Source organism: Cupressus sempervirens, chromosome 10 (assembly GCF_028749045.1).
Source record: "Cupressus sempervirens isolate cs-2001-9-10 chromosome 10, ASM2874904v1, whole genome shotgun sequence".
Lineage (NCBI taxonomy): Eukaryota > Viridiplantae > Streptophyta > Pinopsida > Cupressales > Cupressaceae > Cupressus > Cupressus sempervirens.
The window spans coordinates 271,517,793-271,589,881 of record NC_143127.1 but is presented as its reverse complement, the minus strand read 5'-3'; the positions used below and the strand labels follow the sequence as shown (position 1 = coordinate 271,589,881).

At 36.3% G+C, this 72,089-nt stretch overlaps 1 protein-coding gene across 1 annotated transcript; it reads right to left on the bottom strand.

Annotated features, from left to right (window-relative positions):
- Window positions 1-24,942: 24,942 nt before the first annotated feature.
- On the bottom strand, window positions 24,943-63,234 carry LOC149533697 (uncharacterized). Its single transcript, XM_089805902.1, has 11 exons — window positions 60,194-63,234; window positions 59,398-59,612; window positions 59,088-59,184; window positions 58,921-58,996; window positions 41,555-41,791; window positions 41,355-41,440; window positions 40,682-41,104; window positions 28,986-29,051; window positions 26,090-28,896; window positions 25,761-25,976; window positions 24,943-25,665 (listed from the first exon to the last, which is right to left on the bottom strand). The coding sequence occupies exons 1-9, from the start codon at window positions 62,581-62,583 to the stop codon at window positions 26,427-26,429; spliced, it is 6,060 nt and encodes a 2,019-aa protein (XP_089662028.1). The 5' UTR covers window positions 62,584-63,234; the 3' UTR covers window positions 24,943-25,665; window positions 25,761-25,976; window positions 26,090-26,426.
- Between the last annotated feature and the right edge of the window lie 8,855 nt (window positions 63,235-72,089).

Here is a 72,089-nt window from a genome sequence, read left to right as displayed (position 1 = left end):
TCTTACGACTCCATAGTGGAATTCTTGGTGGACCAATGTGCAAGATGTTCAATCGAGCTGTCATCTCTTATTCTCTACTCTGCTGTAGGTATTTAGTTCTTCAGATTGAGTCCTTTCCGTGGGGAATCAAGATTTCACTATTATTTTCCTTTCTGTGGGGAAGCATCAAATAAAATAATAACTTGTTTGCATTCAAATGTATGCATGCATAAAGATATATGTTTATGATTTTAGATGTACTTTGAGACAATTGGTGTGTGTTTATTTGGATAGTTCCCAAGAGATTCAGCTTTTATAAGAGCATGAGGTAATTTATTTCTTTTGTTGTCATTATGTATAAAGTCACATGATTATAAGTACATTTTAGTATTTTTAAATTGACAAAACCAAAATTATTAACGCATAATTTACGAGTCTTTTTTGACATTGTGGATTGATTCTGCAATTATCATACTCTAATATGAAATAAGTGGAAAACTTAAAGATTCTTGATGTAGTGAAAAATAATTATAAACAAATAGTAAATTTTGCATAAGAAATACTCTCTTCAATATGTTTAACAACCTCTAGTGTCTTCTATAAGTCTAGTGGTTGTATCGAGCATTAACAGATCAATCTTTTGGTGCAACCACTACTTCTAACAAACCGGTATGAAAGCTTGGTCATAGGTTTGAATCCAGGCATGCCATGGCAAGTAATGTTGAGAGGGGATTCTTGGCAGTTCACCAATTTCTCTAGTGGGGATTCTTCACATGGTTTAATAGTCTATGTGCTTTCTCTAAGTCTTGTGGTTGTATGGGACATTAAAAGGTCAAACTTTTGGTGAAATGGAAACCACTACTTCCAACACAATAGCATTTGCTAAGTAAACAACTTATGAAAAGTTGTTCAATACCTATCTTATAAAATGGATTCAACTTTACTTCCATTTGTTAAGTTTTCCACAAGTGAATAAGCTAACCAATTTGACCATAGTATAAATATAGTTGTAATGTTCTTTTTAAACCTTTAGAGGTTTACCATTTTGTTTCTTTAATGAAATATCCCTAATCTTTTTGAGTTTTACATGTTTTAAATCAATTATCACTCTATACACTTACGATATTTAGCTTCATCAATTAGCTTCAAACTCTCATTTAGTTAGTAGAAATTTGTAAAACTCAACATGCACACATTCACATACTATGAATGTGCAATTAAAATGCGATATAAATTTTTATTTTTATTTTTTATGCATACAAATGTTTTCAAATAAAGATAAAATGGGTATTGAAGGGGCTCTGAGGCCTTGTACAAACAATTTTTGATAAGATCCAAAACCCAATGATGTAAAAAAATAGAACACATACCAACATCAACTCAACAATAAACAAACTAATAGCATCCTAAACGAGGATAAACAAGAAAAACCCAAGTTGCAAACAACGCCAAGTTGAAGCTTCTAAACAACTCAAAAATGGTTTTGACAAGATCCAATAACTTGATCAATAGGTTTTGAAAAGGATCACATAATCTTCCAATAATACATCCATAGGCTCCCTTCTCCTTCCAAACTCTCCATCTCAATAGGAGTAAGAGAAAAAAAATAGGAAAAAGACTCCCATCAGTTGCCTTATAGCCAAGAAATTGTAGTGAATTCTCTCCCTCATAGAAACACATTACCTCTCCCACAATGCCATCTATCATTCTCCACCTCAATAAGGGAAATGACAACCTTAATAAGATAGATGGGAGAAGAGAGCAACAATTAAAGAAATAGATACTCAACCCCCTTAACTACGAAGATCTCCACATCTGTTGTGATGTCCCCACCACTATTAAATTATATTTTCTGGTTATGCGGCTGACAATCAATGTTTTCATCTCTTTGGCCCACTCTTTATTTTATTTTGTTGTAACTTGTTGATTTGTTGATGTTTTTGTAATCCTTCAAGAAGCTTCCTCGAAGCCCTTTATAAGGCCATATTGTAGGTTGTTTTAGGCATGTGATTTGGTTTATTTTCTTTGTATTGTGAATTCCAAATTGGAGTTTCGCTTGTCTCACCATTTTGGAAGTGCAAGATCTTCCCTACTTTTCTCTCTTAGTTTGGTGGGCTTCAACCCTCACCCTATTTTGTCCTATGTACTACTTGCTTCAAATCTGGTTCATCTAGAGTGTCATCCTTATCTGTAAATATAAATTGGGAAACATTTCCTATATTTGATTTGGTCTAATTGTTTGGCAAGTTGTCTGTGTGATTGGCATTCATATATATTCATTGGGTTGATATTTTTCATTGTATTACTATATGGTACGTTCATTTCATCTCTATATCTGGCCCTCCACCACACATCTCACACTTGTCACTTCATATTTTCTTACACTTTGTGCACCATCCTCCTTACATCGTTCATACAGAAACATTTATTGGCTATCATCTACACATTACCTCTCACAACCCCTACACCACCTCTTATCCTTATTTATACCACCCCATCCATACTTGTACCACCCCTTGGCAATCACCATTTGTCCTACACTGTATCATACAACTTCCTACTCTTACTATATGCCAAAGACAATGTGCTCACCTTGTACTCTATCCTCAACATACGGTAGACAATTTACATTTATATTATCAATTATTCCCCTTACCATACAGCCAACTCACATACCATGTACGTCTTGCTCACATCCATCACTGTACAGGGTGATTCCCCTCCACATACGAATTGACCCACTTGGTACTTAGATTTGTGTACAGACCCAATTTGCATCAACTTTGTTTTCAGCTCCAAAACAAATATCCAACTCTTGCGCCAATTTGGAATATTAAAGTGGTATCAAAGTTGGTGATCTTGCTAGCCTATTGGTAACATTGGATGTGGTCAAGATCCCAATCTATAGCAAGGATGGGTGAATCAAACACTGAGATAATGCAACTTCTAAGGGAGCTAAACTCAGTGTGGTAATTGTTACCAAACTAACAATGGTAATAAAGGTTGGTTAGGCTAATTTACCTTTTGGTGAAACTTTGTTGAATGGACAACAACATCTTGGTGAGACCTTGGCGAAGGGGCAAGAATAAATTGGCGAGACCCTTCAACTTTTGGAAAAAGGAAAAGGAAAAATAAGAAACAATGGGCATGGTGATAATTCTATCAATGAGAGGCTTTACATAGAGTTCTCCCATTCATGAAAAATGATGTTGACATTTCCCCAATGGTTAGAACAATGCAGGGAACAAGAGCCTACCTTCCTAGAGATACAAGATCAGTTCCAACAAGACTTGTTTGATGTCAAATTTGGAGCAGAATTATCCTTCAAGGATTATGTGGATTTTTGGATGAGATATTCTAGGAGGTAGGGCAATTACAATGATGAAATTAAATGAAAGATTGGAAAGATACACTTATCATGCTTTGATGAATCTAGGAATACATCAACAAAGAATGGGTTCAGAAGGCTAATACATACTTCTAGCTCAACCTTATGCCTAAAGAAGAGGTGATCAAGTTCGCGACACTTCACCTGGAAGGAATCACTCATGAATGATGGCACCATGGGATAGTAACTCTCAGTCATGATCAAGTCACTTCATATGCCGACTTCATAGAGAGAATTATTGATTGCTTTGACAAAAAGGATTTGGAGCTCAACTTCAAGGAGTTGGCACAACTAAAGAAAACTGGATCAGTGGAGAGCTACATCACATAATTTTAGAGGCTATAAATAGTAGTAATAGACATTTCAAATAAAAGACTTGTTGTCTTATTCATGGATGGATTAACTGATTCCTTAAAGGGTTGGGTGAAGGGTTTTAACCCCAACACACTCATGGAAACAATCAAGAAGGTACAAGACATAGCAACATCCAATTCATCTTCCAAAAGTTATCCACACACCAAGTCGTCCCTCACTCTAAATGAGAAAGACAACAAGCCCCCTTCAAAGAAGTAGTTTATGGACAAAGCCACTAGACAATATTTGAGAAGAAACCTCTATTTTAATTGTAAGGGTTCATGGGAACTAGGGCACAGATGCTTAGGCAAGGGGAAGGTCCATTACATTGAGGTGGTGTTAGACAACGAAGAGGATGAGGAACCAAAGACCAAAGAAGATGATCAACAAGCCTCCAAAGAGGTTAGCATGAACCATGCAGAGAGGATTATCACATAGGTACAATGAGGAGGCACCATCACTCTTGTTGGCACTCCGAGATGTACAATTTTTTGGGTACAAGGCACTCTCCAGGGACAACGAATCATAGTAGTGCTTGACAGTGGGGCCACACTTAATTTCATTAAGTCATCACTCATGCAACGAAGAGGTTTGGCTATGGAGGAATGTGCAAGATTTCAATTCAAGGTAGCAAAAGGAAACCTCCTATCATGTACTCATCTAGTCCCACAACTGAGCATTACCATGGGAAACCATACAATGACAAAATACTTCTTTGTAGTAGATATGGATGACAGGGAAGTCATACTCAACATCAAGTGGATGGAAACTTTGGATGAGTACACACAAAGTTTCAAATGAATGGAGTTTTCATTCGAAGTGGATGGAAAGAAGGTGTTCCTAAGGGGAATGTCAAATGGAAGGCCAAAGGAAATACCAACAAAACGAAAGGAAGCCATTTTTTGACATGACAATATTGTCTAGGCAACACATTGTTTGATCTCAATAGAATTGATGAAGGGGCAACAAACTGACTACAAGGATGATGAGCTTCGATGAGTGTTGGATAAGCATACTACAGTCTTCGCTGACATCCCTCCTAACATACCTCCACATAGATGCTTTGAGCACACCATTTAGTTGGAGGAAGGAGCCAAACCTGTCATCACTACACCCTACGGCCATCCTAAAAGGTTTAAGGATGAGATAAAAAAAGTGCTCAAAGAAATCCTAGACAAAAGATGAATTAGGCCTAGTTCCACCCCAGTTGCATTGTCAATAGTCTTAGTTGAGAAGAAGGATGGAACCCTCTAAATGTGTGTGAACTATCATGCACAAAATAAGAAAGCCATCAAAAATAGGTACCCCAATCCTAGGATTGGTGAATTATTGGAAGAGTTACATGGTACAATATATTTTTCGAAAATAGATTTTTATTCTAGTTACCATCATATTCGTGTGAGGGAGGAAGATGTGGGGAAGATTGCATTCCATTGTCATTACATTCATAATGAATTCTTGGTCATGCCATTTGGTTTGACCAATGCTCTAGAGCTAGAGCCGAGAGCTTCCTTCGAGTTTTCTACAGGGCCCCTACTATTCTAAAGGTTGTTTTAGTTTGACTATATCATGTCGATCCACAGATAGAGTTATGGCCCCATCCAGAATCTATATAGATCTAGGCGGGCAGCCCTACCTATCTAATCTGGCCCCTACATCAAGAATTATCTTCTCTTCCGATGGACTATAGGATCCATCTACCCCAACTCGAACTCTATATAGTTGGTAGTCAAAAATACTCTCTCTAGTCGGGGGCACTTTCTAGTTGTGCATGAACCACATCTTCAACAAACAATTGTGAAAGTTCCTAGTAATGTTTTTTGATGACATACTTATTTAGATGGTAAGAAATGAGAGGAACATCTAAGACATTTGGATGAAGTACTCAGGATCATGGAATCACAACCATTTTTTGCCAAAAGATCCAAATGTGAATTTGGAATGATAGAGATATTGTATCGAGGATGCATCATCAGTGCACAAGGGATGGAAGTACACCAAGAAAAATTTTAAGCCATCTTGGATTGGCTGCCACCTAAGAATCTATCTAGCTTGTCTGGATTCTTTGGATTGTATAGTTATTACATAAGGTTTTTTAAGGGGTTCTCAAAACTTAGTGGACCACTGACAGATTTGACAAAAAAAGGGATATTTACATTGGGGTGAGAAGGTGCAACACATCTCCGACAAGTTGAAGGAAGTCAAGATCAGTTCATTTCTAGTCCTAGAATTACCCGACTTCAATTGACCCTTCATCTTGGAATGTGATCCATCGGGAGATGGTATTGGGGCAGTGTTGAAGCAAGTTCATCCCATTTCCTTCGAGAGTCAAAAGGTATTAGGAGTAGAGCGATTGTACTTTTCCTATGACAAAGAGATGTTCACCATCATGCACGCACTTACAAAGTTTTGGCAATATCTCGTTGGACCAAAATTTATTGTACGGATAGATCACAACAACTTGAGGTATTTCTTGGAGTAGAGATATTTGAATGAATGACAAAAAAAGTGGGTGAGAAAAATCCAAGCATTTGACTTTGACATTAAGTATGTGAAGGGAAAAAATAATGTAGTGGTTAATGCTCTATCAAGAAGGCTTGCAATATGTTCTTTGTCTCAAATTTTAGCAGATTGGAAGGAACACCTATTCGATGAATACTTCAAGAACACATTTTCATGTCAGTTGGTAGATGGTCAAGTACAAGATGGTGTATATAAGGTGGTCAACAAAATTATCTACTACAAGGGTAGGATCTATCCGGTCCTTGAGTCCAAAATGAAGGAGATATTGCCAATGAAAAATTTTCTTAGCATTTTTTGGATGGAGTTATTTAGGCTAGCAAGGATAGAAATGTCACCAAGTATGAGCTACCATCCACAATCAAATGGGCAAATGGATTTTGTTAACAAATGGTTGGAGGGGTGTCTTAGGAACTATGTTTTGGCATAGCAAAAGCCATAAATTTGTTGGCTACATTTAGGTGAGCATTGTTACAATACTACATATCACATGGCGATAGACATTTTTTGGATGGAGTTATTGTTGACAATTGGCTAATGTAGATATGTGATTGTTGTCATTTATGGCAACACATGATGTACATGCTTGTAGACAACCTCAAAAATAAAGATGCGTAGCTTTTGGTATCCAGAAAATTGTCTAAGTATGAAATTGGCTTACAGTAGTGTATTGTTTTGTATGTAACTTGTTACTAACGTCATATTATGACTAACGAGGTTACATGGAGGAAGTAGGAAGTGTTAGTGTAGTTTTTTATTTTTCCTATTCTACTAGGTTTTTCCTACACTTTTAATAATCTCGCTTAGGTTAATAAAGCATGTCTTATTAGGTGAATGGTTGTGAGGTGTCACCTTCCTACATGTGAGCATCCATTAGCTATCTTGGGAAGATACTTTGCTATCTTTATTCCGATAGATGGTTGCTCCTCATTGGTTGGTGTTGCCACCTCCTCCCTCTTCCTAGCCTATATAAGCATGCTACCTGGCTTGTATTTGCATCTCTTGTTTTTGCATCCTCTTAATGTTATTTTGCTTCCAGCATTTGCATTACTCTCTTGGAGACTAACTCTATGATGCTATTTTTATTTGTATCATTTGCATTCATAGTTTAGATATTTACTCTTTGCACTAGTTTTCTGGGTTATTAATCTTTTCAGATTCTAACATGGTATCAGAGCTTTTCTATGTGCAAGAGTAGATTTTAGTTTCTTTATTTGAAAGATTCGGGGGGGGGGCAAATAAAATTTATTGTAGTTTTTTGAAAAATGAAGTATGCTCTTCTCTTTCATCTTTGGATGATCCTGAGAATCAGAAAAGTTTTGAAAAAAACAGTTTTTCTCTGGGGTTTCAATCTCAAATCTGACAACCAACTTGCATATTTGGAGTTTTCAATCAGTTTTGCAGGTTCCAGCATGCCATTGATGGACTTAAGAAGCTGATCCAGCATTTGCATGTCATATTTTGGTTGATGGGGTCGTTTTTTTAATTTTTGGAGCCATTTTTTACTGTTAAAGGTGTCTGATTTACACTACAGCAACATCTTCTGTACATCAGCAAGAAAAACACTTTCTTGATTTTGTTCGCAGCCACAAAAAACCATCTGATAATCTTTTAGATTTTGCATGCAAGCTGTATATTTTTCAGAATCGAGCATCCAAAGCTACAACCATACCCCTCTCCGTTGGCAGTCGCAGATTTGAATGCAGTTTTCAAATGTCTCGTTCTTGCTCATACGGACTCCAATTTTGATGATTCTTGTTATGAAATCGGATATTTTTCTGTGCTCTATCCACTAGTGGAGTTGTTTTTTGATTTTCATGCATGAATTCTTCAGAAATTGCAGATTCTCAGCTGTGACTATGCACAGTTCTCGTTTTGGAAACTTCGGAGGATCATAACTTTCTCATACGACCTCGTATCGAGGTGATTCTTTTTTTGAAAGTGCATGATTTTTCAAGTAGATCGTAGTGGTGCTATTTGTTTCCTTGATTATTGTGCCCAAGTTTCACTTTTAGCGTATGCTCTTCATGAGGGTTTGTAATGCATTGAAATCAAGACCACTAAGTATCTCTTTCTAGTGGTAGTTGTAAATGCACTAAAATAAAGTGCCAAATCATATTTCTTTGGGGGGGGTTCTTTGATTGAGTAAAAAGGGGGGCGGGGGGGGGGGGCGCATTGTTGTGGCTAGGTTCTCTTCTTTTTAGCATTTCTTTGCATTTCTTCATCATGGATCAAACAAATATGCTCATCCTAACTCCATACAATTTCTTTGAGTGGAAATCACGCATGATAATTCACTTAAGGAAAGTTGGATTAAATAGGATAACTATGGGACTTGAAACTAAACCTGCTAAAGATGAAGACAAGCCTAAGTGGTTTAACAAATGTGATGAGGCATATGGAACATTGTGTTTGTTTGTTTCTCCTGACTTGCTATTTCACATTGAGTCTTTGGATACACCAAATGAAGTATGGACAAAGCTAGAAACATTATTTGGCACACAAGATTCAATGAGGGGTCATATGTTGGAAAATGAATTAATTAGTTTGAGTCCAGGCAATTTCAACACAATCCAAGATTTCTTCACCAAATTGAAATCACTAAGGCTGCAGTTAAAACAATGTGGAATTGAAAAGAAAGATGAACAATTGATTCTCGGTATTCTCTCTAAGCTGAGTTCAGAATATTCTGTGTTTGTCTCTACCTTCTATGCTACTAAGGGTGCACTTGGTACTCAATTCACCATGCCATCTCTAGATGATTTTGCTGTCAATCTCACTCAAGAATAGGACAAGCTAATCCAGATGGGCACTCTTAAGTCCTCTAAGTCACATGCCTTAGCAACCAACCAAGGCACAAAAGAACAAAAAGGACAAAGTAGTAACAACAATAGTAAGGATGAGAAACAAAATAATAGTGAGGAAAAGAAGGATCAGATACCAATTGCTTCAAAAGCAACTATTGATACCTCATCCTCTAAGGGCGATAAGCCTAAGAAAGAAAAGGTTAAATGTGCCTATTGTAAAAGACTCGGTCATGATGAACATAAATGTTTCAATAAACAAATTGATCACTTGACATACATTCTTGACAAGAATAATATTAGTGTTCCTGAGTCTATCAAACAAAGTTCTAATGAAGAGTCTAACAAGGCAAAAGAAAACAACAAGGGGAAAGGAAAGGGCAAAGCTCTTGTTGCAGTTGCTTCCTCACCATCCACTTGGGTTCTTGATTCGGGTGCTTCGCACCACACGGCTTCATCTAAGGAAGAACTTGCATCCTTGGAGCCATGTACTATGCCTTCTATTTTGATGGGTGATGACACTCCTATTGAGGTGTGTGGGAGAGGGTTTGTTGATGTGGGGGATGGCACATTCCATGATGTTCTTTGTGTACCCTTATTATCAACTAATCTCCTATCAATATACCAAATCACTCACACAGGTTTAGGCAAGCGGGTTGAGTTCACTCCTGATTCAGTGGAGATACGTGAGTTGCATAGTGATTCTGTACTTGCAGTTGGGAGAGAAGATCATCAATCACGGCTCTATCTATTTTCTCACTTTGTTCCTGAACCTCCTTCATCTATTTTGCTCACTCACTCTAATGATGTGAGTAAATTATGGCATGAGTGGTTTGGCCATCTTAACTTTCGCTATTTGCATCAGCTCAACCAGCAGAGCATGGTCACAGGGTTGCCTTCGGTTCAATTCTCAGGAGGTGTTTGCCAAGGTTGCATTCTGGGTAAGAATCCTAAGGAAAAGTTTGACAAAAGTAAGGCATGGAGAGCTTCACAGATACTAGAGTTAGTTCACATTGATTTGGCTAGTCCATTTCAACATCCTTCTTTCAGCAGGGCCCGATATGTCCTCACATTCATTGATGACCTTTCTCGATATACATGGGTGTACTTTCTCAAATAGAAGTCAGAGGTATTTGATCATTTTCAAGACTTCAAAAATTTTGTAGAAAAGCAATCTGGGAAAGCCATCAAGGTTTTGTGCACAGACAATGGTGGTGAGTATGTCAACCATCGGTTTGAAAGATTTTGCACTTCAGAGGGGATTGATGTACAGCATTCAGTTCCATACAATCCTTAGCAAAATGGTGTTGCAGAATGGAAGAATAGATCCTTGAAGGAAATGGCAAACTGTATGATTCACTCTAGATCTCTTGCACCACAGTATTGGGCAGAAGCCATTAACTGTGCTTGTTATATCTAGAATCGTGTTCCTCACCGAGCCTTGAAGGGAGTTACTCCTTTTGAAGCTTGGAGCAGTCGGAAACCATCAGTTAAGCACTTTCAAATTTTTGGCTCCCCTGCATGGGCCCACATTCCTACAGAGAAGCATAAGGCCTTGGATCCGCAAAGCAGACCTTGCATATTTGTAGGTTATCCTGATGGTGTGAAGGGTTATTGGTTGCTCCACCCTACTACACATGAGTTATTCATTGAGAGGAGTGTTCAGTTTGAGGAGGGATCTTCAAGCTCACTTTCTATCACTTCTCCAACTCCTTCTACCTTGACATTAGAGTCACTTGGAATACATGACAGATCTTTTGATGAGTCAGATTCACCTGAACAGTCTTCTACCTCTACTTCTGATGCAAAAAGTGATTCAAAGAACTCACCTCCTTCAAGTCTCCTAGTCATCATTCAGAGGTTAATGATTCCCCTCCAGATTCTCCATCTTCTTGCCCACTTTGGGCTAGACAGACCTTGCAGTCTACAGGTGATTGGGTTGGGGATCCATCAGACACCAGGCGAACTCATTCACAATTCCAGGATGCTCCACATGTCTTCATTGCTACTGCCTCGGATCCACAGTCCTTTCATGAGGCTTTTGGTATTTCTAAGTGGGATACAGCTATGCAGGAAGAGTATAGTTCCTTGATGAGGAACCACACTTGGGATCTCGTCCCTCTTCCTAAAGGAAGAAAGCTTGTTCAATGTAAGTGGATCTATCGGACAAAATTTGCAACAGATGGGTCAGTTGACAAACACAAGGCTCGCTTGGTCGCCAAAGGATTCTCCCAAGTTCCTGGGATTGACTACTCTAAGACTTTTGCTCCAGTTTCCCGAATGAATTCCATTCAAATTATTCTTGCCATTGCTGCAGCTAATCGTTGGGAAGTACATCAGATGGATGTGAAGAGTGCTTTTCTTCATGGTGACTTTCATGAGGAGATCTACATGGAGCAGCCACAGGGCTTCCTTCAGAATTCTTCACTTGTGTGTCATCTTCGAAAGTCTCTCTATGGCCTCAAACAGGCTCCTCGGGCCTAGTATGCCAAGATGGACTCCTTCCTTCTATCAGTTGGGTTCACTCAGTGCCATTCTGATCCTAATGTGTACATTTTGCAATAGGGTGATTCACTTCTATTTTTGGTTTTGTATGTTGATGACTTGCTTATCACAGGAAGTTCTTCACCCACCATTAAGGCTGTCAAAGTGGCCCTTTCAGGACAGTTTTTTGATGACTGACTTGGGCTTGTTGCATTAGTTTCTCGGGATTGAGATCCTTTAGTCTCCTTCTGGGATCACCATCACACAATCCAAGTATGCTCTAGATTTACTCTCGAGGTTTCATATGGCTAACTGTAAGCCTGCTCCGACTCCCTTCCTTTTTGGAGTCAAACTTGAGGCTCAATTTTCTTCTCCACTTGTTGATGGCACTTTGTATCGCCAACTTGTTGGGAGTCTCATTTATCTGACTCATACGAGACCTGACATCTCCTATGCTGTAGGCATGGTCTCTCGATTCATGCAGGAGCCCCATGAGTTACACTGGAAAGTAGCCAAGCAGATCCTTCACTACATTCAGGGTTCTCATAGTTGTGGGATTCACTATGCAGCAAGTATTGAGCTTGATTTGGTGGGCTACATAGATTCAGATTGGGCAGGTGATTCTGAGGATCGCAAGTCTACTTCAGGGCATAGCTTCTCACTTGGGTCAGGTCTTGTTTTTTGGTCGAGCAAAAAGCAGTCTGCTATTGCTCTGTCTTCTACTGAGGCTGAGTATCGGGGGGCTGTAAATGCCGCCACTGAGGCCATTTGGATTCAACATCTTCTCACTGAGTTTGGTATCCAGATCAGATGGCCATTAGTCATATTTTGTGACAACCAGAGTGCCATTCAGATCTCACGGAATCCATTTCATCATCAACGGACCAAACACATAGAGGTCCACATGCAATACATCCGGGAGCTCATCCATGGTCATGTCATTGACCTTCGCTATTGTCCGACTTCCGAGAAAGTTGCTGATATCTTCACCAAACCCTTCACTGAGAGCAAGTTCCTTCATTTGTGAGCTTTTCTGGGGGTGTGGGATGCTTCATCCTTTGGGGGGGCCTCTTCCTCTCACTCGGAGTCCTAACTTTTTTGTGGGGGGGTCTCTTTTCTCTCTCTTTTGAGAAATCTTATGTACATGGGTACCTCATTAGGCTTGACTTGTCGGGACCCATTTCTACATCCACCTAAGCTTTGCTTATGGGGGGGTGTTAGTGTAGTTTTTTATTTTTCCTATTCTGCTAGGTTTTTCCTACACTTTCAATAATCTTGCTTAGGTTAATAAAGCATGTCTTATTAGGTGAATGGTTGTGAGGTGTCACCTTCCTACATGTGAGCATCCATTAGATATCTTGAGAAGATACTTTGTTATCTTTAGTCTGGTAGATGGTTGCTCCTCATTGGTTGGTGTTGCCACCTCCTCCCTCTTCCTAGCCTATATAAGCATGCTACCTAGCTTGTATTTGCATCTCTTTTTTTTGCATCCTCTTAATGCTATTTTGCTTCCAGCATTTGCATTACTCTCTTGGAGACTAACTCTATGATGCTATTTTGATTTTGTATCATTTACATTCATAGTTTAGATATTTACTCTTTGCACTAGTTTTCTGGGTTATTAATCTTTTCATATTCTAACAGGAAGTATGTTGAAGATGTGGTTAACATCGTATGAAGGAATACTAACTCTTAACACTTGTTCAAGTTTTAGTGAAAGCACTTATGTGATTATCAGTCAAGAACAGGGAGCAGTATTTAACATATAACTTGTTTATATGATGTCATTTCTGGGAGAGAGGTTAAATGTAGATAGTAAATATATTGATGATCATGTATACAACCTTGGACATCAATACAAACTATAAAGATAAAAGATATTCAAGATTTACCAAACATCTGAGTTGGAGGTAAAGGAATTATTTTGTTTACAAATTAATTACTTGACCAATTAGGGCCGACAACCTAATTGTTTACTCTAAGTTGGAAAAGTATATTATGGTCTTAGTCGACCTAGCAGCAATTTGTGAAAAGGCATGATATTTATGTAAAGGATATCTTGCGATAAGAAGTGTGAAAGTGTGCATTTTGTATTGTGATTAGTGATATGTGAACTTTTTGTGAAGCGATATATTTGAAGTTTTGAGAACCTGTTTTGTGATCCAAGATCGAGCTAAGGTCAGAGATCAATCAAGAAAGAAGTTACAGCATCTATACTAGAAGACTAATTACTTGTTTGGGCAGTGAGCTCTTCTTGCATCTATTGTACTACAACTCCTAACAGGGTTGGAATCTCCTTACAAGGATTCAAAGCCTCCTAACAAGGACTCTCTATACTGAATTTGCTTATTGACTCCTAACAAGGTCCATCTTCTAACAAGGAACATATATATCAGTATATTAATTGTGGGTATCATCCCCACTGGGGTTTTCCCTTGGCCAGGGTTTCCCTAGTTAACAAAATATGGTGCTATGAGTTATCTTTGTGCATAGTTACTATTATTGTTCAGCATTACTTGTTTACTTTCTTATGTATGGTTCAAAGTAATTAATAATATCCAATTGACGACTAAAGTTTGTAAATTACTAATTCACACCCATTGCCCTCCCCCCTTCCTCTTAGTAATTCCTATTTCTAACTGTTATTTAGGTTGGCAGGGATAGAAATGTCACCAAGTATGAGCTACCATCCACAATCAAATGGGAAGATAGAGTTTGTGAGCAAATGGTTGGAGGGGTATTTGAGGAAATATGTTTCGGCCCAGTAGAAGGCATGGGTCAGTTGGTTGCATTTGGGTGAGCATTGTTACAATACTACCTATCATATGTCAAAAGGCATGGCACCCTTCAAGCTATTGTATGGCTACAAACCTTCATCGTTCATGGATCTGGCATAGGGCGATAGTCATACGCTGAGGGCTAAAGACTAGATACAGGAGAGTTGATATCATGAAATCTCTAAAGGAAAAATTACAGAGGGGTCAAAATCAACATTAGATGTATGTTGAGTGACACCGGGTAGAAAAAAAATTTTGAGGATGATGATCCAGCATACCTTCAACTTCAAACCATATAGACAATCCTCCCTGAAGTTGTCTAGTAAGGAGAAGTTAAAACTACACTTCTATGGGTTGTACAGAGTGATTCAAAGGGTAGGAGAAGTATCCTATGAATTGGAGCTTCCTGAGGGATGTCGAATCCACAATGTCTTTCACGTGTCATGTCTAAAGAAGGCTATTGGATAGCATCTCATACTGTCAAAGGAATTGCCTCCCATTGATGAAGAGGAGAAATTAATTCTAGAGCTAGTTGAGATCGCAGATGTCTAGGAGAAGAGGCTCAAGTCCTACACCATTAAGGAGTTTCTTGTGCGATGGAAGGATCTTTTGATTAAGGATGCCACTTGGGAAGGCAAGAAAATTCTGGAGCATCCATGTTTGCAATTGCTTGAGAGCAAGAAATTTTTGAGCCAAAAGGACTGTGATGCCCCCAATATAATTAAATAATAATTTTTGGTTATGCAATCAACAATCAATGATTTTATCTCTCGGGCCCACTATTTATTTTATGTTGTTGTAACTTATTGGCCTATCAACATTTTTGTAATCCTTCGAGAAGCTTCCCTAAAGCCCTTTATAAGGCCATCTTGTACATTATTTTAGGCATGTGATTTGGTTTATTTTATTTGTATTGTGAATTCCATTGGAGTTCCACTCATCTCACCATTCAAAATTGCAAGATCTTCCCTACTTGGCTCTCTCAATTTTGGTGGGCTTCAACCTTCACCCTATTTTGTCCTCTATACTACTTGCTTCAAATCTGGCTCATTTGGAGTGTCATCCTTGTCTGCAAATATAAATTGGGATACATTGCCTATGTTTGATTTGGTCTAATTGCTTGGCAAGTTGTATGTATCATTGGCATTCACATATATTCATTGGTTGGATATATGTCATTGTATTACTATTTGGCATGATCATTTTATCTCCATACCTAGTTATTTCCTCCCTCCACCATACTTCTCACACATGTCACTTTAATTTCTCACACTTTGTGCACCATCCACCTTACATTGTTCGTACGGAAACATTTCTTGCATATTGTTGGCATATTCCCTCTGACAACCCTTACATCGCCTCTCATCTTTATCTATACCACTCCATCCATACCTATATGACCCCTTGGCAATCATCATTCGTCCTCCAATATACCTTACAATTGCCTACTCTTACCATACGCCAAAGACAATGCGCTTACCTTGTACTCTATCCTCAACATATGGTAATCAATTTACATCCATATAGTTAGCTATTCCCCTTACCATACAACCAACTCATATACCCTATACATATTGCTCATCTCCATCACCATATAGGGTGACTCCCCTCTATGTATGAACTAACCCACTTGGTACTTAGATTTGTGTATGGACCCAATTTGCATCAACTCCATTGTTCACCTCCAAAACCAATATCCAACTCTTGCGCCAATCTGGAATATTAAATATGTAGGAGAACACTCTACAAAATATTACATCTATAGGAGAACACTCTATAGTAATGGGAGACAAAACCAAAGAGGACACAATAGAAGCAATAAAGGCTCCTACTAGTAGGAATTGGAATAAGAGCCCCCTCAACAAACATCAAGCAAAACTTTTCTTCCAACACATCAGAAGAGACCTCTAACCAAAAATAAAAATCTAAACCTGACATAGACAAGATCAAGGTAATCAAATTTAGATGGATACATTTCCAACAAGAGAGAAACAAATGGTCCACATCAAGAAAAGAGTCAACCACAACCAAATTGAGATCAAACCAAACTAGCTTGAAAACCACCATGACTATCTCCCACAGACTATAATGAAAGTAAGGGTTAACCATACACTTCCATTAACATCACCAAAACACTGCTTCAAAGATCTAACACCATTATTATGGAAGCAATTCGAATGACATCCAACAAGAACCCTAAGCACCGGTAGCCACCAACTGGGCTCAAAAATACAATGCAACCACAACACAAGTAGCCCCCATAGAAAACTAGAGCAAAAACACCACATTCCTAGAAAGAACTAAAGAGAGAGCTCAACAAAAACAAAAGAAAACCCCAAACAAGGTAACCAATCAGTAAAGTTGGGATGCCAAAGTAGTCAATGTCCCACCGACTACAAAGGCCATAATAAAGGGAAGAGAAAGGAAATAACTCCAGGACCATGTAGCCCCCTCACAAACCCCCTCAACATCGTCCACCACAACATCCTCGAATTCAAGAAATCAAACACAATGCCTGCAACACACGGCAAATCTAGAAACTTCTCAGAAGACTCAAGTGTTGAAGGGAAAATTGTGTGTTCAACCACATGTTAAAGAATAGGCTTAGTCAAAGAGCCCCAACATAGAAAGGTCATAAGAAGCTCAACCAAACCATTGTCCTCATCATCCAAATTCTCTTCCTCAACTAGAACAACTATCCAACTGATAGAATAGTTGTTTATTTGCTTTATATTAATAATTTAAAAACATAAGACAGTTGTTTGTAATTTTAATATAATTATGAATTTACAAATAAACCTCTAATCACAACCATTATGTCAGCTGGATAGACATTGCCATCCTCAATATCACCCTTTGCAACTCCCTTACCTCCCAAAATGCTAGATCCATCTCTCCCCCTTCCACTTCTCATTTCAAATTTGTTGCATACAAATGTTTTTTATTAGATTATTGCATTCTGTTGATGTAAATACGTATTTACTATTTACACTTACTTAAGTTTACTTAGGTTAGTGCATTATTTTATTATTTTATTTTGTGAGATACTTAGGAGTTTGCGCACCTTGTGAGTTGTCATGTTGACAACATAGAAGTACGCAACTCTATTTTAGCGCATGGTGTCTACAAGACTGATTTGCATGTTACACCCTTGTAGGCTTATCCTATCATCATCACACTTACTTCCATGCTTAATGGAGGATAACCCATATCTAGTGGACATGTGCTTGATTGTATGACTTATAATGTAGCTGATTCTAAGAAATTCTAGATGTATCTCAGAGGCTTTTATATACAGGCACTCCTAGTGTACTCTTAAAGGCATATTGAATGAATATATCGTCATTCTAATCATACTCTCTCTTTCTGGTCTACAGTTGTGCTTGTGTTTGAGTTCTTAGTTCCTAGGTGAATTTTTTCCTAAGGAAAATTCTTACATGATATCAGAGCTTGGAGATTTTCTCTTCACATAGTCGTTCGAGACCATTGTTGCTTCAACACCTCGGCCTAAATTCGAAGTACTACAGAAATTGGGAGTGTCTAGAGTCAGATCTGACCTTGCCATTGCGTCTGGAACACTGATTTGGTGAAGATTGACTATAAACTTGGCTACCCTAGGCCAAAGTTGACCGTGAGGCAAAAAATTTTGCAAATCAGCACCTGGAGGCCCCAATTTGCAACACGGGTATGATCTTTAGATCTGAAATTTTTTAATTCAAATCCGGTATTTTAATTTAATCTCTACAATTATTTCAAATTTCTATTTTCGGAAAAAAAATTACCCTTCGAGCAGGTAGCAAAGAAATTTTTTTGAAAATATTGGGCTATCAGATCTTGGCTTTGCACAGGTGAATATTTTCGTATAGCATAGAATATTCCAATTTTTTACCCTTGCAAGCACCTTCCATTTTTGGCAAGCATCACAGTATATTTCAGTGAACTGTTATACTCATCGAACTTCACATTTTCGGCTACAAATACACCTCGGCTAGAACCCTTATCCCACCAACGGCCTTTTATTACAAGCCCTGCGGGCTTTCCTTTTTAAACAGTCCACAAACTGTAATCCCACAAATTTGGGACTAAAGTTTTCTTGATGGATATTCCCATCGATGGCACAACATATTCTGATTCTGACATCGCTACAAAAAGAACTTCAACAGTCACTTTTCTAAAATCGGCGCTACTGCGAAGGGTTCCAGTGACTGTGCACACTTTTCAACTGTCAGGCATCCTATTGTGCAGACATATGGATGTCACCTCCAGGCATGCGGTGAACAGTTTCCAACCCATATGGAATCGAACAAGGACACGTAAGTAGACCTATCCTGCCACCTCAACCTCATTTTTCACGCCCAGTCACCTACACACGCAACGTAGATGCTCCACGTCATCCTCCACTTGGACCTCGTCATACTGTGCCATGTCACCAGCTATACAAAACGTGTCAATTCGTACACCACATTGGATTTCTGTATTGCCACATCACCCTGGGGTGCTAATATTTTGTTGATGTTAGCATTTCACAAAAAAAAAATTAGATGGTCGTCTGACCGTCATTCCCAGGCACTTTTGAACTATAGTGATGGTCATTTGACCACCAAATTTAAGCTAGCAATTTTCCTACTAGACCCCTCTCCAGATTGCCTTTTGATTTGGTAGCCTGACTTTGCGAGCCCATAACTTGGTCATCTGGACTCCAATTTAGATACGCTTTTTTTTGAAATTGGCTAGAATTTTCTGAACTTTCCAGTGGTGGTGTTGTTTTCTGGTTTTGGTGCAAGGATTTTTTAGAAATTACATTTTTTGGCGGTTGTACCTGCTTAATCCTACATTTTGCAACTTCAAACACTTCGTATGGCCTCATTTAGTCACCTTTTCAAGATCTATTTTTTTCTAAGTGCATTATTTTTCATCTACTTTCCAGATCTGTAGTTAGATTCTAGGGTTGTGTGGACAAAAATCTCACTTTTAGAACTAGGGCTTTTTCTACATTGTAAAGCTGTGATTACTTTTTAGAATTGTTGTATATCTGAGCTACAGTGCCTAGTGACAAATTTGGGCCTCAAAAGGCAATTGTAAAAAGCAAAATCAGAAGTCCACTTTGTACTTTTTGACAAGTGGCCTATTGTACACGCACTACATATAAAGTGTCAAAAGCATCTTTTTTGGGGGGGTCTTTTGATTGAGTAAAAAGGGGGGAGGGGGGTTGTACTGTATTCTTGTGTCTCTCTTTTGTGCTCTTTTCATTTCTACATCATGGGTTCATTTAAATGTCCACCTCTAACTTCATGCAATTATTCTACATGGAAAGATATTGCATGGAGTAGATTAATGGAAAAAGGTTACAATCTTTATGTTGATGGTACAATTACTAAACCTACTAATGCTAAAGAACTCATTGAATGGAAAAAACAAGACCAACAAGGTTTAGGAATTATATGGAGTTGTGTACATAGAGATCTCTTATTTCACATTGCCAGTTTCAAGAAATCCAAACTTGCATGGGACAAACTTGAATCATTGTATGGTAAGGTGGATGAAGAAAAGGGATTTCAGATTGAGGACGATCAGCTTCTCTTGGATCCAAAGAACTTTGACACAATTCAGGATTACATCAACAAAGCCAATGAGTATAGGGCACTACTTAAAGATTGTGAAAATCCCATGAAGGATCATGACAAGTTTATTCATCACATCCTGAAGAGGCTACCTTCAAAGTATGCTTCCTTTGTTTCGAGTTTTAATTCTCACAGGTTGACCATGAGAACTGCTTACCAGAAGCCTTCATTTGATGCATTTGCAGAGATGTTGAACAATCTCACTTGATGGATTTAGGACTTCTCACGACATCAAAGACCAAAGCCTTGGTGGCTAGTGATGAGCACCAATCAAGTCAAGGAAGGAAAAGTTCTAACAACAACAACAAGAAGCAGTGGAAGCAAAAATCACAATCTGAGACACAACAATCCTCCTCACAGCAAGGTAATTCATCTTCCAACAAGAAGGGAAGTAATGAAAAGGACAAACTTTTTTGTGCATATTGCAAAAAGCCAAATCATGATGAGCATCATTGCAAGACAAAAAGAATTGATGAGTTGGAAAACCTACTCAGGAAGAACAAAATTCAAGTCCAAGTACTTCCAAGGATTCAACTCCAACCTCTTCAAAGGGTAAAGGGAAAGCACTTATGGCAAACACAAGTTCTTCTTTGGAATGGATACTTGACTCATGTGCCTCCTATCATATGGGTTCTTCAAAGGAAGACTTTTCTTCATTGAAGAAGTCAAAAGTATCACACATCTTCGTGGGAGATGATACCAAAATGGAAGTTGAAGGGAAAGGACATGTGAAAATGGACAATGGGGAATTCAAAGATGTTCTCTACATTCCAAACCTTAGCTCCAATCTCCTATCAATTTACCAAATCACTCACCTCAAAGATGGTCATAAAGTTGAGTTCCTTCCCGATTCAGTGATGGTGCAAAGTCTTCGAGATGATTCATTGGTTGTAGTGGGGAAAGTCAATCATGACAAGAGGCTTTATTCCTTCTCCCACTTTGTGCCTAAGTCTCCTTCTCAAGCCTTGTTGACTCACTCTACTTCACAAATCACTTTATGGCATGAGTGGTTTGGGCATCTTGCCTTCCGCCATCTTCAGTAACTTTGCTTTAAACACATGGTCAAAGGTCTACCTAACATCAACTTTTCTAAGTGTGAGTGTTCATCATGTTCAGTGGATATGCATCTTGAGGAGAAGTATGATAAAGGAAAGTCTTCACGAGCACCAGTTGTTCTTCAATTGGTTCATATGGTATTAGCAGGACCCTTTTTAGTGACTTTAGTCAGCCAAGGCCACTACATCCTTACTTTTGTTGATGACTTTTCACGATTCACATGGGTCTACTTCCTTCATCACAAGAGTGAAGTGCTTCATAAGCTTCAAGCCTTTAAGACTCATGTTGAACACAAATCCAAGAAAACCATCAAGGTTCTACGGGTGGACAATGAGAACAGATATGTGGACAGAAGACTTAGAGACTTTTTGCAGACATGAGGGAATTGATCTTCAGAATCCACCAACATTCAGTCTGCACAAGACAAATGTTGTAGCCCTAAGGATTAGGACTCTTAAGACCATGGCAAGTTGCATGATTAGAGCCAAGTCTCTTGATCCTGCACTTGAAGTTGAAGCCATAAGCAGTGCTACTCACATACTTAACAAGTCTCCTCATAACACCTTAGATGAGAAGACTCCTTTTGAGGCATGGTGCAGCAGAAAACCAATTGTGAGTCATTTCAGAGTCTTCGGTTGTCCAGCATAGGCAAACCTATCTTCCAATGGTTGCAAGGCACTAGCACCTAGACCTTGTACTTTCATTAGATATGAAGACAATGTGAAGGCTTATAGACTTATGGATCCAAAGACTCATGAGATCTTTGTGGAGAAGGATGTTCACTTTAGGGAAAGTTCACCCATCTTATCCTCTAATCCTCTCCACACTTCATACATAGTGGAAGCTGATAATGACACCAGCGATAGTGCTTCAACAGATTCAGACACGTGGGGTTCTATCGATAGTTGCAATGAGAGGTCACATCATCAGTCTAGTCCACATGCATACATTGCCACAGTGAAAGGTCCAGCACAATGGGGTACATATTGTCTTCCAGCTCCAACTTCAATAGATGACTACATGGCAAACATTGCAGGTTTGTTAGTGGAGTCACACACCACAGACTTGGGAGACAGCCTTGAGGACTTACATCTTCTCATTGATGTCGATGATCCTTCTACAGTTGTTGTGAGGGCTCACTCTGACCCTCATGTCCATTCTCTACATGATCAATCTTCACAGGTTGGCGTGATTGTGGATCCTTATGAACAGCAAATGTCGGAGGTTTCTTTGTTAGTTGAGGAGACATATGGTTCATTGGAATAGGTTCAACAGACATCCTTGCCAAATCTGCATTTGTTCTTTTCAGCACAGTTGGAAGGGGCGAACATCAGCATCATCACAGGGATACTTGAGCAGGTTTCAAGGCCACCATACATCTTTAGGATTGCACTTTTGTTGTTATTTCTTCCAAAGGGGAGGAACGTCATGTTGCACTCTTGGACCAGCTTCTACCTTGGAGCTGCTTTTACTGGCAGGCATTCTTCATATGGGGGGGGGACTACCTTGTCTCTCTTCCTCTTATTTCTTATGGGGGAGACTTTTTCCTCTTATGAGGTCTTGTTCTTCTCATGCTTCACTTTTGTATATACTGGATGTATGTTGTAATGGGGGGGTTTTGATTACTTCATCCATCCATGCATCCCTTTTTATCTCTCTTTTTGGGGGAGGGTTTTTCCCATGAGGTTTTCCCTCTTTCTCCGCTTTATGAGAGATTGCATTTCATTATGTACATGGGTACCTAACATGGCCTAATAGCCAGGACCCATCATGCATTTCATTCTAGTTTTTGTAAGCTTAAGGGCATTCCCCTTAGTTGCACTTAAGGGGGGGTGTTGGTGTAAATACGTATTTACTATTTACACTTACTTAAGTTTACTTAGGTTAATGCATTATTTTATTATATTTTGTGAGACACTTAGAAGTTTGTGCACCTTTTTGAGTTGTCATGTTAACAACATAGAAGTACACAACTCTATTTTAGCACATGGTCTCTACAACACTGATCTGCATGTTACACCCTTGTAGGCTTATCCTCTCATCATTGCACTTACTTGCATATTTAATGGAGGATAACCCATATCTGGTGGACATGTGTCTGGTTGTATGACTCGTCATGTAGCTAACTCTGAGGCATTCTAGATGTATCTCAAAAGCCTTTATATACAGGCACTCCTAGTGTACTCTCAAAAGCATATTGAATGAATATATCGTCATTCTAATCATGCTCTCTCTTTCTGGTCTACAGTTGTGCTTGTGTTTGAGTTCTTAGTTCTTGGGTGAATTTTGCACTAAGACAAATTCTTACACATTCAAATGTTATCTATTAACTTTATTGTAGAGATTTCCAAGTCCCGTGCATAATTTTTAATTTCGACTTCGCATGTAAATCATAGTATTTGGTTTTATTAATGGCCAAACAGATTGAAATCAAATTAAATGGAAAAAAAATCAGAAATCCATTGACTATCTAACCTCAAAAAGACGTTAAACAATATAAATAGATCTAGTGAGAAACGAGACAAAATCTACATATTTATCTAATTACATCCTGAATCTGGAATGCATAATTTAATCTCAAGTAATTGCCATAACATAATTAGAGCATGATTCAATCAAAACATAAAAACTATACAAAACGGCGAGGATAATTGTGAGAACTCCTGTCCCATTTCCCGTCGGTCAATATTTCAATTTACACAAGTGTTCTTCTAACCCTTTCTCCACCTTCACAGGGTTTTTCATTTCATAGATTTGTCGGTTTCATGAAAACAATTGAATAAAGCTTCCACATTGTCATTAAATGGCTATTTGATAGATACCATACTGGGTATACAAACAAATATATGCATAGCATTGTATGCATTCAATTTTACAAAACCAACAATATAGTTTAGATTGCTAATCTCAAAACACAAGAAAAAGAAACTCTCCAAAAAGTGAAAATAGAACCTGGTTCCCTCATTTTATTTCAGCTCTGCTATGACACATCATTATAGTGCCAACCTATCTTTCAGAATGCTTCATGTAGTGATAAATAATCTACACAAGAACATTCTCCATTTTTAAAATGATGGAATCAGCTTGCATCTCATAACAGTTTCTCTTGCAACAATCATGGAGTTAAAAGTGTGGCAACTGGCACGTACCTGAGTGTTCTTAACAACTCCAAAATAGTTGTTGTAGGGTTTGTATTTGATGCAATTGTCAATTTTTTACTATGATATTTTCCCTCTTCCACATCATGAAGATCATCAAGTAAATGTTATTGAATCTAAACTCGCATACCTATGTTATGAAAAATACAAGTAAAAAATAAGCTGAGAGAAATCATTTTCTAGAAGATATTTTTTTTTTTTACTTTAAAAATATATAGTTTTCTAGAAAATGGTATCTCTTGAATTATTTTATTTATTTTTCAAAATATAGATATTTTAGTTTATTATTAGCAAAAAGTTTAAGAGAGCTTCAATGTAAGGGAGAGCAAAGAAAAGAAATAAGAGGTAGCCAAAAGTATATTAAGATGAAGGAAAAAATAATGCATTTATTACAAATCTTTAAAAGAATAATAATTTGATTAAAGGAAAACTTTCCCAAAGCTTATAGAATTTTAACACAGATCAAACCCCAAACAAAAAAGAAAAACCTTGCCCACAAAACGATTCTGAGATATAATTAGAACAAAGTGAGTACATGGTATTTCATAATGGATGAGAAAAGGGACAGAATGGATGGTGCTCACTGACAAAATGAAATGAAACGTAGTGGAGTGCATTCTTCCAGTCTTGGAGCTTTTCTGAAGTATATATCTTATTTTCCTTTCATGCTCTTCAAATGCATCAACAAAGGATATTTTCAATTATGGACATCACAGGGCTCAACATTGTACAAGACTAGAATAATTGTACAGCCAATTTTGAGCATAAATGAAATTAATATCATATGAGAATCAAGACCAATTTTGAGCATAAATGAAATTAATATCATATGAGAATCAAGAATTAAATTTATCCAAGTTATATCAGCTGACATTAAACAGAAGAAAATAATATGAAGTGAATTGAGGGCTAAAGATAAGCAATTGTCACCTAAAAGTACTGTTTTTTTGCTAGCTAGCTTAAATTCTTCAGTATGTAATTTTAGTACTAGGGGAAGAGACCCAGTAGCCGTCTAGGCTAGCTTCGCGTACACCTAGATCTCCTAAACTGTAAGTCAAATTATGCCGATTTTTTTGGTATACTCCATAGGTGACTCAAGAGCTTAAGGCTAAGGTTTCAGCATTTGAGCATTTACAGATCTCTATGGAGTCAGTAGAGTGTGAAGTGGTAAAAAAGTGCAATTTTGAAACACTTGCCCAATACTCGTTATGTTCACCCCCTAATAGCTGCTCACTCAATAAAACGGTACTTTTGGCACAAATGGACCAATTAGCAGCGAAGAAAGCTTTAAAATGATCAACTATTTGTACATGTGTGATCGGCTATTAGTACATGTGTTATCATTTTGGGGAACTTTTTAAAAACAGTAATTGAGAGGTATCTATCATGAAACCCTCGCAACCATTAGACCCCTGGCAGCTACTAGGTCTCTTCCCCTACCCTTTCCCATTTGAAGTCTGCACAGCTGGACGGTGTCAATGGCATTGATTAAGCCTGTGCCTTCGCACCAATGTGGCACTTCACCTGATTAAAGGTCAACCAAAGATTTAAAAATCAATGTCCTTCACAATGTAATAGACAACAGCGGATCTTGAAAATGCAAGATTTCAATCGCTAACCTTAATAGCATGGCCACATTTGCATGATGACAAATCCTGTGCAGTTGGCTGAGATCAGGGTAGAACTTAATCTACCTCTTCACCACTTCAAAGGAAGAATGCTCTGGCTCCGTTTTCTCTCCCTTTCATTCTCTGTTTCATTCACATCCCCAGGTCATCTACATAGTCACAAATGCAGTTATGGAGTAATTGATCTAGCAAACTTTCTCCACGGACCTGCAGCCAATTCATGTTTTAGAAGAATAGATATCAACATTATTATGGGTGTAGTAGATATCAACATTATTATGGGTGTAAAATAATGATAATTACAAGTCGGTACAGAACACCTGATTTTAACAGCAACAGCTATAATATGAGCTAACACACCAACACCGTGTAGGGCATGTAGATATTCTGTTGCCTTGAAAAAGTATAGCGTAAGTGAAATAGCAGATGAAACACATACATATTCCACTTCCATACGTCTGGAACGCTTCTATATTTGATTTGCCGATAGATCTCACCATATTGTGTTTTTATAAGTGTACGATTCTTTCCTGGTAACTGGATTAACACATATTAAATGCTATAGTTTTTTCATGTTCAAAATAATTTCATATGGTAACTGCACGTAGATTTGTCTTCCACTATTCAGCTAACTCTTACACTTTCTCTACAGATTACTTATTGTTGCCACCTCAGTTGACAGGCCTCAAATTTATTCAAAAAGCCCATTTCTTTCCATTGAAGTTTGCTGCCACCGTAAGAAGCCTCTTGGCTTAATGACGCGGTTGCCTTCATCTTTGAAACCAATTTCTCCAACTTTACATAGATCTCCTGCGTCCGTGGATGTGATCTCTCTCCTATACCAAAAGAGTGTATCATTTTCCGGCCTTCAACCCAACTACATCCAGGTATCTTTTTAATTCCTCTATCTTTCATCAATCGCCTTACCATGTAAACATCATCCCACCTGCCCATTTCTGCATAGACGTTCGAGAGAAGAACATAAGTCGCAGTATTTTCGGGATCCAAATCAAAAAGGATTGTCGCTGTAAATACCCCTAGGCCTATATTCATATGTGATCTACAGCCACCAAGGAAGCACAACCATACATCTGCCACAGGTTTAACAGGCATCTTAATGATAAAGTTTAGAGTATTCTCAAGATAGCCAGCACGAGCAAGAAGATCAACCATGCACACATAATGATCAATTCTAGGTGTAATGCAATAATGGCTACTCATGTGATTGAAGTATGTACAGCCCTCATCTACCAAACCTGCGTGACTGCATGCATGTAGAACGCAAACAAAGCTTACAATGTCAGGATATGTTCCGGATTTCTTTATTAATTGAAAGATTTTAAGAGCATCCTCGCAAAATCCATTTTGTGCATAACCTGCAATAATGGCATTCCATGATGCCACATTTTTTCGAGGCATTTGGTGAAACAATTCGCATGCCTTGTCAATGCTTCCACATTTTGCATACATGTCTACCAGAGCATTTCCAAGTATAATATCTGACAAAAGTCCACCTTCCATTATGCTTTGATGAATGTGTATGCCCTGTTCCAGGGCTCCCATTTTGGCACATGCAGGGAGGACACTGGCAAAGGTTGCAAAATTTGGCTTAACTCCTGCCAATCTCATTTGCTTGAATGTTTCTAAAGCCTTTTCAAAAAATCCGTTTTGTGTATAGCCAGCAATCATCGCAGTCCACGAAAAAACATCTCTTTGAGACATTTTGTCAAAGAGTTCGCCTGCCTTATCCATGCTTCCGCATTTTGCATACATGTCTATCAGAGCATTTTCAACTACAATATCTGACAAAAATCCCGTTCCCATTATGCCTTGATGAATGCCCATACCCTGTTCCAAATCTCCCATTTTGGCACAGGCAGTCAGTACACTTGCAAAGGTTGTGGAATTTGGCTTTACACCTGAATATAGCATTTGCTTGAAAGTTTCTAAAGCTTTTTCAACAAATCCATTATACGCATATCCTGCTATCATAGCATTCCATGAAATGGCATCTCTTTGAGGCATTTTCTCAAACACTTCACGTGCCTTCTCTATGCTTCCACACTTTGCATACATGTCTACCAGAGCATTTGCTACTTTTATATCTGACAAAAAACTCCTTTCCATTATCCTCTGATGCATACCTATACCCTGTTCCAAAGCTCCCATTTTGGCACAGGCTGGTAGTACCGTAGCGAAAGTTGTGGAATTTGGCTTTACACCTGCCAATCCCATTTGCTTAAAAGTTTCTAGAGCCTTTTCAACAAATCTATTTTGTGCGTAGCCTGCAATCATCGCAGTCCACGAAAAGACATCTTTCATAGGCAATCTGTCAAACAGTTCACGTGCCTTGTCTACACTACCACATTTTGCATACATATCCACTAGAGCAGTTGTAGCTACATCTGTCAAAACTCCACCATCACTTAAGTGTCGATGGATGTCCATACCCTGCTCCAAATCTTTCATTTTGGCACAGGCGGGAAGGATACTCGCAAAGGTTATGCTGTCTGGCTTTACGCCTGCCAATTTCATTTGCTTGAAAGTTGCTAAAGCCTTTTCATCAAATCCATTCTGTGCATAACCTGCAATCATCGCAGTCCACGAGAAGACATCTCTTTGAGGCATTTCGTCAAACAATTTACGTGCCTTATCTATGCTTCCACACTTGGCATACATGTTTACCAGGGCAGTTGCAACTACAACATCTGATAAAATTCCTCTATCCATTATACTTTTATGGATACTTATACCCTGTTCCAAAGCTCCTATATTGGCACATGCTGGGATTACGCTGGCAAATGTAAATCGATCGGGTTGGAATCCTGTTCGTTGCATATGGTGAAACAGCGTGACTACTTCGTGAGGAAATCCATGTCTTTTGTACGCTGCAATCATCGCATGCCATGAGAAGCTATTTCTATCTTGCATGTAATCAAACACTTTACGGGCGTTCTTCAGTGTTCCGCACTCGGCATACATGTCAATAAGCTTATGATGAAATGTTTTGCCTGTAGCATATGCAAATCGCCTGGGAGTAATGTAAGAGTGGATATTTTTCCCTTGTGAAAGCGAGTTCTTGAGAATACACTTCTTAATAGGAGTAGATGGCATTGGCATTTTATGGCTTTCGATAATATGCAATCACATTCAATCCAAGTCCACCACAGTGACATAGGCACTAGCCAGTTGTAAGAATCGAAGCATTCAACTTACAGGTTTGTAGTACCTTTCAAAGTCTTTGCCCTAAATACAACATTAACCCTTCTGTGCTCTCTCGTTCTGTTTATGAAGAATTATGTGCCAGAGAGCATCACCATGGTTGAGCCTTCCTCTGCTTCCACTATTTCGGATATCAGTTTCTTCACAGCACATATATTGTGGATGCCTGAAAAGCCAGAGTGCTTCTGTAACCGAATAAAGCTGGATTAATAGAGAAATGGGAGATTTCCAAAGCCATTGAAGGTTTTTAAGTGGGGGCAGAAAGCCCAAATATCAGGAAGCAAGTGACCAAATTTGTGAGAACCGGCAGGAAGAAGCGAAGGAAGAAGGATCCTCATTCAACAACTACTACATTTTTTTTTTTATTGTGATCAATGTAATCAGTCAACAAGAATAGCAAATAAAGAAATAATAACGTATTTCATAATTCTTAAAATTGAGATCAGGAGATAGTAAATGCTTAAAACACACACAGGTTCTTTAGTTCAGTGATCGTAGCTGTTCTAGATTTCTTTCGACAACTCCCATATTTTTTTCATTAGCAAAATAAACCCTCAATCTTAAGGAGACATTTGACTTTTTTTGATTGAAGCCTTTCATATGATGTCCTATATATAGGGAAAGCTATTAGGTAGTCATTTATTTATTTTTTGAGCAAGTTGGCTTCATACCAAGCCTTTCAAATATGACAATAAGAGTAAATTATAGATATGAAAGAGCTTTTACAGATTTAAGTGGTTATACCATATTTTCTTTCATACATGTAAATGAAGTTAATTAGTTATTATTATTATTATTATTATATGATGTATTGGTGAATCTTCCTTAAATTTTTAGAATTAACTTGAAAAATTAGATTTCTTATTAGGTCTTAGGTACCGTAGATAGGCTCTCTCAAGCATTTACTTGCACTCAAATACTAAAAAACCATCCAAAAAATTCTAAACCTTCTCAAACCTCCTCCAAGGGTTTTGTGGCTCTCATAATATAGTATGTATTAGAATGCATCTCGATGTGGTAGTCTAGAAACAAAATGTTAATGACTTAATATTGTGAATCCTTGGAATTTATCAATTTATCAACTTTGAAATTATATGTAGAAATGAATCTTTAGATCTTATATAGAGGTTGGAATATAGTGTGTGAGATATTGGATGGAAGTTTAAATTTATAGTTGTATTGAAAGATTAAAAAAGATGCTATGGAAAAATTAATGACAATAGAAACAAATTTCAACTTGACAAAGTCAAAATGAAATAATGGCTACATAGTATACCATTTTAAAGTCCATTTTGAAATTTGTAATAGGTAGAATGTTTTTGGTATATAAGGCATGTTTGAGTGAGAATGGTGCAAAGAATTTATGTGTGGAAGCTTAAGAGATCTCCAAGCGTAGCTAGTGGGTAGAGGCGAGAAGTGAATAAGCACCCTATTTATCTTTGTTTTGGTAATTGTTGGATATTGTTGTCACCTTTAGTCTACTACAAATAACTATTCTAAGACACCTTTCAAAGGCTAAAACCTATAATTTTCAACAAGGAAGTGTATTGTATTTTTTGCATTGACAGTAGGTCAAAAGCATTGTGTGTTTTTTTCCATTAATGTAACTTGATTGATCATTGAGAGACTTTAGGCTTACTCTGATGGGAAATTTAACGTCAATAGCTTCCATCAAGGTAACACCATTTTTTTTTGTCAATGCGAAAATGTTGTGTATCTTTTCCATCATTGTAACTTGGTTGATTGCTAGTAGATTTTAGGCTCGTCCTAATGGACAATGTTATGTCAATAGCTTACATCAAGGTAAAATTATTATTTTTTCCCCAATACAAAAATGTTGTGTTTTCAACCCATGGGATTTCAATCACTCATATTTTACCTCACATGCGCAATTAAATCTAAGGAGCACCAAATGTTAAGTTCATGAGTGCATAGGAAGGAAAATGTTGTGTGTTTTTTCCATCAAAAATCAATGCTCTAGATTTCATTGTGCTTGCAAAATTAAATCTAAGATGTGCAAAATGTTAAGTGTGCAAGTGTATGACCAAGAAATATTGTGTGTTTTCTACAGTGTGGATCCCAGTAACCTTATTTTGAAAGAATTTAACTAGTTATCATCTTCTCCAAGATCAACGACTTAGTTCTAATTATGCTTGCATGATTAAATATAAGATGGAGGAAATGTTAAGTGTGCAAGTGTGGCTGGTGGAATACGTTGTGTGTTTTTGACCATTTTTAGCAAAAATGTTGTGATTTTTTGCACTTGCATTATTTTTACCTGAATTGTTTGATAGGCAGATCGATGGTGCAGGAGCACCCTTCTAAGGACTCTTACCATCTAATTTTGTTTGTGCAAGTACTTCTTCAATGAAGGTTGTAAGTACAATAAGATTTTTGACTCATTTGTGTGTGAAGGCCTAAATAGAGGTTTTAGTTTTTGACAAATTAGTCTCATGTGGTCATGTATTTTCTTGAACTGTATGAGTCTTAACATAGAGGTTAGGGTAGTTGTTTTCAATATTTAAGCATGTAAAAGGCCTTAGAAAGGTCTTAGGAATGGGATGTGCAAAAGTTACTCGAGCAAGACAAATTGCTCCAAAAGTTGCTAGCAACTTTTCTTTTGTAAATCTTAGACCTTACCAAGGAGGCTCCTGACCCTAACTAGACTCTAATACCAAGGAGAATCCTATATTAGACTTGAAAAACCCTAATGCAAGGGTTGGAAATGTTAATGTATAGCTACTGTACAAAAACAACAAACTGAACCACAAAAATACAATGATAGTCACTATTATTTGCTTTGTATTGGAGTTAATAGATGTGAATTAGTGGAGCTGTAGCATAGAATATTGTTCATATCATTTCTTCTTTCTTGTGCATGCAATAGATTAGATTCTTTCAAGTTTTGTACACACTTTATTCATTTTTTTTGAAGTAGACAACACTCTGCCAGTTTTGGTGAGCCATGTAGATGAAGGGTTGTAACTTTTGTTTCCACCATGGAAAATCCACAAAACCTAGGGTTCTAAAGGTATAGACCCTACTTTGTAAAATTATGTTTGCATGGTCCTTGAAAATTAATGCAAGCAATAGTTTGACAAAGCCCTAGGCGAGCTAGGCAGTGCCCGACTAGGAGTAGTTAGCAAATAAATAGCTCTCAAGAGCAGAGGAAGGAATTCTATGGCTTGCCCTTTTGAGGGAGTCAAGAAGGGTGCCAAAGGGTGTAGTGTTGTGAAGGAGAGGAGTTGAAAAGCTTTGGAGGAGTGCTGTTGAGGTCTAGGACAGCAAGGAGACCAAGAAACCCTCACATTTGTGCATAAGCATTGTACGGTCAAATGGAGGCCCAAGACCCCAAAAATCCTTGAGATTTGTTCATGTGTAGAAAATGTTCTTTTGACTAGGTGTGTTGAATCCTTGAAGGAAAGGATGAAAAAGTCCTATAACTCTAGAAGGAGGCCTAATTGGGGCTCTCCTAGTAGCCCTATTTGTGAAGAAACCTTACAATCAGGTGAAAGCTTAATCTTTCTAATGCATTGAAGAGGTGTTAAATGATCCAAAACCATCTTGGAACTCACTAAATCCTCTGTTAGAGGTTGGGAAGGAGGTGGAAGCTTAGAATACCCTCATGAGCCTATGAAAGGGGTAGTTACTAGAGGTCAAAGCTTGTAATGTTAGAAGTTGAGTTAGCTTAACTTGGTGGGAAGGTTAGGGCAGGTCAAGGGATCCATGAGTGGATAAGGAAATCCTATAGACCATCATAGGTGTCAGGAGAACACTAAGATCCTAGTTGAGGATTAGAGGCATAGACTAGCTAGTCTATCCTAGCCTCCCCATTAGATTAGTATCAGAGCCTGCAAAGGTGTGGGAAGAAAGCTAGTGCAAAGCAAGGTGAATGTTGTCACCTAGTGAATCTAGTGGTTCCAGCACAATGGTGACCAATGTTGAATTGGCCAAGAAGGTTGAAGAACAAGAAAAGAAAGTAGAAGAGCAAGAGAAAGACAACATATCTTTGAGAGAAAGATTGGCACAACTTGAACAGTTGTTGAGTGAGGTCCAAGACACAATTGATAAAGTCAAGGACAAGATGGAGTAGAAAGAAGAGAAAGAAGCCAAAGAGAAAGAGATTGAGTTGGAAGAAGAAACTCCAACACCAAACCTTGTTTTACTAGAAGAGCCTTTCTTGAAGGCAATCAAGGCAATAAATAGCAAAGCCTTGGAAGGCATTCCTCTATTCAGTGCCAAGATGGATCTAGATCTCATCATGGAATGGATTGAAGGAATGGAGAACCATTTTGAATGTGATGGTGTCTCTGATGCTCAAAAAGTCAAAGTGGCAAAGTCAAGGTTAAGAGGTATTATTCTAACCTGGTGGAAGTTTGTCCAAACAAAGAGGGAAAGGAAAGGAAAAGATCCCATTGTCACTTGGAAATTGAATGGTGGCTAAAACTAAACAAGCCTACATTCCTAAAAATTATGAAATGTAGCTGCATAGGAGGAGACAAAATTTGAGGTAAAAAGATATGGATGTGCACTCTTATTCTGAAGAGTTCCAAAAGCTATGCTTAAGGTCTAAGGTGGTAGAAGATGAAAGCATCATATCAAGATATTTGAATGGACTCAAGTGGTCTATTCAAGAAGACATGAGCCTTGTCACTCCTAAAACAGTTCATCAGTGTTATCAAATGGCTTTAAAGGTGGAAGAAAGGAACAAGAAAGCAGGATAGTACCTCAAAGAATAGGGGAAGAGGTGGAGACTCTAGAGGAGGTTCTAATAGAGGTGGTGAATCAAGAAGCCAAGGGGAGAGCAGACTCTTGGAACAATGTTCAAAAATTAGTACAAGAGGATCTCCTTGTAGAGGAAGAGGTTCTCAAGGAAATAGAGGAAGAGGGCAAGAAGAAGTAGCTCCTACTTGTCCACCATGAAGTGCTATCAATGTGGGCAGCTTGGACATCCTACCTATAGGTGTCTTGACAAAACATCGACGTCAAATAATGAGAAGAGGGTATCCTATAGCCAAGAAGATAGCAACAACTCATGCACTAATGAAGTTAGCAAGTTGGAATTAGAAATGGGTGAGAACCTAATGTTCAGAAGGGTACTTATATGGTAGCCTAATCAAGGTGAACCCAAGCAGAGGAGGGCTCTTTTTAGAGTTAGGTGCAAGATGCAAGGCAAATTTTGCAAGGTTATATGGATTCAGGGTCTACTGATAATATCATAGCAAAGGAAGCAGTAAAGAAGCTGACACTTACAAAGGTTCCCCATGCAAACCCCTACAAGGTGACTTGGTTGAATCAAGAGCAAAGTGTGTCAATTAATGAGAAAACATGGGTGGAGTTTTCAATTGGGGGCTATAAAGAAAAAGTTCTTTGTGATATCTTGCCCATGGATGCATGTCATTTTCTATTGGGAAGACCATGGCAATTTGATAGGAAGGTGATCTATGATGGAGAGAAGAATTCCATTTCTTTCAAGAGGGATGGGAGGACTTACAAAATTCAGTCCTTAATAGAGAATGAAGAGGGAACTTCTAAGACACCTAGTGTGTTGCTTAGTAGTGGTAAAGAGTTCTTACAAGCATTACAGGATGAGGAGACCGTAGATGTGCTATCATGGTGAAGCCAAAGGAGGAAAACAAGAAGTTATATGCAGAACTACCATTGGAAGTGCAACAAATGTTAGAAGAATTCCAAGATATAATAAGTGATGGAATCCTTTCCACTCTACCTTCAAGAAGAGCAATAAGTCATCAAATTGACTTTGTCCCTAGTGCATCTCTACCTAAAAAAGTATCTTATAAGCTTACTCCTAATCAAAATAAGGAAGTGGCAAGACAAGTGCAAGAATTATTGGATCAAGGGTTGATTAAGAAGAGTATTAGTCCATGTACAGTCTCAGTGGTCTTAGCATCCAAGAAAGGAGGAAAATAGAGGCTTTGTACAGATTCAAGGGCTATTAATAGGATCACTATAAGGTATAGGTTCCCAATTCCAAGAATAGAAGATTTGATGGATTGTTTAGGAGGTGCTATGTACTTCACCAAGTTGGATTTAAAGAGTGGTTATCACCAAATTAGAATTAAGGAGGGTGATGAGTGGAAGACTTCTTTTAAAACCACAGAGGGATTGTATGAATGGCTTATAATGTCATTTGGGCTTACTAATTCCCCAAGCACCTTCATGAGATTGATGAATGAGGTCTTGAAGGACTTCACAGTTAGAATTGTAGTGGTATATCTAGATGATATACTCATCTATAGGAAGACAAAAGTAGAGCATCTTGAGCATTGGAGGTTGGTCATGAAGAGACTCCATGAAGAGCAATTAGCTATTAACCTAGAAAAGTGTGTGTCCATGTAGCAAGAGTTGGTTTATTTGGGTTTTGTAGTATCCAAGGGTAATCTGAAAATGGACCCAAGCAAGGTGGAGGCAATCTTGAATTGGCCTTCCCCTAAAACAAGAACTGAAGTTAGAAGTTTTCATGGCAATTTTATAGAAAGTTTGTGAGGAACTTTAGTGGGATTTGTGCACCAATACCAGATACCATCAAAGGAGGATTGAAAACCAAGTTCAAGTGGACTGAGGTAGCTAAGAAGGCATTTCAAGCATTCAAACAAGAGGTAACCACAAAACCTATCTTACTTTTACCTACTTTTCATAAATTGTTCACCATTGAATGTGATGCAAGTGGTGTAGTAGTAGGGGGTGTATTGAGTCAAGAAGGAAGGTCTGTGGCATTCTTTAGTGAGAAACTCAATGAGGTAAAGAAGAAGTATTCAGCTTATGACTTGGAGTTGTGTGCATTGGTACAATCTCTCAAGAAGTGGAGGCATTACCTCCTACCCAAAGAATTTATTTTCTTTACTGATAATCAGGCTTTAAGCTACATAATTACTCAGGAGAAGCTTATTAGCATGCATTTGAAGTGGTTGGAGTATCTCCAATCCTTTACTTTCACAATCAAGCACAAGAAGGGACAACTCAACAAGGTAGAAAATGCCTTGAGTAGAAAGATTTTGAATGTCCAAGAAGTACAGCTACAAAGCATTGGAATATCAAGTTTCAAAGACTTATATGAGGAGGATAAAGACTTCTCACAAGCCTACAAGGTGTGCCTAGAGTTTGAGAACCATTTTCATGGTGAGTTTGTAGATTATACCCTTCAAAATGGATTGTTGTTTAAAGGTAATCAGCTATGTGTACCTAGAGGATCCATGAGGGAAAATCTGATTCAAGAGAAGCATAATGGCAACTTAGGTGGACATTTTGGCATAAACAAAACTTTGGAGTTAATACAAAGATACTACTTTTGGCATAAGATGGCAAGGGACATGAGGAGATATGTTGAGCAATGTGGAATATGCCAAAGAGCTAAAGGAGGTTCAAGCAATGTAGAACTCTATCAACCTTTTCCAATTCCAAATAGGCCTTGGGAGTGCATAAGTATGAACTTTGTGGTTGGACTCCCTAAAACTAAATCAGGTATGGATAGCATCTATGTTGTAGTAGACAGGTTCTCTAAAATGAGTCATTTCATACCATGTAAAACTACTCATGATGCAAGTTATATAGCACATTTCTTTTTCAAGGAGATAGTTAGGATTCATGGACTCCCTCTGAGTATTGTGTCTAATAGAGATAGCAAGTTCATGGGTCATTTTTGGAAAACCTTATGGAAAAGGCTAGGAACTAATCTCTCTTTCAAATTAGCATACCATCCTCAAACTGATGGCCAAACTCAGGTCATCAATAGGTTGCTTGGAAACTTGCTATGATGTTTAACAAAGGAGTATGGGAAGACTTGGGATCTTATTATATCTCAGGTTGAATATGCTTACAATGACAGTGTAAACAAGACAATAGGAAGAAATTCTTTTGAGGTAGTATATGGAAGACACCCCAGAGGAATGTGTGAGTTGAGAGACTTAGGTTCTATGGAGATGAAGAGTGGACAAGTGAAGATTTCACTCAAACTATAAAGGAGGTTCAAGAGAAAGTGAGGAAAACCATGTTGAAGTCTACTCAAAGACTCAAGGCTAAAATGGATGAAAAGAGGAAAGAAGTATAGTTTCAAATTGGGGACTATGTCATGGTCCATCTTAACAAAGCTAGGATGCAATAGGGCATACCCACCAAGCTATAGATGAGGAGAGTAGGCCCATGCAAGGTTCTGGCCAAATATGGAGAGAATGTCTAAAAATTGGATTTTCCATTAGACTTAGCCATCTCACTGGTGTTTAATGTTGCAGACCTGATCAAATCTAAAGGAGATGTCAATCAACAAGGTACAGTTCCACCAAAACTGTTGCAAGACATTGACACCAATATAATGCCCAAGAAGAAGCTAGCCAAAGTAGAGAAGATCCTGGAATCCAGAGTGAAGAAGACCACAAGGCATCAAATTTACATGAAGCATATGATCAAATGGAAGGATCAGCCTGAATCTAAAGCCACCTGCATTAAGGAAGGACAATTCAAGAAGTTTGGTATTGATTTGGCTCTTCTTGACCCCAAAGTGCCTTAGACAATTATTGGATTGAGTATGGTTTAGGATCACCCTTCTCAGGACTCCCACCATCCAATTTTGGTTTTGTGAGTACTTCTTTAATGAAGGTTATAAGTACAATAAGAGTTTTGACTCATTTGTGTGTGAAGGCCTAAATAGAGGTCTTAGTTTTTGACAGATTAGTCTCATGTGGTCATGTCTTTTCTTGAGTTGTATAAGTATTAACATAGAGGTTAGGGGAGTTATTTTTAATATTTAAGCATGTAAAAGACCTTAGAAAGTTCTTAGGAATGGGATGTGCAAAAGTTGCTCGAGTAAGAAAAATTGCTCCAAAAGTTGCTACCAATTTTTCAAAAGTTGCTCAGCATCTTTTCTTTTGTAAAGCCTAGACCATAATTGAAAAACCCTAATACAGGGGTTGGCAATATTAATGTATGACTACTTTACGAAAACAACAGGCTAAACCACAAAAATATAGTGGCAGTCACTATTATTTGCTTTGTTTTGGAGTTAATAGATGAGAACTAATAGATTTGTAGCATAGAATATTCTTCATATCATTTCTTCTTTCTTGGGTATGCATTAGATTACGTTCTTTCAAGTTGTGTACAAACTTTATTCATTTTTTTTGAAGTAGACAACACTCTACCAGTTTTGGTGAGCCATGTAGATTAAGGGTTGTAACTTTTGTTTCCACCATGGAAAATCCATGGAACCTTGGATTCTAAGCTACAGACCCTGCTCTGTAAAAGTATGTTTATAAGGCCCTTGAAAAGCAGTGCAAGCAATAGTTTGACAAAGCCCTAGGCGAGCTAGGCAGTGCACAACTAGGAGCAGTCAGCAAATAAATAGCTCTCAAGAGCAGAGGAAGGAATTCTATGGCCTACCCTTTTGAGAGAGTCAAGAAGGGAGTCAAAGGGTGTAGTTTTGTGAAGGAGAGGAGTTGAAAAGCTTTGGAGGAGTGTTGTTGAGGTCTAGGATACCAAGGGGACCAAGAAACCCTTGAAAGCCTCACATTTTGGCACATGCATTGTACAATCACATGGAGGCCCAAGACCCCAAAAATCCTTGAGATTGGTTCATGTGTAAAAAAATTTCTTTTGACTAGGTGTGTTGAATCCTTGAAGGAAAGGAGGAAAAAGTCCTACAAATTTGGAAGGAGGCCTAATTAGGGCTCTCCTAGTAGCCCTATTTGTGAAGAAACCTTACAATCAGGTGAAAGCCTAATCTTTCCAATACATTGAAGAGATGTTAAATAATCCAAAACCATCTTGGAGCTCACTAAATCCTTTGTTAGAGGTTGGCAAGGAGTTGGAAACCTAGAATACCCTCATGAGCCTATGAAAGGGATAGTTACTAGAGATCAAAGCTTGTGATGTTGGAAGTTGAGTTAACTTAACTTGGTGGGAAGGTTAGGGTACGTTAAGGGATCCATGAGTGGATAAGGAATCTTATAGACCATCACAAGTGTCAAGAGAACACTAAAATCCTAGTTGAGGATCAAAAGCATAGACTAGCTAGTCTATCCTAGCCTCCCCATCAGTCGAAAAAACTATTCGTTTTCACCATAGGCCTAACTTTACAAAGCGGTGGGAGATTTTAGGCCCATTCTAATGGGCAATGTTATTGTGATAGTTTCCATCGGGGTAAGAATATTCTTGTTTTGTTGAAGCAAAAATGTTGTGTTTTTTCACCATCAACATAACTTGATTAATCACCAAGATATTTTAGACCCATCTCAATGGCAATATTATGCATATAGCTCCCATCAAGGTAATATTATTCTTGTTTCCCTAATGTGAAAAATTATGTGTTTTCAATCTATTGGATTTTAACAACTCAGATTTTATTGCACTTGTACAAGAAGATCTAAGGAGCACGAAATGTCGAGTGCATAGGTACACAGGAAGGAAAATGTTGTGTGTTTTTTTCCTTTAAATATCAAAGGTCCATATGTTATTGTGCTTGTGTTATTAAATGTAAGATATGCAAAATTTAAAGTGTGTAAGTGCATAGTCAAAAACATAGTATTTTTTTCATTATGAGTCTCGATTGCCTTGTTTTGAAAGGATCTAGGATAAAATCATCTTCTTTGAGAGAGGGCGGGAGAGGGAGAGGAGTTAGATATATTGAGGGGGTAAAATAGATGGATAATGAGATATGGTTAAAAAGTTGGATATGTCCTCCAAAAATATACTAATATAATGCATATATGTGAATGACTGTCATATCCTCATTTAAGATAGAATTTTAATAATAATTCAATAATAAAATATTAGTAAATAAACAATGATAATAAAGTTTTTGATTAGATAAATAGGTTTTACAGGGATCCTAAAACCTGAGAGTTAATACAAATCAGGTTGAAAATAAGCGTTAGAAGCCCAGCTACAAAAGAAACAAGTTTAAAGGTTGAAATAGCACAAGGCCCAACCATATAAACAAAGGCCAAACCGAAAAGACAAAATGAAACAGTCAAAAGCCAGAACAAAAAGCCAGCCAAAAAGGGAAAAAAAAATAGGAACTACTCCTCGATCTTTCTTTCCAGCTCCTGCATGACCTGTGCAGCCTCCTATGCCATCTTGTTCTCCTCGGCCTCCTGCTGGTGAGTCTTGCAATCTTCCTGGTCCAGAGTAGAAAAGGTGATACTAGTGGTATTATCTTCATCAGATCTAGTTTTACCCCTGTCTTTTCCTTCCACATCCCCCTACATGCCTCTATCTTTAAGCCACTCAGTTAAAGATAAAATGTTGTTATTGATCGAGTTGAGCAGTGAGATCGTCTGGCTCGACAAATTGTGATTATAATTTTCCAGATTGTGGATCCTCCTTTCTGCCAGGCTATGCCTATCATCATAATCTATCCCTTTCTCCAAGCCCTTAAGATTCCTGGCTCCTTCCATTTGAACCACCTTCTCCTTAACCTCCTCTAGCTCGTAAAAAAGCCACTTGATTGACTTGAAATTATCAATCATGTTGTTGCGGGCATTGTTCAAGAGGTTCATCCCAAATTCCCTGGCATTATCAGAGATAGCCACAATCACAAGGTTAATGAGCTCTTCAAGACACGGTTCCTCTTGATTTTCCACCAGGATCTGGGGGTTCATCACTTCCCTGAAAATACCCATTTTCAAGGTCCTCACATTAAAATTTCTCCATGCTTTCCTCCTATCTTTGGCCAGTACCTTCCCACACTCAGCTCCAAAATTATCCTGAGTCTGCTCCTCCGGATGGGCCTGGGGATGGATAGGGGAGAGAGGGATCGAGGAAGAGTCCAGGTCCTGCTACAACCTCTCATCCTCCGTGCCCACCCTCTTGCGTTTCTTCCCACCCTGGGAATCCATTTTTTCCTCCTGCCTTTCCTTTTCCTCATCTTCAGACTCCATCGCCTCCTCTTCATCACAAGTGTCCTATTCCTCCTTCTCAGTCTTCTTCTGACCATGATCTCTAGGGCTAATTCTTCTAGGGATGATGGGGGAGGGAGACTTCTTAACATTTGGCGAAGCTTTTTTACCCGCGATGGTAAGCCCTCCTTCCTCAGAACTAATGCTCTAAATATCATCTGAGTTAGAGGAATAGCTAGAGCTTTCGATTTCCTCATTCCCAGCCTGCAACAGGATGTTACTAGCCTTGAAGTGCTCATAGATGAGCAGTAACAGCCCCTCATGCAGAGTAGGGTTAGCAGAGGGTTTCTTTTTGAAGCTTGACACTGCCTTGCTCATAGAATTCAAAAAATAGAAAGGGAAAGAAACTTTGCTATCATGACAAAAATGATTCAAAAGAACAAAATGGTGGGTGCAAACACGATCAAACCTAGGGTCAAGAGTAATGTACTCAATGATAGCACGCAGAACATACCTCCAAATATTCATTATAGACTCCAGATCATAAAATGTATCACTTTTTTTGAAGGCATTCAGCTCCTTAGGGTTGTTGGCAAAGTCCTTTACAGCATTGGAAGAAAGCTTTTTATCCCTAAAGAACTTAAAGCCCACCATAGGAATCTCAGTCACAACCAAGATCACCTCCTCCATTATCAGAAAAGCTATCCCATTCACCTTGACTCTACCATCCTTCCACGAATTGACCATGCTGTCAGTCACATTTTGGTCATAGCCATGTAGCTTCGTGATATACCTTGAAATCCTACCCTGAACTAGCTTCTCCCAAAATTTCTCCCTGCTTCTCCATTTCTCCATTTTTCCCACCTGTTCTTTTCTGCACCTTTCTCCCACCATTTTGGTACTTTGCTCTCCCACAATTCTCATAAGCACAGCTCTCTGAAACCTCACCACCTGATAGTGTTTTATGTGTTTTTGAGGGCAGCTAAAGAAATAGTCCTCGTCTTTGCTTAGATTACGAATGCAACAAAAGACCCATGAAACTTGCCAAATAAAATGTAATAATTCTCACTTCTTGCATTTACCAATGCAGCCTTTATGAGTTGTACCCTTTCCCCATAAGCCTTTCCTATTCATAATAGCAGATTGATCTCCTCCATACTCCCTTGGATCTTATCCAGCTCGATCAGACTCTTAACATTCGCTGGAAAACTCTTTCCCGGTTGCCAGGTCATTTTTTAATCTAAATGACTCTTAACAATGATAATAAAGTTATATTAAACTAATACTAAAATATAATTTTAGAAAATAATAATTATTTAATCTATATTATTAATGAAATAATATTTAGTATGATATTTTAAATAATTAAATAATAATAAAATTCCAATGAGTAAATAAAGAAACTAAATTAAATATTGTAGAAGGTATGTTGACTTTCTATATAGAATTTAATAATAAATAATAATAAACATAAATAAATAAGTGAATAAATAATATAACATAGAATCATATACATTAACTAAATCTAATGAAAAGTCAAGAGATGCTTAACAAATAGACATGACTCCTTAAAATTAAGATATAAAAGGAAGAAGAGTTTATTTTAGAGAGGGGGAAAAAGAGGAGGAGAAGAGAGGAGTTCAAAAAAGAAAAATGGAAGAGGGAAGTAATATGAAGAAAATAAGGAAATGACTTTTTGAAAAGGTGTCAATGATATTGAAATGATGTGAACCTTCGAAAGGATCATAATTATGAATAGTTGAGACTGTTCAAAAATATTGTGATTATAAAGTAGTGGGACTTTTCCAAAGGATTTTAGTTATGAAGTGTTGTGACTTTTTGAAAGTATTATAACTATGAAGTGTTGTGACTTTTCAAAGGATTTGTATTATGAAAGGGTGTGACTCTTGGAAAAGAAGAAGGTAAGAAAGGTATATTTATGAATTATATTTTTTTAATTATGTTTATGAACTTATTTCTATTAATGAACCATACTTGTGGATATTATTGTGTTAGCTCATGGGGTTAACACCAAGGATATTAATGTGAACTCAAAGCATGGAGCATGTGAGATATTAAGATCTCCATTGTTTTCCATGGCCAAGAATCAATATTAAAGCATGGAGCGTGGAGATATTAAGATCTCCATTGTCTGCCATGGTCGATAATCGATGTGCTAGAATATTCTAATGTTGTCAAACATATGCATATGTCGTTGGCCTTAGATAGAGGATGCATGTCCAAGAAGAATCTTAAGAGGTGTGCTCTCGGGATGACGACAAGGTAGCTATGAGCTAAGAAACCCAATCTAGAGACATCCTTAAGATTGGGGATAACTTAGAGGGTAGAATAATATAGTTATTTTTATTATTATTGTGATTCTAACTTTTATTTTGCAGGCATTACTTGTCCCTAACTAACCCTATTAGTGGGGACATTACAATGACATATTTTATTCTTGTCATTATGATAAAGCATCATAATAGATCATCACACATATTTAGAAATGAAATAAGAATCTACTAATAAAATTGTATGATATCTTTACCAATTTTATAAAAGAGTGAATCTATATAAGGATACATGAAATTGTTGGTGCATAATTCCAACTTTAGTTTTCTCATGCAGTGTCAAACTCAAATCTTTCATTCACTGTCCATTGATTTGGGATCTACACTAAATATACTCTGTTTTTCACATGCCCAAATTGAAGTTGCTAATGCAACGTTAATTCAGAGTGATTCTCTGCCCTAACTGGGGATCTTTATTCCTAATGCCTGATTAATTGTTTGATGTATTAGTTAAACACTAGCTACTACATTAGATTTAGGATTATCTAAAGATTTTATTCTCTTCTCTATATATCTTGCATTATTATGCAGATTGTAATCAATGAATATAGATTTTATTCAATAGCTCTATTTTTTTAATTTGTGTAATTTGTCTTCTTTCTTCTATTAAAATTCTTCTTTTAATTTTCAGATTTAGCTGAAAATCTTACAAAAATGAGAATAAAAGAAACATATTTCCAACTATGAACTAAGTTTGTGTAGGTTGCAAATTATGGTAAGTAGTTCAACCCTAAAATTTGTATCCAAAATATTATCATGTTTCACAATGTGCATGCATATTTTACCTAAAAAGAGTTTTTTGATATCTAACCTTTAATTTGAGATGAGATCATAAAGGAAGAAAAAAATATCTTGCCAACCATAATATAAGTTTGTGTAGGTTGAATGAAATAATGTGTTAGTTCAACCAATAACTTAATATTTACAATGTGTTTAGTTATACCTAAAACTTCATATGTAAAATCAAATCCTATTGTGGTACACATATATCTTTCATCTCAAGTGGAAGGTTGTGATATTCAACCCTTAGTTTTAGATGATATCAAATGACTAGAAGAATTACATCTTGACGACCATAAAATAAGTTTGTGTAGGTTAGATAACATGGTGTGTAGTTCAATCTAGAACTTCATATTTATAATCAAATCCTTTCAAGGTGTGCATGAATCTTTTACACAAAGTGGAATTTTTTAATGTCCAATCATTTATTTGAGATAGCATGAAGTGAGGAAGAAGAATTCATCTTACCAACCAAAAACTCAATTTTGTAGGTTGGAAAATATGATGTTGAGTTCAACTTGGATACTTCATATTTACAATGAAATCCTATCTAGTTGCACATGTCACATTACATAAATTAGAAGATTGTGATATCAAGCCTTTAATTTGAGATAATATAAAACATGTATAAAAATTTACATCATAATTTTGAGACGATGCAAAATCAAGTGAATCCTTCATTTTGTATATATCATCAAATGTATGGTCATTCAATTAGGGCTAGGGTTATATACATAAAGTTGCAAGTTGAACTAAATATTCTTATTTTTAAAACTACATAATCTTATTTTATGATTGGTAAGATGTGTTTACTTTGCAACTTTTTTTATATTTAAGCCATTAGAATATCAGGTTTTCCATCATTTTGTTAAATATTAAACTATATATGAAAGAGTGGAAAAAAGTTACAATATATAGATTACTTAAGGTATATAAAATTTTAGGATATAGGGTTTAGTATTGACCATATTTACATAGGATCTAGGGCACAATAGTAATGGTACAAGGTTTAGGGCCCACATTTAGTTGAGATTAAATATTCCTATGTATATGTTTCTCTCCCTAGGATCTCTCTAACCTCTTTAGTTTTTTCCCTACATTTATCCATTTCCCCTACATATATCCTCAACCCACTCTGTATTATTTTCTCTTCTTCTCTTATTCTCTATTCATTGTCTAGGTTGTTGCCTCATCATCCCACCCTTTCTCTCCCCTTTCTAAGTTTTATCCACGCTTCTTCTCTACCTATCTACCTCTACATGTATGTCTCATTATCCACCTCTTTATATCCTTCTCTATCCACCTTACCCTCTCTTTATATATAGGTTTCTCACTTCTCTTTCCCCTCGCTTTCCATCTAGGTCTCTTACCTATCTATTTATCCCCTCTTTCATTCTCTCCCTACCTTACTCCATGTCTCTCCCTCCCCCTTACACCCATCACTTTATGAACTCTCTCTCTCTCTCTCTCTCTCTCTCTCTCTCTCTCTCTCTCTCTCTCTCTCTCTCACACACACACACACACACACACTCCCTTCCCCTCCCTCCCTCCCCTTTATTCTAGAAACCACTAAATAAAATATGTGTCATTGGGGAAAGGCCTTTTTTACTTCATCTCTTATTGAAAAATGGCTAGTACTTTTAGTTTTAATGGTTTCATTTCTTTGATATAATTTTTCAGTGTCGAATGTATTATCGATACATGTATGTTATGAAACTATTCTAGTAGGGCTAGTATCTAGTGGGGGCTAGTAAATATCAAGTTATTTGGCTCTTTTCTCATTCTTTGGAGTGCTTTTATTAAACGACTTATTAGGTATGATTTTCATGTTCTTATAGTCACTTCAATTCTCATGTGCAATGGTTTATCTAAGCGACCATTGTCATGGTCTTTAATTATTGAAAGTGTAATATCTTTCTTTTGCAATAGCATATAATTAGGTACATTGAAGCTAATTGGTAAGTGGCATCCTTGGTTGTATGTCCCTTTCATGCTTATGAATTGTGGTGCAATGTCATAAAAATATTGTGGTAGTATAGTTTTGCCCAACTTGTACTTGTTGTTTAGTGATAAAATGGAAGCACTTTAAATAAGATGTAGACTTCCACATTACTAGGACACTGAGCCATTCAAATATGTATGTGAGGGAAAAAGGGTAATTTCTAAGTATGATTCGACTTATGATCTAAATTAGATTAGCTAGGACCCAGAGGAAAAGGGGTGCTAATATAAATCCAAGGTGTAAAGAGGAATACAATACAAAGGAATACACTCTCTTGGGCCCTTAATGGGATAATGTGAATGTAAAATTAAACTAATTACTTAGAAAACGTAAATCTAGATGCTATATGAATACAATCAGCCCAATTAAGATGCAAATCTGGGCTAAAGATATGAAAGTATATTAAATATGAAAGACTCGCCTTGAAATGCGTAGAGGAAGATTTATTTTCACTCAAGAAATTTTGGATCTAAATATTTTAGAGCTTTTTTATGTGAATCTTGAAATGAAACAACAAAAGGAACAAAACCCAAAAATCTCCTCAGAATCCAAGACTGAAGGACTAGGTCAACTTGAAAGGACATCCTACAACCAGGTTGACATAGTCTACAATTCCGAAACATATGACTCCAAAAATCTTGTGAAATGTAAGTTCTAAATATGTGATTTTTTTAACTCTCAACCTATAAATCAACATAGAAAAGAAAGTTTTGTGGGTTCATGTTTGATGAGGGCTTGCCTTGGTCAAGCTCTAGGTTAAGGAATTAGTCATAATTGAGAAATGTAAATGTAAAGGAGTGTAAAAAAAAATTAAAAAATTAGGATTCACCTTGCCCATGTGTGTATGTAATGTAGTTGTATTGTAGATCTTAAATTAGGAATGTAAGGTATCTCCACTCTTTGCAATGGATCTATCATAATTCCATCATAGTGTCATGGATATGAATAAGCATACATGAAGCAGAAGATGAATGCTTCAATGTATATCTCCTCCCTTGATGGCCAACAATACACTAGATCTTGAAGAAGAAATGCTCACAAAGGATTCTTCAATGCTAGATAGCAATCTCCTTACTTGAATGCTTGAAAAAGGCTTGAATGCTTAAACTCCTTCAATGCAAAAGGAAAAAATCTTCATTAGAGAGAAAGAGCTTAAATCACTTGAAATGAGATATGAAGGAGATGCTTGATCTTGATGATATATGAAAATAAAGCCTCCAAATCTCCTTATATATGAGTTTTTGGGTGAGAAAACAATACAAGTCAACTGGATAACAGTCATAAACTAATTAAACCCCTAAGGACTTTCGAGCCCCAAGATCCATAACTACCAGGGACTAGGTCGACATGGGTTGACCTAGTCCAGGTCTCTGTCAACCTAGGAGGACTAGGTTGACCTTGGTCGACTTGGTCTAGGAGAATAGGTCTTCGGTGCCACAGAGAGCTAGGGCATATGCTATAAGGATAGGTTGGAAATATAGAAGAGAGAAGAAGAAAACAAGAAAAGAAGAGCGAGCATATCCATGGTCCGAAGAGGGAATTATGAAGAGGAGGAAGCTAAAATATTTAAAAAGGCAAGTGCATCCATTTTAAGACAATACATTTAGCCCCCACTTTAGCGAGAGTATGAGTTTCCTCAAACTCAGAATAAAGTAGAGAAAAAGAGAAAATATTATCATGACTAAGGAGGAAAATAAATCATCGAGCACCCAAAAAACTTGAGTCTTTATCACATCCAAAATCATAATAAGAGAGATAAGCACTACGAAACAAAATGGGCTGTAGTTTCTTGCCCAATAATATTTGTGTGTCTTATTGTGAACCACACAAGGAAAAGGAAAGAACTAGGGGGGAAAGGTCTCTAGAAAAGGGGATGGAATTGAATAGTCTAGCAAGTGTGTGTGGCATGCTATTCAACCCATCAAAAGATTAACCAAATGGTCTAGCAAGTGCATGTGATATGCTAGTCAGTCCATCAAGGCATTCAACTTTAAGGGAACTCCATGTCCCAAAAAAGAAGAATCAAAAATCATTTCGGGCATAAGGATTTGTGTGTCCTTATGGGATCAAACAAGATTGGGCTTCCTAGATTGTTAGTAGTCAAATGAAGGGTTGAAAATAAGGATCAGGCCTCCCAAACTATCAATAGTTTAGAGGGGGATCCAAAAAGAGATCAAGCCCCCAGGAACTATCCATAGCTCTTGGAAACTAAAATAAAAAGAAAAAGAGAAAGACAAAAAATGAAATAACAATGCATAGATTTGGGTATACCTTAGAAACCATACCAAGCACTAAAGGTTGAAGTACTACAAACTATACACAAAATCTATATTTATATTCCATGGAAGAAAGGAATGAGAGGAGTGTATCCACCACGTTAAAGCGATTGCAAATGGCTTAGCAAGAGCAATAGTTTTAACAAAAGCATACATGCATCCACGAAAGAACATTTTCACTATGAGATTCCCCCAAGAGGAAAAACATGTCAAGAGAAATGAGCACAACAAAAAGATAGAGCACAAAAGGAATCTACTAATTGAGGGGTCAATAAGATCATATGATAACATGCAATGTTATGTCAAGTATGAAAAATAGCATCATTCTCCAAAGGAAGTAGAACTATGACAGAATGGAGGAAAAGACACAAAAAAGATGCGAAGAATTCTTTTTGGGCCAGTAACATGGAGACCAAAAAAAATTAGTGCTACCATTTCATAAGTGACCAAGAAGACTAGACAAGATCACTGGTATAAACAATAACATAGGTGCAACATAACATAGAATGACATGTAGAACAAGATAGATATGAATAGAAGAATGTATACAACATAGTGATCACTTTATCCTCTTGTGCTCAAAAAAGAAACAAGGATTGTCTAAAGAAATCAAAAGACAAATACACAACATGGGAGAAACACAACACAAGAACACTACAAACTACCATGATAGATGGAGTTCACATCAAGTGCTCTGAGTGACCACCCGCCCCCCCCCCCCCCCCCCATCTCGGTCTAAAATTCTAGGGGAAGGATGGAGACTCATAAGAGGAACCACATCCATAATAGTAGGAATCATAATGATTTTTTGGTAAGGACTTTGAGAGTCATTGTGCTCATTACTAGAAGTGATTGTAAGTTGCGTAGAAAACATGTTAGGAAAATCACTGTCCATACTAATTAATTCGTCATCACTACTATCATCTATAGTGTCTTCCATATCTAGATTAATAGAATCTAAAGTATGAACATAATCATTGTGCAAAGTGTCACCTTGTGTAGCTTCCTCCAAAGAAACATGCATAGTCTGATCAAATGAAGGTAAAGGTTGAGATGAAGATGTAGGTTGGGAAGCAAGAGAACGAGCTTGAGCCTTAGTTCTAGCTTGATGGTTCTTGCAACATTGACAAGCATGTTGGTTACGAATAGTCTTACAAGGGATAGAAGGAAGAATAGGATCAACAAGCATACGTTCTGAAGAAGGAACATCAATGGGTTGAAATGTAGTAACTAAAGGAACAAAAGAAGAAGTAGAAGGAAGAGATGGAGTAGGAAAGATAGGCAGAGATGAACAACCCTTAGGAAGACCCATCTCCGTGATCTTAGCTACTTTATATCGTTGATAGTTTCTGTAGAGATGGATCAGGATGAGTATGTGGTTTTTCATGATGAGGTAGCCAATAAACATCTATCTCAGCACAATCTCTAGGATGCAATGGTTTATAAAGAGAATGATTAATGGTAACAATGTATCCATCATGAGGAAATTTAAGGCATTTATGAATAGGAGAAGCTACAACTTGCATAGAAGAAAGCCATGGAATACCCAGCTTAAATTGAAATTGATCGGAATTAGGAATAATAACAAAGGCAGTATAAATAGGTTTCCCTAAAAGTCCAACAGGTAAAGTGATAGAACCTTGAGGATGATAGAGAAAACCATTACAAGTTTGAATCTAAATAGGAGTTGAATCTTAAGTATCTCTATGTATTCATTTGTTAAAAATGCGTTCATCAGTGATAACATTCACAACAAAGGAAGGATCAGCCAAAGTAGCACGAGAAGGAATACGAGCAACACTAGTAGTGATGTAAAGAAGACCATTAGGTTCCTTAAACATATTAGACTGACTAAATCTAATAATAGGAGGTGTTTGTTTAGGCTCAAGTGGAGAATAAATTGGAGATTGAGAGTCTAACTCAACATGATAAATCATACACTTTTTCTATCTTCTCATTATAATCAATATGGTGATCAGAAGAATAAGAAGAAGGTTGATTAATAACATTCATTGAGTGTGAAGATAAAGGATCAGTATAAATCATGCAAATTCTGATTAGGTGGCACAACAAACTTATTCATGTTATTAACTTGAGCATCAAGATAAATAGCCTTAGAATCAATAAGGTCATGAATAACATTCTTCAAACCGTAACACTTTTGAGTATCATGACCTAGTCAATGGTGATATTGATGGAAAGAATTAGAATCAAAAGACTTAGGAAAAGGTTTACTAGGATAAATAGGATGAATAGGAGGAAGATTAAGGACACGAGCATGAATCAACTTAGTCATCACCTCAGGAAAAGGCTCAAATAGTTGAGTATAGTAACAATCAGGATGAAATACAGAGGAAAAAGTAGTTGTACCTCTAGATGTAGTAGCCACTTGATGATCAATTGTATTCATAGACTTGATTTTGATGAAATTGTTAGGTTTAGAAAATTTCTTTGGATTTCTAGTGGTGTCACTCTTTTCACTAGAAATAGGAACCATCAGAGTAGAGCTCTCGAGTTGACTCATTTGTAACTGGCAATGGTGAAGCACTGCACATAGATGTAAAAATTAGGTATACTTGGTAAGGATGATCTTATCCCTAATGTATTTTTGTAAATTAGAAATAAAGATGTGTTGAATATCATGATCAGGCACAATTTAAGAAATATGAGCATACAAGTGTTTAAATCTACCAATAAATTTAATAGCTTTCTCTTTAACATTTTTTTACAATGCATTAAATCAGTTAAAGAAACTAGAAACCAATATTAATCTAAAAATGTTGAATGAAAGCATTTGCAAGAGTTTGAAAAGAATCAATAGAATAAGAAGGTAGAGAGCAATACCCTTGCAATGCTCTATCCCTAAAAGTGTGTGGAAACAACTTAGCCATAAGCCTATAGTCGTGAGAAAAATCACTACATATAGTCTACAAAGTTTTAACATGAATCATAGGATCTCACTTACCATTATAAGTCTCAAGACGAGGTACCTCAACATGATGTGGAATAACAATACAAAGAATATCTAAGGAAAGGGGATTAGCAACATCACATGTAGGAATATTGTACTTTGATTGGGTGAGTTAACCAAGTTGTTGTTGTAAAGTGGAGATAGATTGAACCAAGGTACTAACGGTGGGGTTGAAAGACACGCTAGTAACCATAGGTATGCTAGATGTATTAGGAAAAGTATAAGAAGCAGAAAGAATATGTAAAGATGTCAGTAGAGGATGAGAAGGAATGAGGAAAAGGGTTCGAATAATTAAAAGGAACCACATTATATGAAGGTAACGAAGAAGGAATGAAAATAGGAGGAACACTAATGGGAAATGAAAGACTAGGAAGACCAACACTTAAAGGAGGGGACACTTGCTTAGAAGTAGTCATAAGAGGTGGTACATAGATAGGTATGCTCAAAAGAGTGGTAGAAATTGGGATACAAATTTCAACAGTTGTGGAGGGAGGAGGATATCCTAACTCTTGAGCACATTTCATCAAAGACTTAGCATGACTATTAATAAGATGAGATATACCACGAAAGATAGAAAGATTATTGTCATCATTATTAACAATCTTTTTAAGAGCTTCAACAAAAACAATGCTATCAAGATTCTGATTTTCTTGAACAAGCCAAGTTTCCAATTTATCAAATTCATTTGAAAGCTTATCAATGTGTGAAGGAGGAACTCTTAAAGCATCATCATCATCTTGGGATGAATGAGAAGAGTTATGCTACGTGATAGGATTAAGAGTATGAGAAATGATGGGGGTATCATCATGAGTCCTAGGAAGAAAAGAAGAATCATGGCCAAAGGAGCCCACGAGTCTACAACTTTTTCGAACGAGAATGTTATAGGTTGGACTTCATTTATTTAAGCTCATAAAAGGGAGACCGCAAAAGGGAACCCTAATGAGATATAACCATGCAGATGTAATAAAGAGCATGTAATAATCCCAACAGGTTATAAATTTTTCAAACACCAAAATCTTCACTAGTTCAGTTGTTTGACATTTTGTCGAATACTTTTCAAGCAAGCTCTGATACCAATGTAATAACCCTAATAGGTTATAACTTCCAAAATGTTTTATACTTCAGTTGTTTGGCATTTCATCAAACACTTTGCAAGCAAGTTTTGATACCAATGTAATATCCTCTTACAAGGAAGTAATATGCAAGTGCAATTCTTTTGGCATTTTCAATGCAAATACATGGAAACTAGATATGAAATGCAAAATAATTAACATACAATAATGACTACAGTAATGCCAAAATTTGATTTTGAATTACCATAGCAAAATCATATTCTTATGAAGTACAATGATAACTACTAATAGTTACAAAAGGAACCTGATAATAGTGATGCCCAAGAATGGACATGAATCAAACATAGATATTGTAGTGCAACATTATGGATGCGTACTGTAGTAGCCAAAATGTATTCTCCAATTTAAGCACAAATAGAACTCCTGAATTGAAGCTCTCCTGAAAACCAAATTCAATGGATATTTCACCACCTCAAATGGTTGCAACGCTGAAGAGTTGGCGTTCTTCAATGGCTAACTGAAATCAAAAACCTTAGTTTCTTCTCCCAACTTAATATCAAATGCAATTCACAATAATCGGATACAATAATTGGATGATAACCAATGAAGCTCTCACCTCTATTTATACTTTTCCTTCACCCTTATAGAAGGAAATAAAATATTTAATAATTGCATTCTCTAGAAGTTTCTCCCTTTCCAATAATTAATGTGCTTTTAGGAAATTAAATTACTAGAAGTTTCCCCCTTCCAATAATTAATGCACTTGCTAGAAGCTTCTCTCTTTCAATACAATAATTAATAAAATATTTAACAATTGCAATTACTAGAAGTTTTCCCCTTCCAATAATTAATGCACTCTCAATTAATTAAATTAATTAAATACAAAGTCACCTTTTTATTTTAATTTATTTAATGACTTTATAAGAAATTAATTTAATCAATTTCTCCTTATTTCTCCACTTAGCCTTCAGAGAGTGTCAAGGCTAAGAGCTTCACTAAGATGCTAAAAATATGGGAACATTACATAGCATAAAAGGGAGATCTAACCACACACAAGATAGCCAAGTCTAATGCTATGAAAGAGGGTAAGAAGGACAGGTTCACCAAAAGAAGGTAAATACCCAATAAATTTTAGAAGGAGCAATCTAACACCACAAAATAAAGAGTTGACAAAGTTGGATTCACCAAAAGAAGGTAAACACACAAAATAAGGGAGATCTAACTCCAAAGAAGAGAGATTAAGGGATCTAACTCCAAAATCAAAAAGAGGGGACTTGTCGAGTTCACCAAAATGTTTAGTTGGTGAAGCCAAGGCCAAAGAAGAGAGATTTGCAAAAGAGGAATATCCAACTCCAAGAAAGAGTGTAAGAAGGTCAGGTTCACCAATATTTAGTGGTAAAATGGAAGCACTTCAAATAAGACATATACTTCCACTTTACTAGGACACTAAGCCATTCAAATATGTGTGTTACGGAAAGAGGGGAATTTCTTAGTATGATTCCACTTATGATCTGAATTAGATTAGCTAGGACCCAAAGGGAAAGGGGTGCTAACACTAAATCCGAGATGTAAAAAGGAATCCAATACAAGGGAATACACTCTTTTAGGCCCTTAATAGGATAATGTGAATGTGAAATTAAACTAATTGCTTAGAAAATGTAAATCTAGATGCTATGTGAATACAATCAGCCCAATTAAGATGTAAATCTAGGGTAAAGATATGAAATGAAATGAAATATGAAAGACTCACCTTGAAATGCATAGAGGAAGAAGTGTTTTCGCTTAAGAACTTTCAAATCTGAATATTTTTTGAACTTCTGTCTACAAATCTTGGAATGAAATGATGAAAGCAACAAAACCCAAAAATCTCCTTGGAATCAGAGATTGAATGACTAGGTTGACTTGGAAGGATGTCCAACAACCAGGGTGACGTAGTCCGCGACTCTGAAACTGAGGACTCTAGAAAGCTTGTGAATTGTAGGTTCCATATCTATGATTCTTTTCACTCCCAACCTACACATTAACACAGAAAAGAAAGGTTTGGGGGTTGGGGTTTGATGAGGGTTTCCCTTGGTCAAGCCCTAGGTTAAGGAATTAATTGTAATTGAGAAATGTAAATGTAAAGGACTGTAAAGAACAAGATAAATGTTAGGATTCATCTTGTCCATATGTGTATGTAATGTAGCTGTATTGTAGATCTTAAATTAGGGATGTATGGTATTTCCACTCTTTGCAATAGATCTACCATAATTTCATCATGGTGTCATGGATATGAATATGCATCAATGAAGAAGAAGATGTATGCTTCAATGAAGATCTCCTCCCTTGATGGCCAACAATGCGCTTGATCTTAAAAAGGAAATGCTCACAAAGGATTTTTCAATGCTAGATAGAAATATCCTTGCTTGAATGCTTGAAAAAGCCTTGAATGTTTGAACTCCTTGAATGCAAAAAGAAAAAATCTTCACTAGAGAGCAAGAGCTTGAATCACTTGAAATGAGATATGAATGAGATGCTTGATCTTGATGAGATATGAAAATGAAGCCTCCAAATCTCCTTATATGAGTTTTCAGATGGGAAAACAATACAGGTTGACTTGATAACTGTCATAAATTATTTAAACCCCAAAGGAATTTCAAGCCCCGAGATCCAAAAATGTTGGAGACTAAGTCGAGCTAGTCCAGGACGATGTTGGCTTGGGATGACTAGGTCGACCTAGGTTGACCTAGTCTAGGAGGAATGGTCCTAGGTGCCACAGAGAGCCAGGGCAGATGCCAAAAGGATAGGGTGGAAATGTGGAAGAGAGAAGAAGAAAAGATGAAAAGAAGAGCGAGCATAGGCATATCCATGGTCCGAAGAGGGAATCATGAAAAGGAAGGAGCTAAAAGTTCTTAGGAGACAAGTGTGTCCATTTTAAGTGGTACACTTGTTATCAAATTCACACTTTCCAAGCATTTTGAGTTCATCTACAGTTACAATATTTGTAAACTCATTGGTGAAAGTAATTCTTAATTTTAATATATATGTAAGTCTCTTTTCAAACATTTACTATGGCTCTTCTTCTTAAATTTAATATATAACACTATGTTTCATTAATAACTATCAATATCAATTAATTTATCAAGGGTTTAAATTATCTTTAATCTTATAGTGAAAACAATTACCTTAACATCAATGCATAGCCAAACAAGTTTCTTGTTAAAAAGAATTTATAATAGCTACATTTTTTTCTAGAAGCTAGGTGAACCCAATTTATCAAATATTTACTAAGATATCCTTTAACTCAATAAAGATTTGTTTTGCAACATAGTTCTTAAAACAATATAATGTAGTTATCCTTATTTTATGGAATAAGGGTCAACTGTTTAATGTAGTTGACCTTTTTTAATCATGTTATATTTAGAACAAGAAAAATTATTTTTATCTTAATTTATAATTTAGTTGAATATAATTTGAACAATACAATTGGACGTAGTTCATTTAAATAATAGTAAGAACATCTTTGAATATAGTGTTCAAATAATTAGTTGAAAGCCAAAGATATTCAAATAATCTAAGAAAAAAGAAAAAGGGGCAACCCTTAATTATTCTAAATAGCAACTTAAAGGCCATTGTTCAACAATGGGCAAACCATGCAAATCATGGCACATGTTTGTTAATATCATTTTCACATGTTTGAGAAATTATAGGAACATGGCTTTGCTATTTTGCAATAATGCACATAGGTGTGTTGCAAAATAGCAAAGCTATCACTATTTCACAAGGTGGAAAATAGGCATGTTGTGAAAAGGCACAACTTTGAAATTTTTCGATCCAACAACAAATTGTTTTGAATATTAATGGCCAGTTGAAAATGTTAGAAAATGGTTGGCAATGGTCATTTTAAGTGTTCCAAACTGTATTTGAAAAATTAATGAAAAATTTGGATTCTTATGCTCTTTTTATTGCTTTTCAACAAATAATCTTGCTATTGCAAACCATCTAGAAGTTGTTGATGGATTGCATGATGTCGAATATTGATGCTAGATTGAATTACTTCCTTTTGGTGCTTATAGCATTTCATTGGTATAGGGATCTAAGAGTTTTTTATTAGTTTTGAGTACACTAGTCTGAAAACCCTAGGAACTGGGGTTTAGACACTAAATGGACAATGCCTCCTCATTTCCACAATAGAAGTTCCTAATCTTTAGTGCAATTAAGGGTTGCCCCATATATTAAATGACTTCCATAGTTTTGGTTAAAGGGCACAAGGGCCAAGTGATGGAGAGGAGCATTTGAGGCTAGGTATCCCTATGTGACTAGCCTAGGGTGATATGAATTAGGTGTTTGGATGAATAGGATGTGTAGATTGGCCAAATTGGGAGAAGAAGTGTCATTGATAGAGACTAAGGATGATGCTGGAGTAAATGAATTAGAGAGAACAAACATGTTGTAAGGTTTGTAAAGTTTGTGCAAGAAATTAGGCCTAATAGTCATAAAAGGAGGTTATTAAAAAACCTAACCAGTTGATCAAACCAAGGAATGAAAATTGGGAGTTTTTAAGTACTCTAAAAAGGACCGTATTCAAAAGTAGAATTTGTTTAGGGGTTCCTTTGGAAGATTTTGGAGTAAGACTCCAATTACCCGATTTAGAGACTTGGTTCTAGTAGGTCATCTATTAGGCCTTGGAGTATGAAATATGATGTATGGTCAAAGTCACAAACTTGAATGCATCAGTTGGAGGAATGAGAGGTCTTGGAAGCCTAGGAGTGGTTCGAACCTTTGTTGAAGGTTTAAATACTTTGTGGATGGTGTGATCCTATTGGCAAGAGAAGGAACACTTGTGGTGGTCAAGGGCTAGATAGTGAATAGTGAGTCTCACACCTAAGAAGTGGATTGTCTTTGGAGTGGGACACTTGTAGAGGTCCTAGGTAAGTCCATTCTTGAGGGAACCCAATACTTGGTCAGCAAGAGGGGTCCTCGGAAGGATCTTAGCGGGGTTTGTAAACTTAAAGAAGAGTTGTTATTAAGTTTTATCTTGCTAGTTGCATCACTCTGCAAGCTATTATTCCAACAAATTTTTCCAAAATGTATGAAAACATTAAAAAAGACTTATAAAATTTAAATTGCTAAATAAATTTGTTTAATAAACATTCTTATAAATATAATTCATAAATTTCTTACATCACAAGATACTTACCATAAGGTTGCCCTTAAATTTCCAAACATCCTCATTGACAATGAAAGATACTCGCAATTTCTAAACATCGAGATTTTTTGACATAGATACAATCTCTTAGATATTTACAAAGCAAATCCAACAAAGTTTAAAATCATGATGATTCTCATTAAGAGAACATAACAAACAACATCAACCTTATGTTGATTTATTATCTACATACAAATTGAAATAATGAATAACTCAGTCTTATGGAGAGATAAAAAAATCCAGAATTTTAGTAATAAACAGATTGACCACCCTTAAAATACTGGGAAAAAGATATGCAATACCCTGAGACTGCCAAAACTGAAGATGGGTTAGTGGGCATTAGGCATAAGGGCAGACTGAGATGGATTTAGGCATAAAGCACATTCCAAAGACACATCTATGGTCTTTTTTGCAGCGCACATTTCATTTGCCACAGTGGTTTTTATGGAAAGCCACATTGAGAAATCTGTTTTATATATTTAGAATTATGAGTGATGGCCTTTTTGGCATAAAAAGAAGTACTTGAGGAAGCCAAGTATAGAAATAAAACCTAAAACATGAATCGCTCAAAAAAAACTTTATCTAAGATCCTGAACCTATCAGAAATTAGAAAAAATTGCACTAGATTGGCAGTGCCAGCCTATTCCCATATAGCATATCTTGATGGCTCATGTGACTCTAATTTGTCCCCAGACATTATATGCTCGATATCAAATGTGTTGTGAGATGTGAGGGCTTCAATCCACTACAAAAACATGTATAAATACAATTAGACATGCTGATTCAAACAAAAAATATTGATAATGTGCATACACAAAATACAATAAATAACTTTAGAACAGATTTCTCACCATTAACAGGAGTTCTGCTGTGGTGGATTCCTCTTCTCATATTTGATCTTGGGCGTGGGATGTTCCTGTGTGTTGTATGATTGAAGTCAGAAACAATTATGATCAACAAAGCTTTTTATAATCAGCAACTAAAATATTGTTAACTTATTTTAATGCATATCTGTCATGAAACACATATTATGGTGCAATCATATTTTTCAGATTGTTTCATTTAGCATTGCCAATAATTTCCAAGAAAACATTCTCCCTGTTCAAAATGATGGAAACTCCCAGCAATTTCTCTTTCAACAATCCTAGAGATAAATTTTGTTGCAGTGTGGCAATCAGTACATACCCGAAAGATTTCTAACATATCTAATACTTGTTCCAGCAGGTGTGTTTAACAAACCAAATGGAATTGCCAACTTTTCACTGTGGTGGCATACATAGAACTATTCTAGACTCTTAACAACTCTAGCACTTGTTCCAGGAGGTGTGTTTAACAAACCAAATGCAATTGCCAACTTTTCACCACGGTGGTGGCATAGAAATAATTGTTTTTCCTCCTCTTCTACATCATTAAGTAAATGTCTCAAATCTGAAGAATACCCTGCTGCCCTCATGTCCAAAGACAATTTCTCCAACTTTGCATTGATCTTCTGTTTCTGTGGATGTAATCTGTCTCCTGCACAGAAAGTATGTACCATTTTTTTGCCTTCAATCCAACTACATCTAGATGCCTTTTTAATTCCAGTATCTTTCATCAATCTCCTTACCATTCAAACCTCAGCCCATCTGCCCACTTCTGCATAGACGTTTGAAAGAAGAACATAAGTTGCGGCATTTGAGGATCAATAGTGACAAGCAGCATCACTGTAAACAATCATAAGCCTACATTCATATGTGATCTACATGCACCAAGAAAACACATCCAGAAAATCACCACAGGCTTGACTGGCATCTTAATGTTAGACTTTAGGGTGTCCTCAGGATAGCCAGCACAGGCAAGAACGCCAACCATGCACATATGATGATCAATTGTATGAGTAATGCTATAAGGGTTCCTCATTTAATTGAAGTATTTACAGGCCTCATCCACTAAACCTTCATGGCTGCATGCTGATAGAATACAAGAAAAGGTTGTAGCATTTGGTTCTAGAGCTGCTAATTGCATTTGCTTAAAAGATTCTAAAGCCTTTTGAACAAATCCATTCTGTGCGTATCCTGTAATCATTGCAGTCCCATGAGATGACATCTTTTGAGTTTGCATGCTTTGTCTATGCTTCCACATTTTGCATACGCTAGAAATGTCTAATCATAAATAGACAAAATCTACATTAACTTTATTAAATTGTAGACTGAACTGTGATGCATAATTTAATCCCAAATGGCTCCACTGACATAGACAAAAGATATACAAATAACTTTTTCTTTTCATGCTTTCTCCACTTCCTCCTCTAGGCTTTCATTTCATTTATTTACAGGTTCGTTACAAATAATTCAATAAAATGGCCATGTTATCATAAAACAGGTCTTTGACAGATACACCACACTGTGTATGAACAGTTATCTGTAATGCATCCATGCATCTAATTTTATGAAGCTGGTGGTATAGTCTAGATTGTCCAATACTCAAAAACAAAGCTTTTCTTGATTTTGCTTATCCTTATGCACTCTTTCATCCTGACAATGGATCATGAAGCGTTACTCAGAATGTTGATTAAAAAACTTAAATACAATTGAATTCAGGAGTAGTTATGTTCAACAAATCTTTTAATAATCTGCAACTAAAACACTGTCTATTTATTATTAATGCAGATCTGACATGGAAAAAATTACTATGGTGCAATCGTATTTTTCAGATTGTTTCATTTAGCATCACCAGTAATCTCCACAAGAACATTCTCCCTGTTTAAAATGATGGAAACGGTTTGCATCTCTCACAACAATTTCTCTTTCAACAATCTTAGAGATAAATTTTGTCGCAGTGTGGCAGTCAGCACATACCCGAAGATTCTTAACAACTCTAATACTTGTTCCAGGAGTAGTGTTTAACAAACCAAAAGCAATTGCCAACTTTTCGCTGTGGTGGCATAGAAATAATTCCTTTTCCTCCTCTTCTACATCATTAAGTAAATGTCTTGAATCTGAACAATACCCTGCTGCCCTCATCTCCCAAGACAATTTCTCCAGCTTTGCATAGATCTCTTGTGTCTGTGGATGTGATCTATCTCCTGCACAGAAAGCATGTACCGTTTTTTGGCCTTCAATCCAACTACATCCAGGTGTCTTTTTAATTCCTCTATCTTTCATCAATCTCCTTACTATTCGAACCTCAGCCCATTTGCCCACTTCTGCATAGATGTTTGAAAGAAGAACATAAGTTGCAGCATTTTGAGGATCCATATCAAAAAGCACCATTGCTGTAAACAATCCTAAGCCTATATTCATATGTGATCTACAGGCACCAAGAAAACACATCCAAACAATCGCCACAGGCTTAACTGACATCTTAACGATAAACTTTAGGGTGTCCTCAAGATAGCCAGCACGGGCAAGAACGTCAACCATGCATATATAATGATCAATTGTAGGAGTAATGCAATAAGGGTTACTCATTTGATTGAAGTATTTACAGCCCTCATCCACTAAACCTGCATGGCTGCATGCAGATAGAATGCATGCAAAGGTTGTAGAATTCGGTTCTACACCTACTAATTGCATTTGCTTGAAAGTTTCTAAAGCCTTTAGAACAAATCCATTCTGTGCATATCCTGTAATCATTACAGTCCATGAGATGACATCTTTTTGAGGCATTCCATCAAAGAGTTCGCGTGCCTTGTCTATGCTTCCACATTTTGCATACATATCTACCAGGGCAGTTGCAACTGTATCATCTGACAAAATTTCTCTATCCTTGATGCTTTGATGGATGTCCATGCCTTGTTCCAAAGCTCCCATTCTGGCACAGGCAGGGAGGATGCTGGCGAAGGTTGTGGAGTCTGGCTTCACACCTGCTGATTGCATTTGCTTGAAAATTTCTAAAGCCTTTTCAACAAATCCATTTTGTGCATAGCCTGCAATCATCGCAGTCCATAAAAATACATCTCTTTCGGGAATTCTGTCAAACAGCTCGCGTGCTTTGTCTAGGCCTCCACATTTTCCATACATGTCTACCAGGGCAGTTGCAACTGCAGAACCTGACAATATTTCTTCATCCTTTATGCTTTTATGGATGTCCATACCCTGTTCCAAATCTCCCATTTTGGCACAGGCAGGAAGCACGCTTGCAAATGTTGTGGAGTTTGGCTTTACACCTGCCAATTGCATTTGCTTGAAAATTTCTAAAGCTTTTTCAACAATTCCATTTTGTATATAACCTGCAATCATGGCATTCCACGAGATCACATTTCTTTGAGGCATTTTGTCAAACAGTTCACGTGCCTTATCTATCCTAGCACATTTTGCATACATGTCTACAAGAGCTGTTGCAACTACAACATCTGGTAGAATTCCTCTATCCTTTATGCTTTGATGGATATTCATACCCTCTTCCAAAGCTTTCATTTTGGCACACGCAGGAAGGATGCTGGCAAACGTTGCAGAGTCTGGCTTTAAACCTAACATTCGCATTTGCTTGAAAGTTTCTAAAGCCTTCTCAACCAATCCATTTTGTGCATAACCAGCAATCATCGCAGTCCAAGTAAACCCATCTTTTTGCAGCATTCTGTCAAACAGTTCATGCGCCTTGTCTATGTTTCCACATTTTGCGTACATGTCTACCAGGGCAGTTGCAACTATATCATCTAACAAGATTCGCACATCCTTTATGTCTTTATGTATGTTCATCCCCTGTTCAAATGCTCCCATCTGGGTACAAGCCGGAAAAACGGTGGCAAATGTAAATCGATCAGGTTGGAAACCTATTTGTTGCATATGGTGAAACAGTGTGACGGCCTCATCGGGAAACCCACGTCCTCTGTACGCTGCAATAATCGTATTCCATGAGACAATATCTCGTTCTTTCATATGGTCAAACACTTTGCGGGCATCTATCAAATTTCCGCACTTAACATACATGTGAATAAGCTTATTCTGAAAAATTGTGCGCGTAGCAATTGCAAATCGCCTGTGAGCGATGAATGTGTGTACTTTTTTCCCTTGTGAAAGCACGTTCTTAAGGAACCAGACCTGTGATAGTTGAAGATATGTAGAGAAGTTTTCAGGGGTTTTGTGTGTAACAAGAAGAACGTCCAGCACCTCCTTAACCATAATGCTGGGAGATTGAGAGGAGAAGTGGATGGCAATGGCATTTTATGTTTGTTGTTGAAGCCTCGAAAATGTGCAGCGTTATTCAGTATTTTTCTTCCATAATGACATCGTCACTGAATAGTATGAGAACATGTTCATTTACAGATATTGAATATCCCTTCGAAATCAAGTTTCAAAGTGAATGAAAACCTTCGAAGGGAATCTGTCGAGGAGTGCCAGCATTTTATAGCTAAGCAGGCTTTAACAGTTGAAAACATCCAGCATAAATGTGCAGACAAGGACGATGATGTTCTCAGTATTCTCAAAAATCTAGAGTCCTCTTAGAAATAATAGGAATGAACTCACCGTGGCAGGAGAAGAAACCTCTTCTGCTATGCAGATGGACCAAGCTTACCAAGAAAATATCAAACAGAATCTCCTCATAATGAGGAGAAGCTTTTCTACTATCTCGAGATAATAAGCAGTTGGCAGACGATCAATTTACTAACTGTTTTCAGCAGGTCAGCTCGGGAGTATGAAGTTCAGCATTGCTTAGGTTAACAGTCCAACAATGTGGAGCTTACCTCTTTATAGGTTAAGCTTCCCTGTAACTGTTTGGGGTTAGGGAATGACTTCAACAAGCTCTCCAAGCTCTTTTTTTGAAAAAAAGGAGTGACGTTTCCCCAAAGCACATCCTATTTCTAGTGGGATTCTGACGTATGGCCTCTGTTTTGAGTAAAATTTCTCCATCACAATTCAATTTAGGTATAGATAAAAAGTCGTTAACTAATTACACTATCTATTAGTATGTAGGAGGCGCATATTAAGTAATTAAAGAATCCAATTAGGGTAGGATGACAGGAATTGGCATTTTCAGAATCTAGAATTGAAAATTTTTGTATTTGTTTTAAAATTGGCAAAATGGAATTAGCATATCGGACTTCCAATTTTGCCTCAAAATCAGGTTTTCCAACTTTCTACTAGCAAGTAGGAATTGAAAATCAAAACCTGGTTATGTTTTTTAAGGAGTGTAAAAACAATAGATTGGACTACTACTTGAAATTTGCCTTCAACGCCAAGCTTACGCATAAAAATGTATCTTCACACGCATCTTCCGAGTGAAACAAATGGTTCAAGTAAAATCCCAAAAATCGGAATGAGGATTTGCCAAACCTTGATTTGGCTAAACCAAGGTTTGTAGAAATCCCGGTTTTCTAAATTCCCCAAACCAAACGGACCCTTAATGAATTTGGGGAGAAGCTAAGAAACTAACTTTGAAAGCATGAATTGGTCTCAACAATAAGGCCTAATTAGGTAGCAATGTACAAACCAAGGCAACTCTCACATATGAAGAAAGTGAGACAAAATCCAGAGAGAAAAGGAGGTCATGTGACTGAGCATTAAGGACTCTAAATATCCTCCCAAGTACTAAATCAATTATACAAGTACAAATCCAATGATCTAGGTAGAATCAACTCCATGAAAGGAGATGGAAGGAATAGTCTCATGATGTATGTCATGGAAGGGTGTCCAATTGTACACATGTTTGAGTCATGATTCTCTAAATCAATTAAAGCAATGTAATGCCTACCCGTAGTTTGCTTTTATGTTCTGACTGCCAAATTCTTTTAGGCCAATTTTGTGTATTGATTAGTTTTAGAGATACTGGATTTATAGTTTTATGATATTATTTCATGATTTCAATTTGTGATATATCAGTGATGATTGCTTGGTTGACTATATTTCATGTATTGTTTAATGATTGTGGTTACTAGTGCATTAATGATGCTTTAATGATTCGTGGTTAATAAATGAGATTTTTTTCATAGTGATGTGAGATGATGTTGTTAATGATGATCATAATGATGCATTGTTATACCTGAGCATTTGATGTTTGAGTTGTGATTATTATGATACTTACCCCATACTTGCATGTGTATGGTGCATGTGTTTATTTTATCTTTCTGTCTGACATGTTTGATATGGTTAAGGGAGGGAGTCGTAGTCACCTGCTAGTCAGGATCTATATGACGTACCACTCCCTTTCATTTCTTGTTTAGTTTAGATATATTTATATACATGTACATGCTCGTCTTTTATGTAGAATGTAGGTACCGAGCATCAACTTCCCTGAATTATCAAGATGAGTGTGCCCTATCACAATAACTCAATGGTAAGAATAAGGAGATAATGTTCAAGTCCAATCCCAACCATAGCCTAATTACTTGTCCTAAGAAGGAGGACATGTATTTGACTTTCCACCCTTTTTAAACTCCTGAGTTTATCTTTGTCTGTGTTGTTTGATTTTGAGCTTTGGTCTGTTTTGGTAATGTTGTTTTTATGTGGATTTCACTATGTGATTTATTTGGTAAATGATTTAATTATAATATTTCAGTTAACCATATAATATTGAGAATTATTAAATATTATTTGATTAAAAAGAAAATATTAAGGCATGAGAATATTTAATTAATTAAATATGTGCTTAAATTAAAACGTCTTAATTTAGAAGTCTAAATTTAGAAAATTGGTTAAAGAAAATTAGAATATGATGATATTTAATTAATTATATATTTACTTCGGCTTAAAACATTTAATTTAAAAGTCTAATTTAAGAAGTTGGACAAAAAAAAGAATTAAAATATTAAAGATTTAATATTGCTTTATTATAATTATTTATTTAATAATTTATTATATTAGAGTTGCATTTAAACAATGAGCTTTGATTATTATTATTAATTTAAACAATAAACTATGCTTTAATTAGTGCTTACATTAATTAATAAACTGGAGGAAAAGAAAATATAAAATAATATTTTAATTAAAAAAATTTTAAGTGTGCATGAAAGGATTAAATAATAAAAGGTTATTTTAAAGAGAGGCCTTTTCAGGTTCAAAAACTAGAAACCCTAGGTAGAGTTAAACTTTTTATTAAGAGATCCGAGCTCATTTCTACACACACAAGTTTTCGGAAACGAAATTCAAAATTGGATCAAAAGAATTGTTGAAAGTTTCAGGGGGTCAAGATTTGTATGCATTCATAGATTGTCTCAAATTTTAGTTGTGGTTTTGAGGTAGGGTTTGAAGACCCATTGTAGAATTTTATTGAAAGATTTGTCTACTTTGTGTCTTCCTGGATGTTTGCATATTGCTTATTAATTTACTGTATGGCCTGTTGAATAAGGAATTATGTTGTAGATTTTGAAAAAAAAAAGACTTATTAATCAAGAAAACTTGACTAAGGAAAATTATGGAAAAACTGTAAAAATTTATTATGATTGCATTCTTTTAAAACCCTTTAGATAATATAGGGGATATTTGATTATGGAAATTTGAAAGAAAATAATAAATTTAACAATTAGGGTTTCAACTTTAAATTTCTCATTAGAACCACGAGATTATTATGAATTTTCTAAATATAGATAAATATTATTCTTATATCTAAAATAATTTAATTGCAAAATTTATTGAAAAAAAAAAAGATTAATTGAGACGAAAGCATGTTTTAACTGAACTTATGCATGCATGTGAAAACAAATATACTCAAAATAGAATAGTATGGTTGCATGCATGTGAAAACAATTATGCTAAAAATAGAAGCTAAGTATAGTATGGTTACATGCATGTGAAAATAATTGTGCTACAAATAGAAAGCTAAGTATAGTAGGGTTACATGCATGTGAAAACAATTATGCTAAAAATAGAAAGCTAAGTATAGTAGGGTTACATGCATGTGAAAACAAATATACTAAAAATAGAAAACTAAGTATAGTATGGTTGCATGATTTAAGATATCAAAGACATGTGAAAATACTAATTGCATGTGTATTTTTATTTTATATAGTTTAATTTTCAGATTTATTTATTTAAAATTATAATAATAATTTATTAATTTCTAAACTGAAATAAATATTATTCATTTAATTATAAAGTGAATGTTAGTATTAGAGATTATTTAAATTTAATTAAACTCTTAGTTGCATATAAATGATTTTATAATTATTAATGCAAGAGGGAAGTTAATAAATAAATATTTATTATTTTTAAGAGAAGTGGTAGAGTTCACATTGTAATCATTTAGTTAATAACTATTTGACTTTATGAGAGATTATAAATAATTAAATTAAATTTATAATTTTATTTCTATTTGCATTATGAATTAAAGGAAAATTAAATGTTAATATTAGACTAAAATAGAAGTCAAATTAATATTTTAGAAATGAAATTGATATTAGTATTTAATCTAATAATATACATTTATGTTATTAATTAAATCATTTATGATTTAAGATTATTTAAATTAATAACATGATAATATTACATGATATTTTATATGCAAAGAGATTGGATATTTAAATAGTTATTGATTTAAATAAGTATATTAGCATAACAATTTATATTAACAAGTATATTCTTACCAAAACTAAAAAAATGGCAAGTAGAGTGAATTGTGAAAAAGTGAGAAATACAACATTTGCGAAAAAAAGACACTCAACAAAGTAATCGAAGATGGCAATCAAATAACATAGGGTTTCCGGCAAAACACATAGCACCACCAGTTCAAACAAGCAAAAACCCTAGTGATAGATAGGGACAAGGCATGGAAAGCCTCCGATCTCTGCCCATTTGCCAACAAAAATCCTGCAAAACTCAATTTTTTTGTTAAAACATTGAATCCTTTTGCCATCTTAAACGAATCAAACAAGCTAGAACTACAAGATAAGCAGTGAAACAATCACAAATCGGAGTCAATCTCAGTAGCGACCCTAACAAATAAAGATGAAAGAACAAGGTGTCAGATTTTGAAAACATCAAATGGTAATTTTATCAACGGAACCAAATGATGCCCAAATCAGGTTTCTTTGGCTACTCTTCTCCATGCTAATATTAATTCAAGTAAGCATATGGTGATATCCCATATTGTGGACAGGGATCCCGAGCCGCTCATCCTCTCTGCATTTAGTCTTGACAAACAAATCCATTTTTTCAATCTTACCAAATAGGCATCTTGTAACAAAAATACCCTATATGCTCAACAAACAGGTTTTTTAATGGATCCCATTTCCTTGCACAAATGTGATCCTTAGAAGATTGAGAACTCAAGTATCAATCCTTCCTCTTCCACTCCTAAAACTTACATCCCACCACACCGAAGGAATTCAGACTCCATTCCCCATTTCCACCCTCTTTATCTACCCCTCTCGCCTATCACCCCTATCCCATTCAAATCTGAAGAAAAGGTCCTTATAATTAGTAATCAAGGCAAAAAAATTGATGGCAGGGGTGTCTAAATGTCGGTGTATTTGCATTTTGGAATGAGCCTAGATCAAAAAAATTCAATCTTATTACTTGGCTTGAAGGTTTCTGCAAAAATCAGGTAAGTATTTCTCACCATTTTAATAAATTATTTTGCATTCACTGTAGTGATGAGTATGTTAAAAAAGACTTCTTCTATGTCTCTGATTGTTTCTTCAAAGGATATACGGTTAAATTCTTTGAGTGGTTTCTAGATTGTAAGGAAGATAGTTTAGATTTCTTGATACCCACCTAGATCACCCTTCATTCCATCCCTCTGGAACTAATGCAAATTAAAATAATCTGGAAAATAGGTCTTTCAATTGGAGATTTGATTGGTTTGGATGCCTCTTTTAAATTTTTTTATGACATTAAAATTTTGATTAAATGTAAGGCTAAAAATATGGAATTCAATCCCATAAAAGTAGTAACCAACAGATCTCTCTATAAACTAAACTTCCAGAGATATGAAGGTAGAATCTTAGAAATCATTAGACTTAATGATAAGAGGAAAATAACCTTCACAAAGTTGCAACCTATTATAGATCTTCTTGCTACCTTTCCCATGATGAATATTAGAAGTCAAAGATCATATCAAAAGAAAGTTGAAGGTTCCTCAACACACAATAGAGAAAGTAGGCTCAAAAATAGAGATTAGAGCAGTAGAAAAAGGCATGCCAGCTAAGATCCATTGATTTGATAGATCTGAAAGAATCAAAAGGTATTAGTCCTAATATGGAAATACAATCTAAGTTAGATGACATAATCTGCAAAGACCTCAGCAGAAGAATAAATGAAATTAATCGAGCTATGGCCAATACAAGAAAATAGAACACAACATTCAATAGTAAAAAGTTTAAAGAATGCGAAGAAGGGTAAGAATCCAAAAGGTCCCATTAGAGAAATGAAATTATCAAAGATTGAGCCAAGGATCCTAGATAAAAATTCCCCTGGCAGCATGATAAAAAGCATAGAAGAGATTGAAAATAGCCTATTATTTTAAGTCGAAACTCAAAATTATGAAAAGACCAAACATATGGAAAGAAATTTGGAGACCCTGCAGAAATAGCCAGAAGAAATTATGAAGGAAACTAGAATCTCTAACAACAAGGTAATAAACATGTTCACCAAATTCTGGCAGAATCCTTTATGAGGAAAGAATCTCCAGATCATAACCTAAGTGAGCACAAGACAAAGGAAAACTCTAGAATTTCAAAACTTTCTAAACACTAACTCTAAAGGAAACGAAGTAAAGCAAAAGGAACACTGACTCTAGAATTTCAAAACTTTCTAAACAAGGATATGGAAAGGACTGAAGACCAAGAAATGGTAATGTTAAATGAGACTGAGAAGGAAAACTTGGAACTTTTATCTGAAGAATTGATCTAAGTATTTCATTATGAGAATTTAGATAAGAGCAGTGAATCAAAAAAAGAGGATCTTATGTAGTGGTATTAAAACTAAGTGGAGACAATTATACCTTTGAAGATCCTAAAAAACACTTGCTTTCAATTGAGGAAGAAGAAAAGAACTGTATAATTTTCCAAAGACAAGAACATAAATTACTTATAGCACAGGGTGATGGTCCTGATGAGGACAGCCACATAAGGGATTATTTGATAAATGATAGGTGTTTAAAGGATCAAACAATCATGGTAGAACAAATAATACAAGAGTTGGTTAATGAAGATAAAAATGATACAAAAGGTAAATAATCTGAAACTGCTTTAAATGCATGTGAAAATATGGATCAATTAGATATCCTGATGAACCAAGAAGGAATAAACTCTTCCAATTATGTTAAAGTCAAATCTAAAAGAGGAAGGAAATCTCTTAAGGAGCTCAGAGAAGCTGATGGGCAAGCAAAAGAACAGCAAAAGATCAATCAGTTACTTTATCTAGGGAAAGGGAAGATCCTTCCCAAGGCAGCATGAAGATCACTACTTGGAATGTGAGGGGCCTAAATGCCCCTAGCAAGAAACGTCTATTAAAATAGAATCTAAAACAATTTGAATCTGAAATTATCATATTACAAGAAACAAAACTGAATAAAGATGAAGGAAATAGGCTAGAAAATAAATTGGGTAGTTGGAACTATTACCTACATGAATCTAGAGGAGCCTCTAGCAATTTAGGTATGATTTGGAACCCTGGGAAAGTCTCTTTAAATATTTTAAGTTCAAATTTCTCATGGGTGAGTAGTAGAGTTAAAAGCATTAAAACTAACCTACAATTCATCTTAATTAACATTTATGGGCCAACCTCTAATACAAATAAAAAATTGCTATGGGATGAAATTAGTATATTTATGAATAATCACAACAATGAACTCATTCTTATCGGAGGTGACTTTAATACTGAGAAATTTGAAGGCATCTAACGAATTTCCCAAGCTACTAAGGAATTCTAGAATTGGTCAAATCTTAACAACTTGATAGATATCCCACTCATCAATGGAAAGTTTACATGGAACAATAAAAGGGAAGATTTTGTGTATATAGCCGAAAAGTTAGATAGATTCTTTCTCAAGGGAGAACTGAACGAATTAAAATTTGATATCCATTCTTCAATTCTTCTAATAGCAGGATCAAATCACTATCTCATTCATATCAAATTTTTTGAACCCTATAAACTAGTTAGAAATCCTTTCAAGTGTGAAAAGATGTGGTTTTTAGACAAAAGCTTTATGGAACTTATTAGCGAATGGTGGTCCCTAGGTGATTTTGAAGGCTCTAAAATGTATATTTTTGTCTCAAAAATGAAAATGATTAAAGAAAAGATACTTAAATGGAACAGTGAACATTTTAATAATATATTTAAAGAAAAATTAGATATTGAAGAGAGATTAAAAGAACTGAACTTAGAAGTAATTAAAAATGGGATGAACAATGACTGTTGCAATCTAAAGAAAGAATTAATTGCCAAGCAGGAATTCATCCCAGCCAAGGAAGAAGTCTTTCGGAGACAAAAACCAAGGGAAAAATGGCTAGAAGATGGAGATCAAAATACAAAAAAAAATCATAATAGCACCCTTCATAATAGAGCCAATAACAAAATAATTAAAATCAAAGATCCAATGGGAAACATCGTAGATAAGCCTAATAAAATAGCTGAGATTTTTGTGAATCACTTTTATAAAATATTAAATAATGCTCGAAGCCATACCTAGAGTAGTCTCGCCAGAAGACAATAAAGTCTTAAATAGCCCTATTTCCTTGGAAGAAGTTAGACTCGTGGTATTTAGTATGAACCTGGAAAAATCTCCAAGTATAAATGGATTCCAAGCTTTCTCCTACCAAAAATGTTGGGATATTATTGGTCATGACTTGTGGAAAGCCATAGAAGCATCTAGGAATGGTGGTTCCATCTTATCTTAAATTAATAACACATTTCTTACCCTGATCCCCAAAAAGAAAGCCCCTAAAACCCTAGGTGACTTTAGACCTATAGCACTTTGTAACACCATTTATAAAATCATGTCTAATATTTCGTCTTAAATCAATTCTCCCCAAAATTATATCAGAAGAACAAATCAGCTTTGTTCCAAGCAGATCTATCCTAGATGGTATACTTATAATTCAAGAAAGTTGCACTTAGCAAACAAGAATAAATTGGCTAGTATGTTCATGAAATTGGATATTCAAAAAGCCTATGACATGTTTGACTAGAGATTTTGATGCAAAGTCTTAGAAGCCTTTGGATTCTCTTTCCAATGGATTAACTTCATCTACTAATGTATCTCCACTACCACGATCTCAGTCCTTATTAATGGAACCATTGAAGGTTTCTTTGATACTTCAAGAGGAATAAGACAAGGAGATCCACTATCTCTGTTCTTATATATTATTATGGAAGAAGCTTTTAGAAGAGCATTAACCAAAGCTCATAGAGAAGGAAAAATAAATGGAATTACAGTAACTGAAAAGGTTCCTAATATTACCCATCAACAGTATGCAAATGACACCATCTTGCCAAGTGTTAGTTCAACAAACGAGGCCCTAAATATCAAATCTATCATCTAGTAGTACATAGTTTCCTTTGGTCAAAAATGAATGCTACACAATTTGAAAAAAAATTGTCAATGCTAAGCCTGAAAAGGAAACATAGATTTGTAATATCATGGGCTACAAAAAAGACACATTTCCATGCAAATACTTGGAAATAGAATTAGCAAAAGACACTAAATCTGATAAGGTATGGTATAGTACTCTTAATAAATTGGATGCATGGAT

What these genes read in the sequence shown, in the direction of transcription:
- LOC149533697 (XM_089805902.1), bottom strand. Translation starts at nt 62,583, where the DNA reads ATGGTTAAGGAGGTGCTGGACGTTCTTCTTGTTACACACAAAACCCCT. An exon ending in AGGTTTAGTGGATGAGGCCT is followed by an intron (nt 59,185 to 59,397) that starts GTAAATACTTCA and finishes GATTGTTTACAG; the next exon opens with TGATGCTGCTTGTCACTATT. An exon ending in TTGGAGCTGAGTGTGGGAAG is followed by an intron (nt 29,052 to 40,681) that starts GTACTGGCCAAA and finishes CTTCATAAACAG; the next exon opens with AACGAGAGAGCACAGAAGGG.